General features: G+C 41.9%; 1 protein-coding gene across 1 annotated transcript; it reads left to right on the forward strand.

The window, feature by feature from the left end:
* The first annotated feature begins 11,939 nt into the window (after positions 1-11,939).
* On the forward strand, positions 11,940-50,399 carry LOC126474238 (aminopeptidase N-like). The gene is made up of 14 exons (XM_050101702.1): positions 11,940-12,197; positions 14,975-15,081; positions 16,979-17,146; positions 19,396-19,707; positions 37,172-37,277; positions 37,444-37,597; positions 40,988-41,069; positions 41,634-41,752; positions 41,947-42,084; positions 44,613-44,884; positions 45,070-45,266; positions 48,344-48,508; positions 49,453-49,531; positions 50,262-50,399. Exons 1-14 carry the CDS (start codon positions 11,940-11,942, stop codon positions 50,397-50,399), a joined length of 2,295 nt encoding a protein of 764 aa, XP_049957659.1.
* Positions 50,400-72,089: the final 21,690 nt, after the last annotated feature.

The following is a 72,089-nucleotide window of genomic DNA, read 5'->3' on the forward strand; positions in this document are numbered from 1 at the left end:
TAGCTTTTTGGAATGGGGGATCCATCAGTCTTTTTACTGGTTTGATGCAGCCCACCACGAATTCCTCTCCCCTACCGTCCTTTCATCTCAGACTAGCACTTGCTGCCTAAGTCCTCAACTGTTTGCTGTATTTAGTCCTATCTCTTCCTCTACAGCTCTTACCCTCTACAGCTTACTCTAAATCTGTGGAAGTTATCCCATGATGCATCGTGCCCATTTTTCTTATCAATTATTTATATATATTCCTTCTCTCCCCAATTTTCTCGAGAATCTTATCAGTCCACCTAATTTTCAACGTTCGTCTGTAGCACCACATCTCAAATCCTGCGACTCTTTTGTGTTCTGGTTTTCCCACAATCCACGCCTCACTTCCACACAACGCTATGCTGCAGAGGTACAATCCCAGAAATGTCCTCCTCAAATTAATATTATCTTTGATACTAGTAGACTTCTCTTGGCCAGGAACGCCCATTTTGCCAGTGCTTGTCTGCTTTTTACGTCATTCTTGCTATGTCCGCCATGGGTTATTTTGATATGTAGGTAACAGAGTTCCTTAACTTCATCTTGTCATCACCACTTCTAATATTAAGTTTCTCGTTCTTCTGTTTCCTGCTACTTCTCATTACTTTCGCCTTTCTTTGATTTGCTCTCAATAGATATCCCGCACTCACTGGGCTGTTCATTCTTTTCAACATATGCTTTAATTCTCCTTCATTTTCAATGAGGATAGTTCTATCGTCAGCGAATCTTATGATTCATATACATTTGCATTGAATTTTAATCCAACTCTTAAACCAGTCTTTTATTCCCATCAGTCCCTCTTCGATGAACAGATTAAACAGTAGGGGCGAAACTCTGCATTCCTATCTTCTACCCATTTCTAATCCGAGCACTTCGTTTTTGGTCTTCCACCCATATTATTCCCTCTTGGTTCTTGTACAAATTGTAGTGTATACTATCATTCTTTCCCTATAGCTTACCCACATGCCGTTTGACATTCTGGAACGCTTTTCCCATGTTGACAAATCCTATGAAAGTGACTTGATTTTTCTTCAGTCTTGCTTCCATTATCGACCTCAATGTTAGACTGCCTCCCTGGAGCCTTTACCTCTCCTAAAGACAAACTAACCGTCATCTAACACATAATAAATCTTTTTTTCCATTCTTCTGTGTATTATTCTTGTCAGCAACTTGGATACATGAGATGTTGAGCAGACTGTGCAATAGTTCTCGCACGTATCTGCCCTTACAGTCTTCCGAATTGTGTACACGGTTTTTTTCTCCTTTTTCAGGGTACGTTGGCAGTCTGATACATTCTACACACCAATATGAATACTCCTTTTGCTATTACTTCCCCCAACAATTTTAGAAATTCCAGTGGAATATTATCTATCCCTTCTCCTTATGCAGACCCAATTGGATTCGAGAGCCTTTCCTGCTCGTAAGTCTGAGCTTCTTGCTAACAGGTCGCCACTATACTTTTCCTGGCATTACGACTCCTCCTCCCTATCTCCTAAGGAGATATCTTGCTGGACAACAAATCCTCGACCGACCACAAGTTAGCCACAGCGTAGTTAGTTCGAAAGTCTGTTAATTCCCGTACTGCGGCCACAATCGAGTCGAAAGTCATTTCACGTGAATCGCCTAATTAGAAATATCAGCTCCGCCAGTGCACTACAGTTTTATATCTTGTGTACTCGATACTACTGCCACCTGCATAAGTGCATATTGCTGCCTCTTGACTTGTCACCTCAGTGTAATATAGAATCTAAAATGGGTGAGGTTTCGCACCCTGAAATTACAACATTGTAACACATGTTTATGCAACGTGTTAGGAAATAGAAGTCAACAAGCAATATAGAAGGTTACCTTAATCGTACGTACTAATACCCACAACTAATCCAGAAATCACGTTGTTTCAAGTGGAAGTGATATAGGCCTTCGTCTGGATGTTACGCAAACCATACGACAGTTGTGCGTGTTGTGTGACCTAATATGACGCCTACGGTCGTTATGCTGAAACAACCGACTTAGAAGACTGCTTAGTCACTAAGGCCATAAGGATTTTCGCAGTGACACCAGTTGTCCGCCTGTTACCATTATGATGGTAGCCTACCCAGTAAACGGGTCTACATTGAATATACTCTTTGAGTAGAACAATGAGGAATTTTCGCATGTTCATCGAATCTGAAGTGCGTCAGCTGGATGTCATTGATGGATGATGAACATTTTGAGCACATACTATTTTACACTGGAAATCAAATAAATAAAATGTTAACGCTGGAATTTTTTTACACACTAAAAAGAAATATTAAATACCACTATTTTGACCCGTACATCCAATGTGTCAGTAGGTAACATCTCAAGGATTATAATGTTACAGACTCCCACCATATCTGTTGCCACAGCATGCAAGAATCATCTATCCAAACACATCTACAAATGTGATATCTAAATTAACATTAACAGTAATTTATCGTAGATCGCTTGAGCAACCATATGACTGGAAAAAAGTGCAGGTCATTCCCGTTTTTAAGAAAGGCGTAAGACAGATCCACACAATTATAGAACTACATCGTTGACATCAATCTGTTGTAGAATTAGGGGACATGTTTTATGTTAAATAATTATGGAGTTCTTGGAAAATGAACAGCTCCTCTATAAAAATCAACATGGATTCCGCAAACAGAGATCCTGCGAAACTCAGCTCGCTCTGTTCCTCCATGAGATCCACAGCCCAGTGGACACCGGCGCTCGGACTGATGCCGTGTTCCTTGATTTCATCTAAGGAAAGGTCCCAGAATTAGTATCGCTTACTGAAGGTTATAGTCCACCGATAGTATTGGGAACAGAAAGCTGGTTGAAATCAGACGTCAATGATAACAAAATCGTAAGTTCAGACTGGAATGTTTATCTAAGGATAGGTTAGTCGCCAATGGTGGCAACGTGTTTCTTGCAGTAAAAAAATTCGATAAAATCTAGCGAGGTTATCACGGATTTCGAATGTGAATTAATCTGGATGAAACTGAGTGTCAAATAACCGTCAAAAATGGTGATCAGATGCATTTATAGACCACCTGGGTCAGGATCTGTAATTGTAGAGAGCTTCAGACAGAACGCGTACAATATCATTAATAATTTTCCTGGTCATGCAGTTGTAATAGGGGATGAGTTCAACGTGTCAGGTATAGATTGGGAGTGTCATGACATCAAAACTGGTTCCAGAGACAGGGAATCGTGTGGCATTGTTCTGGACGTCTTGTCCGAAAATTACCTTGAGCAGATAGTTAGAGAACCAACTCGTAAGGGTAACGTCTTAGACCTCCTGGCAACAAACAGACCTGAACTTATTGGATCAGTTAACGTAGAGGAAGGTATGAGTGATTATAAGGCTGTGACAACATCTACGATGACGGGTCCTACAAGGAATGTGAAGAACGGTAGGAAGATATATTTGCTCAGCAAGGGTGACAGGACACAAATTTCAGAATATCTCAGCACTGAGCATCAAATATTCGGCGATGAGAACGAAGACGTGGAGAACAAATGGAAAAAATTCAAAGGCATCGTTCAATATTCCCTAGACAAGTATGTTCCTATTAAGGTTTTAATTGATGGAAAAGATCCACCAAGGTTTAATAGGAGTGTTAGAAAAACGCTACGTAAACAAAGAGCACTTCATCTCAGATTCAAGAGGAGTAAAATGCTAAATGACAAACAAAAGCTGAACTAAGCGGAAATGAGCGTAAGGAGAGCAAGGAGAGAAGCTTTCAATGATTTCGAAAGTAAGACGTTGTCAACCGAACTGAGTAAAACCCCTAAGAGATTTTGATCGTATGTAAAATAAGTAAGTGGGTCAAAATCATCCATTCAATTTCACAGCGATCACACCGGCACCTAAATGGAAGATAACAGAGAGAAGGCCGAAATACTGAATTCGGTCTTCCAAAGTTGCTTCACCGCGGAAGATTATAACACTGTCTGTCCTTTCATCGAAATGGCAGACATTGAGATAACCGTTCGCGGAACTGAAAAGTAGCTAAAATCGCTTAGTAGTGGAAAGGCTTCAGGATCAGATGAGATATGTATAAGATTCTATAAAGATTATGCGAAAGAACTTGCTCCCCTTCTAGCAGTAATTTATCGGAGATCGCTTGAGCAACCATATGACTGGAAAAAAGCGCAGGTAATTCCCGTTTTTAAGAAAGGCGTAAGACAGATCCATACAATTATAGGACCACATCGTTGACGTCAATCTGTTGTCGAATTATGGGACATGTTCTATGCTCAAAAATTATGATGTTCTTGGAAAATGAACAGCTCCTCTATAAAAATCAACATGGATTCCGCAAACAGAGACCCTGCGAAACTCAGCTCGCTCTGTTCCTCCGTGAGATCCACAGCGCAGTGGACAACGTCGCTCGGGCTGATGCCGTGGTCCTTGATTTCAGTAAGGCGTTTGACACCGTCCTGCATTGCCGTTTAATGAACAAAATGCGAGCTTACGGAGTATCGGAGCAGACCTGCGATCGGATTCAAGACTTTCTTGCAGACAGAACTTAACAGGCCGCTCTTAACGGTGTAAGAGGTGAGGTATGCGCTATATGCGCTGCCTGCAATAGGCAAGACTTAGGAGAGTCTCTGACCAGAGACCATTATGTCGTTAGTTGTTGCTTGTCACTAGTCTGCGCGTGTCGACAGTAGTCTCGAGTAGTCTGCGTGAGTCGGCGGTAGTCGGCGCGTGTCGGCTGTCTGGTCTGCTCGGGACTCTGGTCAGGACTCTGGAGGATGAGTATTGTTGTAGAAGGTAAAGAAGCAGCCTTCCGCATATCTAGTAATGTATATTAATTGTCATTTAATTTCTTTAAAAAGTGCCCCAATAATAATTTTCATAATATAAAGTAATTTTTTTTTAAAAAAAAGCATTCATTTCAATTTAAAGATTTTATCCAATAAATAATTAATTCCTTTCACGAGTCACAAAGCAAAGGCCAGCATTGCACGGAGCTATGTCGAAAATTTTTGTGTAAGAGCAGATATATTTGCAGTTTTTATTGAGGTAAGAATTTTTGCCTTTTTTTTATTCAGAATACAGGGCCGAGGTGCAGCGTGGCTGTCGTCATAAAGTTTACCAGGTTACTAAATTTTTTTATTATTTTGGTGTTTAGGAATTTTTCTGTTTCGAATTTAACATAAAATGAGAAGAGAATTTTGTGGGAACATTAAATGTGAATGCATGTCTGCACACAGATTATAAATGGGAGCCAATTTTGTTCAGAGGTTACAATATTAAAAAATTCATTTAATTATTATTTTTGTGGGGAGTTTACGCTAGGTTCATTTTCATTTAATTATAATAATTCTGTTGGGAGGTTACATATGGTACAATCACATTATAATAATTCCTGTGGGGAGGTTACAACGGAACTAAATCGACAGATGTAAAGGTAATATCTGGAGCACCACAGGGAAGTGTGATAGGACCGTTGCTGTTTACAATATATATAAATGATCTAGTAGAAAGCGGCGGATGCTCTCTAAGGCCATACAGAGATGATGCAGTTGTTTATACCAAAGTAGCAACGCCAGAAGATAGTAAGAATTTGCAGAACGACCTGCAGAGAACTAATGAATGATGCAGACTCTGGCAGTTGACCCTGAACGTAAATAAATGTAACATATTGTGCATACATAGGAAAAGAAATCCACTACTGTGCAGCTGCACTATTGATGAAAACAGCTGTAGACAGCGTCTGCCGTAAAATATCCACGCATAACTATCCAGAGCGATCTTAAGTGGAATCAAAATATAAAACAGAAAGTGGGAAAAGCGGACACCAGACTCAGATTCATCGGAAGAATCTTTAGGAAATGTAACTCATCCACGAAAGAAGTGGCTAATAAGGCGCTTGTTCGCCCGATTCTTGAGTATTGTTCACCTATCTGGAATCTCTATCAGGTAGGACTGATAGAGGAGGTAGAGAATATCCAACCAAGAGCGTCTCGTTCCATCACGGGATTGTTTAGCTGCCGAGAGAGCGTTACGGAGCTGCTAAACAAACTCTACTGTCAAACGTTACAGGAGAGCCGTTGTGCAACACGGAGAGATTTACTATTGGAATTTCGGGACAGCACTTTTCAGGAGGATTCAGACAACATATTACTTCCTCCAATATACATCTTGCGTATTGACCAAGAGGAGAAAATTCGAGAAAGTAGAGCCAATACAGAGGCTTACCAGCAATCATTCTTTCCATGTACTATTCGCTAGTGGATAAGAGTTGGAGGGATCAGATGGTGGCAACGAAAGTACCCTCCTTCACACACCATTAGGTGGCTTGCGGAGTATGATGTAGACGTAGATGTAGAAGAGTTTCCTTAGAACATCAAAGGTACTTAATAGCACTGCTGAAAATACCGGGGTGCAACTTTGTAGGGATAAGACTTCCCTTCCCATTGGTTGGAAAAGAGTTTCTGAACCTCAGCCACCAGGACATGACGAGGAGTGGATGACCTGGAAACCGTTGATTAGGCGGAGATCAGGAGTGGGTAGATCAGGTTTTAATCTGGCGAGATTGAAGTACAGTACAGAAAACAATATCAGGTATGATTGTGGGGAAGTCCAGACTGTCCAGCACTTGCTTCAGTGCCGATTGTGTCCAGCCTCCTGTATTGCAGAAAACCTCCATCAAGCGACATAAAATGGTCTGCAAGTGGCCAAATTTTGGTCAAATACTGTATGAAATGGGAACTGTGCACCTATAAATGGTTCTTTCACGAAAATAGCAATGTATTCCGTTGGTGTGGTTTGTTAATTTATGTAAAGTCTCTAAACTTCCCCTTTCATTGGATAAGTATCTAGACATATACTTTTACACCAATGGAATATCGCAACTACTATCTTCTCAATGGTTACATACAAGCATTTATAGTGAATATATCCATAGTGGCTGCAAAAATGGGAACAGTAGTTAAAACTGTGATTGTGATAGTAATGCTTTAGAAACCGTATTGCACCCAACGCACACTGTTTACAAATATGAGACTGGGGAAAAGCATAACATCGACACGATTCGCTAGTCAAAATATCATCTTGAATCAATAGTCGATAATCGAGGGACATCAGAATTGCTTATGGAGATCTTCAAGGGCTTAGTAGCACATATTGGTGTCTCAGCAGCTGTCCCAAAAATTCGAAATGCAGCTGCTGTTCTGCAAGCGATCAGACCACAGAATATCGTCCAGTTCCCCTGATACAAGGCATAACAAGAAGTAGTACCAAAGTGAGTGACAGACTAACGACACGCTTCTTGTAAGTAACTTACCTTTATCATTATAGAGGAGATAAATCAGTACACCTGGTCCTTTAATCAGTGTAATACGAGCATCAGTTAAACGAGATCATAGAACGCCCTTAATTCATTTCAGGCACAGATGACACGCAACATATACCATACGATGCTCTCAGAGAGGCACAACTCTCAAGACTGAAACAGAAAGCTATGATACCTCCAGTACTTCCATCGTCATTCCTTCACACACACACACACACACACACACACATATATATATATATATATATATATATATATATATATATATATATATATATATATTTATATATATATAGGGTGTTACAAAAAGGTACGGCCAAACTTGCAGGAAATATTCCTCACACAGAAATAAAGAAAATATGTTATGTGGACGTGTGTCCGGAAACGCTTAATTTCCATGTTAGAGCTCATTTTAGTTTCTTCCACCTACGCTCAATGGAGCACGTTATCATGATTTCATACGGGATACTGTACCTGTGCTGCTAGAACATGTGCCTTTACAAGTACGACACAACATGTGGTTCATGCACGATGGAGCTCCTGCTCATTTCAGTCGAAGTGGTCGTATGCTTTTCAACAACAGATTCGGTGACCGATGGATTGTTAGAGGTGGACCAATTCCATGGCCTCCACGCTCTCCTGACCTCAAACCTCTTGACTTTCATTTATGGGGGAATTTGAAAGCTCTTGTCTACGCAACCCCGGTACCAAATGTAGAGACTCTTCGTGCTCGTATTGTGGACGGCTGATACAATACGCCATTCTCCAGGGCTGCATCAGCGCATCAGGGATTCCATGCGACGGAGGGTGGATGCATGTATCCTCGCTAACGGAGGACGTTTTGAACATTTCCTGTAACAAAGTGTTTGAAGTCACGCTGGTACGTTCTGTTTCTGTGTTTTTCCATTCCATGATTAATGTGATTTGAAGAGAAGTGCCGGCCGCGGTGGTCGTGCGGTTCTAGGCGCTCCAGTCCGGAGCCGCGCTGCTGCTACGGCCGCAGGTTCGAATCCTGCCTCGGGCATGGATGTGTGTGATGTCCTTAGGCTAGTTAGGTTTAATTAGTTCTAAGTTCTAGGGGACTGATGACCACAGCAGTTGAGTCCCATAGTGCTCAGAGCCATTTGAACCATTTTTTGAAGAGAAGTAATGAAATGAGCTCTAACATGGAAAGTAAGCGTTTCCGGACACATGTCCACATAACATATTTTCTTTCTTTGTGTGCGAGGAATGTTTCCTGAAAGTTTTTGTAACACCCTATATATATATATATATATATATATATATATATATATATATATATATATATATATATATATATATGTGTGTGTGTGTGTGAAGTGATTTTGAAATACAAAAAGTAGTATATGTATCCCCCTAAAAATTTACTCTTCTCTAACAAAACGTTTAATGCGTTTCATAATACGTCTTCTATACTATCTGGAAACATACACTCTGTGATAATCCGGTATATGGCCATGTGTGTTACTCTCGAACGCAATGTTATGTTCTGAACGTGATTTTGAAATACAAAAAAGAATACAAGTATCCCCTTAAAATATACTCCTCTCTAGCAACACCGTTTAAGCTATCAAATGACGCTTCTGTACCCCACGAAATGTCCGTCATCAACCATGGATTAAGGTCTGACACTACAAAACTGTGGATAGATCTGGGCTTTATGCACATCGTTGTGGTTAGGAATCACTGTACACCACTTTTCCTTTCCATGTTCAAATCTGTTCATTTCTTCCACAACCAGTCTTATATCAGTGATAGGAAGCTCAACAACTCGCAGCACAAATACTTTTCGTTTGCCTTTGGCAACTATTACGCCATTTGAAGCCCACAACGCGACTTATATACCCAGGTGTTCCAGCATGAGGGTTGTGTGGTGTTTGGTGGCCCTGGAGCAGCTGATAGTGGTGGTCCACGGACAAGACGACCGCCTGCCGGGGGAGAGCCGACCCAGTTCCCAGACGGTCGACATCACGGTCTACCAGGAAAACGAGGGGTGAGTCACCCACCTCCTTCCTCGCTACTAGTCTAAGCTACACATACTTCTGCTGCACAGCCGATCTCGATGACTACTGATACTCAGTTTGCTGTACATGTCACACCCGTCTTCCACAGTGAAGAATCATTTCCTCTGGTTTCTGGATTTCAAGTGACTAAACAGTAGCACAATCAGTTAGCGAGTTAATAAGGCAGATGTAAATATTGAAAGATACAGGTGAAGGCGATGGAGCACTGCCAGATAATTGTGTCTTTTGTGAATCTAGTAGAGTACAAACTGTGTATATTTCTTCAGGTAGTGTGGCTCACAGAGAGCAAATTAACCTGGACGATATTTATACAGTTTTTGAGAGTAAGAGCACTTAGCGACTTCCAATGAACTTTACATGTAATTTCAGGCATTTATGAAACCTATTTCACTCTGCCGCCCCCCCCCCCCCTCCCCCAACAAGATCTTTAAAAGAAAAAACTTTACCCCTTACTACATTATCGTTGTTCATGCGGTAACATTTCCGCATCAGATGTCTTGTTTTAATTCATTACTCATTTACTATTACCTCTGTATACATATCTATATAACTGAATATGCCTGTAAAGTTATATCATTATACGACAAATGGTTTAGGAAATTTAACGTCACAGACATCGAGACTGGTGAATAAATGGCTATTGTTTTTAACGGAGTACAAATTATCCAGAATATACTCATATTCAGGATTCTATAATGAGAGCACTTGCTTGCCCATATGTTTCATGTAAACATGTAGCACATTAACATATTTGAAAGTAATCACACGTTTGAAGATGCTCTGTACACGGGAGCTCGAGTCATTAAAGAATTGTGTGAGAGGGGTTTGCTGGTAGTTAAGGAATTCATCACAATTTACATGAGAAAGCATGTCCTACAACTGTGGGTCGCATGAAACATTTAAACACTATTTTGTATCACTAGAGTAGAGTCGTACGGCATGATTCGTAAGGGGCACCTGATTGGAAAGGTTTTCCCCATCGTTCATGCCCGTTGGCATCTTGCCTTTGCAAAGCGTGAGAGTTATGTATTTAAATGTATTTCGTAAGTGTAGATGACTGTAATGAGTATATGTGTGGTCAGGTGTCATGTTTATTGAGTCATAATGAGAGAAGGGAGTGCTCTCGAAAAGCACCCAGGCAGCCGCTAAGGTTGAGACATTGTGGAGAGGTTTGGAATTTAATCTAGGACATTGTCGCAAAGAGTGGTGATTAGGAACCCCTACGCAACTACCTCTCCTTCGCTTTACTCTAAAGGTAAAGGGAAAGCAGGCAACAGCACACGGCATTCAGCTATGCAAGCTCTGCCGTTAACCATAGTTCATTAATTTCGGTAATGTGACGGGAACCTGTGTGTTCCACGAGCCAAGGCCGTTGGCACTGTAGTATTGCAGTTTGTGAATGAAATTGCTATTTTGACAGAAAACATTGAGTTACCTGGGATCCGTCTCGTAACTTTTGTATGTCACCACTATATTTAGCCAGAATCGGAGAAAGCACTGAACATCACCGAGTTTCTCAAAGAAATTCACTAGTTACCATTCACTGTATTATATCTTATTTATTCTCATCGTCATCCTAACATTAAACAACGGGATTTCCACAGATCCAGCAGAAAGGTTCGTAGTGTTATTTAAATAAATTGCACTTCATTTCTGCTAAATGGCTATAACACATGTCAGATGGGCAACGTTTTCACTAATAGATGTTTAAAAGGAGAAAAACTTACATAACGGGATGAACAGAAATTTCATAACTTGGCTTGATCAAGTTTTGAACACTGTCTAAAAATTCACAGATCAGAGTAAAAAATTGGAGTGCGATCTACATCTCCTTCTACCACAAATGTCAGCATCATAGTTGCTGTTATTTGTGTAATGACTACCGAGCCAATCTGGTACACTACTGCTTCTCTCGTCAATGCCATATCGAAACAACGCTTCTCCCTCTTACAAGTTTTAACACGAGATTTTACAGTATAAGCTACAGGCCACAAACCGATATATCGATAACTAGTTCGTTATTGATGACATAATTCTACTGGCGTCACTGGAAGTAATGGACACACTTCGCTCTTGATTCATTCTATTGTTATTACACCAATAATGAATCTCCCATATTTTAGAAATAATCATAGTTTACCTGGCATAGCATGATCAAATATCACATATGATGCATCGACAGCTAAACTGAAAATAAAGGAATTTTCTGAATCATTGACTTGAATCTAGGCATCTCACCAAATTTCATCCCATTCAAATAGTAGAAGAATAGTACAGCACTGAACAGCCGCCAGAAATGCACCAGCAATGCCATACTTGACGATCAATACTGCACGAAGTATAAACACGAAATTCTAAAAACTGCTTCATCATTATGTCAAGTCCTCAGGTTTGATATACATAAAATTAAAATATGAAGAGATTGTTTAGCGACGAGAGGAGGGCAGAGAAAAATAAGAGATATGGTGAAAATACCAGGAAAGGAAAGTTAGAGCAAGTCCGAATTGATGAAGAAATGAGAGCAAGTGATGAAAGTGATAAGAGAAGTTAGCTCTTTGCCATGCACCCAACAGCAGATGACGTCTGTTTCCCTGTGTTTGTCACTCACTGCTTTAACGACTGTTGTGTTGGCTGCCCTGACAAGCAGCAGAGCCTCACCCTCCAGGGCCAGACGAGCGTGACAGCGCAGGTGGTGCGTGACATGGCGCAGCTGGTGCTGCACGCCGCAGGCAGCATCTCCTCCCTCACTCTTCGGTTCCAAGGCGGCGACGTCATCGCCTCCAGCTACGAGCAGCCTCAAGACGGCCGGGACTTCTTGGTGGTGTCCCTATAAGAGCAGGTGAGAGATCATAAAATTTCTACAGCAGAGTTCATCCACATTCTACACCAGAATAAATTCTTGGTAGCCGCATATCTGAACTGCAATGAAAGAAGTGAGACCATCACACAAGAAGGTAGTATGTATCATCATTTAATAGTGTAAACAAATGTGGACATTGAGGAACTTATATTAAGAAACACAAATTTTTCTCCGGTTTCAATTAAAAAATATTCTAGACTTTTAGCTCAAAATAATAAGAAAGACAACAGTATATATTCTATTTCTTCCGTTTACCTTCAGGGAAATATTCACTGAAAAGGTACATTTAATTGAGTTTCATAAAGTGTGTACGTTGACTCTCCGAATTAGCTGTTTCTGCATTTTACTCTTTGCTCTCACAAATTTTTAATACCACTAGCTCATATTACGTACACTATTGGCCATTAAAACTGCTCCAACAAGAAGAAATGCAGATGATAAACGGGTATTCATTGGACAAATATATTATACTAGAACTGACAAGTGATTACATTTTCATGCAATTTGGTTGCATAGATCCTGTGAAATCAATACTCAGAACAACCACCTCTGGCCGTAGTAACGGCCTTGATATCCCTGGGCATTGAGTCAAACTGAACTTGGATGGCGTGTACAGGTACAACTGTCCATGCAGCTTCAACACGATACCATAGTTCATCAAGAGTAGTGACTGGCGTATTGTGACGAGCCAGTTGCTAGGCCACCATTGACCAGACGTTTTCAACTGGTGAGAGATCTGGAGAGTGTGCTGGCCAGGGCAGCAGTGGAACATCTTCTGTATCCAGAAAGGCCCATACAGGACCTGCAACATGCGGTCGTGCATTATCCTGCTGAAATGTTGGATTTAGCAGGGATCGAATGAGGGGTAGAGCCACGGGTCGTAACACATCTGAAATCGGTTGGAAACTTTCCTCATGTCAGCACGTTTCAGGTGTCGCCACCGGTGCCAACCTTGTGTGAATGCTCTGAAAAGCTAATCATTTGCATATCACAGCATCTTCTTCCTGCCGGTTAAATTTCGAGTCTGTAGCACGTCATTTTCGTGGTGTAGCAATTTTAATGGCCAGTAGTGTAGTTTATCAGATATTATTAAAATTCCAGTTGCAAATCTACAAATACCTGTCGAACAGACAGTTTTACAATGTTCATTTGTTTCTGACACATATTTTAAAAAGTATATACTTTGGTTAAAAGGTAATGGAGGATGAAGAGAGAGCTGGTTAGAGACAAAATAGTGGCGGTTCGATTATAATGTTACGGGTTGCATACCCCACAAATCAAGTAATTGATGCTAGATCAGGGGTAACGGGTTCCACCTTTCTCGCTGCAGTTAATCGAACATGACGAGCCAGAGCTGTGGCGCTGCGGTCGCTTCGTACTCGTCGACACGTTCTCTCTTACTCAAACATGCTGGACCGTAAGGCTAGTTGTGACTTGTTGTTAGCACAGAAGATGAGTACACAATCTTACTGCTGTAATGTAGCAGTGACAAGGCGAAATGACCGAATTCTGGGGTCAGATAGCCATTAACGAAGCTGTGTTCTATAAGACTAGAGGGGGTGCGACGAAAATTACCTGTTGCAAAAGACACCGTTGCAGATGCGTTCCACTAGAGGAGGAGTGATATCTGGAATAAGTTCAGATGAAAAGCATACAAATTTCGTCCAATGCAAACAAAATGGTTCTATTCTTTATTCCACCTCCACCATGAGAAAACAATTGCGCTGTGACAAACGGAAACTGGGCGCACAGTAAAGTCACTCTTATAGCCCTGTGACAAAAAAGCAAGCTGTTCCTGTATTCATTTGCTCGTGGCAACTTGCGTTTGTGGGCAAACGACGAGTTATGAGGCTTATAATTCATTTCTATAATTTATTTTAATAATCAATGATCATTCTGTGACTGCACGTAATCCTCATGTCATGTTTTCTGATACTGTCGTTTAAGACTCGTTAACACCTGGAAAGTCTTCATCTGCCAATGTAATCGTTAGACAATTTCGGAATAGGTATTAAATACTAAATTTGCAGCAGTCTTCGAAAAAGTTTTATATATATTAATGTTTGTATAAACAGAACTATATTTACTGCTCACCGAACGGTCATTATACTGGTATATACCAAACGTCATGCCCAATGGTTGGTTTTGCCATTTAAGGCAAGACGGACGTTTTGTGACATTTCAACTTGCTCTTGAGAATGCTTTCAAAGCCGAAATCATGACTGTATGAAATAAATGAATAGTAATTTACAGTTCAATGGTGGAAATTTATTTCAAAACAGTTTAGTATGTAGCGGGAATGGCGCGAGTCCGCCGTTATACCTGCGATCTCGTGTACTTACTGTCCTTTGTAAGCGAATCGAGTGAACTTGTGCCCAGCAGCAGACTCAGATGATGTGTGGGCTGTGGAAACGGTTCACGAGTCTGGTCTACGGACACACGGGGACAGCGAGTTCCGAGATGACTTCACAGGATACGCTGACGAGTTTAAAGCGAGTTTCTAATCTCTAATGGTTGAGTTACTTCGCTACTAAACTTCGTTACTAAATGAAGGGAATAAAAACATTCGAGTCGTACACTGAGAGAACAGACCAGCTAGTGGAAGTGATTTGTGTAGTTAGATGTAATCAAATTCTTTCTCCCACAATTTTCCATTTGAACTAACATCTGTTCTCAGTACTAACAAAGCGTACCATGGTGCTGCTTCGTGGCTCATTCACGTCTCCATGTTGCAGGTGGCAGAGGACAGCCTTTTGGTGCTGGACATCGTCTTCAGTGCCAACATCGGCGACAGGGAGTCCGGCTTCTCTCGCTATGACTATCAGGGGCGAGACGGGCAAGCGTGAGTATCGTACAGGTCACAGTGCTGTCACCAACAGACACACATTGCGAGACACTGCTCTTGATCCTTAGAAACCGCAATAACCTGTAACGCTACTTGCCAGCTACAAAATATCCTCATGCAATCTATTTTCTAACACTACCCAAATGCATGTTTAGATACTTGTTCGATGTGTACACATTTGGTTGCTGTAGACGAGCAATAATTGGAGACTTGTCTAACTTGGAGGCCATAGGATAGTCAGGCAGAGAGGGTACTAGCAGCTATATCAACGATTGCCGTTATTTTAGTTGAGTAGCAGCGTGCGAGCTGGTGACAACTCGTAGAAATCAGTGGTCACTAATAAAACCTTACATGTATTCTCATATATACTGCATCCTTACTAATTTCAGCTACATGTAAAGTGATATGGTGGTTCTAGTGCACACTTTTCAAAGATGTTTACTCCTCTCACAACATATGTCAAGGCCAGTTGGTAAAGCTTTCATAGCCATGTACAATTCTTGTACAAAAGTTTTCTAGTTGTATTTGTTCCAACCAATTCCTTCAAACATGTTTCTGTTTTGCTCTTAGCTAAATATGTTAATCTACTTTCTTTTCTAAGGAGTTGACTATTATTTGTTACTCATTATTAGCATGCTTCAACTAATAATAATTATTGAGACTACCATATCATTTGAAGCATAGTAGCGATAGGTTGGGTTGATATTGTGCATGTTGTCTTACTGGCAACTACAGGTGGAGAGTGGGGGGGGGGGAGGGGGGAGGGAGAATTGCAAGGGGAGATGCAGTCGTACTATCCGGAGACATGTGTTATCAGTTCAATCAACACTTCATTGTCTTGTCCACAGTGTACGAAAATATCTCGCCTTCAATCTGTCCTCAGACATTACGGATGTTACACATCCTAACTCGAACATAAAGTGATACGTTCCTTTGGCTATATCCCCAGCACTTCCTTATGAAATCGTGTTATGTTCAAATATAGCAATACATTATTATCATTACTTGGAGCTTGTAATACATAAATCAATGAAGAACAGTGAAATCTCCCCACCAGAAAAAACTCACAAAATGCTTCAGGCATTTTTAAAAAGCAGGAATTTCTTCTCGGTGTTTATTCATCAGTAGGAAGTTTGCGCTTTGTGCTTTTCAGTATGACGTGTAACAGGACGAGTTTGTTATTCGGTATGATTGCGACGTGTAATGTTGTCCTTCATTTCTCACTCTTCACTGTCGCATTTATGGGCAGTAACACAACTTTATCAGGGAAGAAGGTGACATAGAGTAGAGTACCAATGGCGAGATTAAAAACGATACATTGCAGAGAATAGTTATCTATCCCGACAGAGCACATTATCAGATACTTTCTCAATCGAATTTCTGTGTCGTTTTGTCATGATCGTGGCAGCTTCTGATTGGAATCTCCTTCCAATGAAATATGAGTGGTGCTTGTCGAAAATTCAGCTATAAGGTTTGGTCATAGGACAGCTCCTATAGATGCTAGACAGTTGATTGCGTTCCCAGTACTTGATCTCCACTCGTACGTTGCAGAGTTCGTTGTAAATCGTATGTCAGAGTTTTCTTTTCAGATTTTCTGATTCATTTCTCTTATAGTTCCACACATTTGCTGTAGGCGTGCCTCTTAGAGACTAACTTTCATTTTGTTCATCTTTTGTAGCTGTTGATATACGTCTTCTGCAGGCGTTACTCAGCTTGTTTCAAGCAAACTTACATCTGGTGATACAGTTAAGTGAAAGGCCGTCTGCTGTGAATTCCTCTGTTTGTATGATCGTGATGCCCACCCCCCTTATGTTGTTGGTAAATTGGTTCCACTGTACGATGACATGAGTAAAATATATACGCAGCGCCTCAGCTACAACGTAACTGTCCACAGGGCCGTATATGCGACGCAGTTCATGCCGAACTACACGCGGCGAGCACTGCCGTGCTACGACGAACCAGCATTGAAGGAGCGCTATCAACTCAACATGCGACTGCGGCCCAAGACGTACCAGGTTACGAGTCCAATGCACGGGCCAGTTACGATGATGAGTAAGCAAAAGTGATTGCTTCCCACAATCCATGTGCGCTATGTAGTTTGAGTCTGACGTAATAGTATACGGTCAGCAAGAAGCACCAATGCAAATACACTCCTGGAAATGGAAAAAAGAACACATTGACACCGGTGTGTCAGACCCACCATACTTGCTCCGGACACTGCGAGAGGGCTGTACAAGCAATGATCACACGCACGGCACAGCGGACACACCAGGAACCGCGGTGTTGGCCGTCGAATGGCGCTAGCTGCGCAGCATTTGTGCACCGCCGCCGTCAGTGTCAGCCAGTTTGCCGTGGCATACGGAGCTCCATCGCAGTCTTTAACACTGGAAGCATACCGCGACAGCGTGGACGTGAACCGTATGTGCAGTTGACGGACTTTGAGCGAGGGCGTATAGTGGGCATGCGGGAGGCCGGGTGGATGTACCGCCGAATTGCTCAACACGTGGGGCGTGAGGTCTCCACAGTACATCGATGTTGTCGCCAGTGGTCGGCGGAAGGTGCACGTGCCCGTCGACCTGGGACCGGACCGCAGCGACGCACGGATGCACGCCAAGAACGTAGGATCCTACGCAGTGCCGTAGGGGACCGCACCGCCACTTCCCAGCAAATTAGGGACAGTGTTGCTCCTGGGGTATCGGTGAGGACCATTCGCAACCGTCTCCATGAAGCTGGGCTACGGTCCCGCACACCGTTAGGCCGTCTTCCGCTCACGCCCCAACATCGTGCAGCCCGCCTCCAGTGGTGTCGCGACAGGCGTGAATGGAGGGACGAATGGAGACGTGTCGTCTTCAGCGATGAGAGTCGCTTCTGCCTTGGTGCCAATGATGGTCATATGCGTGTTTGGCGCCGTGCAGGTGAGCGCCACAATTAGGACTGCATACGACCGAGGCACACAGGGCCAACACCCGGCATCATGGTGTGGGGAGCGATCTCCTACACTGGCTGTACACCACTGGTGATCGTCGAGGGGACACTGAATAGTGCACAGTACATCCAAACCGTCATCGAACCCATCGTTCTACCATTCCTAGACCGGCAAGGGAACTTGCTGTTCCAACAGGACAATGCACGTCCGCATGTATCCCGTGCCACCCAACGTGCTCTAGGAGGTGTAAGTCAACTACCCTGGCCAGCAAGATCTCCGGATCTGTCCCCCATTGAGCATGTTTGGGACTGGGTGAAGCGTCGTCTCACGCGGTCTGCACGTTCAGCACGAACGCTGGTCCAACTGAGGCGCCAGGTGGAAATGGCATGGCAAGCCGTTCCACAGGACTACATCCAGCATCTCTACGATCGTCTCCATGGGAGAATAGCAGCCTGCATTGCTGCGAAAGGTGGATATACACTGTACTAGTGCCGACATTGTGCATGCTCTGTTGCCTGTATCTATGTGCCTGTGGTTCTGTCAGTGTGATCATGTGATGTATCTGACCCCAGGGATGTGTCAATAAAGTTTCCCCTTCCTGGGACAATGAATTCACGGTGTTCTTATTTCAATTTCCAGGAGTGTATTTCACTTTCCACGACAGCAGTTTCGTGGATAGTGTTGGCCGACATTTAAATAAAATGTGTGCATGCAAAGGAAGGGAGAAACTGATAAATATTTTGCTGTCGTAAGGTCCACTGAAGGAATCAAAGCAAGTACAGGCATTCGAAGATCTTTCTCTCATTCAATGCGTTTAATATCTCGAACAGGGTGACCTAGTGCTTGACAGCCGGAATGGATTCCGAAAACATTGCTCTTGCGAAAATCAACTGGAGCTTTTCATACGTGACATTCAGAATTCAAGGTTCAAGGCAGTCATGTTGAAGCAATATTTCTTGACTTACAAAAATCATTCGTCTCACAATCAGTGGTATATTAACAATTATTAACAAAAATACTATCGTATGCTGCATCAACCTAAATTTGTGAAAAATTATGATTCCTTTTTAGAATGGTCACAGCGTGTAATCTTGGATGTAGATTTAACTGCAGGCGTGGCCCCTGGAAATATGTTGGGACCGGAGCCGTCATGTTGCTCATTAATGAGCTTGCAGACAACAGTTACCTAATACTTTTTACAGATGATACACTTGATAAGATTTCAAAGTGGTTCGAATATTGGCCACGCACATCGCAATGCTTATGAGAGTATAGATGTAGATGTACACAACGTTCTGTCAGCTGCATAGTAATGGTGTAGCATTTTAAATATATGTACTTCCAGAATCTCACAAAATGTGACGTGGAGCACTTGTCATTTGCAGATTGGACGCTGAGGGTTTCCGTGGCTACTACTTCGAACAGACGCCCCCGATCAGCGCCTACCAGCTGTCCTGGGTAGTGCACGACATGGTTGGTAGGGTGTCGTCTGGGGACGTCAGCTCTGTCGTCTGGCAAGTGACCTCCGGAAGCGACCAGAACGGTTTCGCGAGCTACATGGGACCTCCTTCTGTGGAAGCTATGGAGCAGCTGCTGGGCGTGCCCCTTACATATTATGATACCAACAAGATGGATCATATGGCTGTACCTGGATATATAGAGGAAAGCATGAGCGGCTTGGGTATCATCACATACACGTAAGGACAACATCAATCTTGTCAATAGCACTGGCAGCGCAGACAATAATTTGCCATACCTACTGAGCCATCTCTCATGGCAGACACAGTTCTGCATCGTTTGTGTCTGAAATTATAGGTTCTACTGGTTACGACCATACGAATAATTAATTTACCTCAATTCAGAAAGTCCTTTCTAAATGTTCTTCATAAAACTCACAGCTTTGCAAGTTAAACTGCCCCCTCTTGGATAGACTTCTAAAACTTCATGCATGCACTTCTCGTGAGTGTCGCTAATACTCCATTTACTGATTACTGTTCTAAGAGAAGATTTTATGTTAGTATTTATCTCCATATGGCGTCAGAGTCTAGGAGAAAATTACAGGTAACAAACACCACCATATTAAAATTCATCGAGACAGTTCATCTTAACAACTAAAGCATTTTATTGTGCTTTAACTTTGACCTTTTTATTTCTACGAATTCTTATCACACGGTGCGATTATAGGAGGACTTGTTCACAAAAATAAAAGATACAGTTTTTCCTCACAGAAGATACAAAACAAAATACATTCTACATGTGCAGTAAAAGTTCTTAGAGGTCATAGCCTGACTGACACAACACTGAGAGATAATGAGAAGTGCGTGTTTTGGGGCACGTTTCGATGTGTATGTAAAACAGTATTGCTTCCAGAATAATCTAGAAATTTCAGTACGTCATATTAGTAAGTAGTACAATTTCTTTTTTTGGGGTAATAACAAAATGAAGAGAAAATATATATTTTATGGCTGCTAAATTCTTAGAAATATAAAGGAAACAAAAGGTATTCGTATAACTACGAAAATAAATTCAGCAACTTTGAAAGTTTCTCACGTCAAAATGTTTGTTTATATTTACTGTTACACCAACATAGTTCCTTTCTGTACTTTAATCCTCTTTCTGAAGCATAATGACGATTCTTACAAGAAACCTCTTGAGTGCGAGGTTGCAAAACGCCAACGATGTTTACGGTATTCGACGCCTTACATATTGTCTACCATGCAACGATAATATTTGTTGGTAATCGCACTAGGCGCCTTGACTTGAGGTAGTCAGTGGTGAGCATAGCATGAGGCTACGGAGCGTAGCTGAACTGTTTATTCTACGAGTAACAACAGGCAGTGCTACTGGTGTTGATACAATGCAGAGCAATGGCAAAGATAAACGAAGTCGCCATTTCATTATTTGATTTCGTCACAAAGCAACCCAAGGAATTCCGCAGAGTAAGAAAGACGTTGCGAATGAAATTTTAACGCTTCGATAACATGAGTCAGTGCAATGTGGTGCCGTATACGCTCGCAAGTGCGGACAGTGTACTTAAGGAGTTCAAATTTTCAAATCTGTATGAATTCCTAATGGACTAAACTGCAGAGGTCATAGGTCCCTAGACTTACACACTACTTAAACTAACATATGCTAAGAACAATACACACACCCATGCTCGAGGGAGGACTCGAACCTCCGGTGGGAGGGGCCGCGCAATTCGTGACATGGCGCCCTAAACCGCGCGGCCATTCCGCGAGGTATATGAGAAGTACAACGATGGCGATCTCCACTTAACAAGTGAAAGTGATACTGAAAGGTGTCAAGCCACGTAGTTCATCATCCTTGTCGGACACGGAGCCACAAATCCCATTCCCAGTGGAAAGTAGTACAGGCTAATCGTTGTCCTACGAGAGAGTGGTAAACATAATTACGTACATGGGAGATCATGAACCGTTATGAACAGATTTCGAATAAGTACGCAGCAATATGACCGTGTAGTGCATAAGGCTCAACCTCGATATTGTGGGGATCAGTGAAGTGAAATGGAAAGAAAGATTTCCAGTCAGGTGAGTATAGGGTAAAATAACAGCAGCAGGAGATTGTATAATGGGAGTAGGATTCGTTATGAACAGGAAGGTACGGCAGAGGGTGAGTTAATGTGAACAGTTGAGTGATGGTGTGTTCTCATCAGAATCGACAGCAAACCAATACCGACGACGATAGTTCAGGTATACATGCCGATGTCGCAAGTGGAAAATAAAGAGAGAGAGAAAGCACACACTGAGCAGCCAGAACATTACTACCACCGACCTACTATCGATATAAATACGTCCAGGCGGCGGCAGCGTCACCTGGCGATGAATGACTGCTAGTCAGACACATGCACGACGCATGTAGCGTCAGTGAGTGTACTGTCCGTGTGCACAATGGGGAAGACGCGCCATGTGAGTTTGGCCAATGGCAGACTGTAAGGGCGTGGAGTCTCGGTACGACAATTTCGGAAATTGAGCGACTTGTTGGGTGTTCGCAGAGTGCTGTTGTTAGTGTCTTCAACACATGGCGAAACCAAACTGAAATCATGTCCAGACGTGAGGGGTTGGGCGATCACATATCATTAAGATATCAGACGTCGTAGCCTGGGCAGACTGCTAAAAGACTTTAATGCTGGGCGGAGTAAAGTGTGTCTGTACATGCAGTGCACCGATCACATCAAACGATGGGCCTCCTCAGCTGATGACCCATCCACATGCCAAAGCTGACACCATGATATCGACAGTTACGACTGAAATGGCCACGTGACCATCGGCACTGGGCGTTGGCCCATTGGCAGAGCGTTGCATGGTCTGATGATCCAGAGACTTTCTTCATCATGCCCACGGGAGGACGCGAACCCTTTGTCTTCCAGGGGAACAGCTCCATGACACCTGTATTGCAGGACTGAGACTAACTGGTGGCGGCTCCATTATGCTCTGGAGGCATCCATGGTCCCAGTGTTGCTCGTGCAAGGCACCATGACGGCCAAGAAGTGTTGTACATGACGATCATGTTTCCCAATGACAGTGACATGTTTCAGCTAGATAATCCGTCATGTCACAAGGGCAGGAGTGTCATGGTGTTGTTAGAGGATATAGTGGCGGGTTTCAGTTAATTTGCTAGTCCCCCAACTCGCCAGATCTGAAACCGATCAAACAAATCTCGGATGTGTTGAACGTGGCGTTAGAGCTCATCCCCAACCTCTCCAGAATTTGCGGGAATTAGTGTGACTAGTGTGTGCAGATGTGGCGACAATTCCCTGCAGCAACCTACTAAGGCTTGGTTGTTTCTATGCGACGACGCGTCGCCGCTGTTATCCGTGGAAAAGGTGGACATCCGGTTGTTGGGTAGATGGTCATAATGTTCTGGATAATCAGTTTACGAGGATATTGAACGGGTAATTCAGTACGTAAATGGAGATGAAAATCTAATAGGCGTGGGGGACTGCAATGCAGTTGTAGGGAAGGAGTAGAAGAAAGGATTGCGGGACAACTGGGCTTGGCATTGGAGAATCGAAGCATTAGAAATGTGATGCTACAGACGAATGTTGAAAATAGGTGACTGATAAGGTAAGGAATGAGGAGATTCAATGCAGAATCGGAGAGAAAAGGAATATGTGAAAACAGTGGCGAGGGGAAGCGACAGGACGATAAGACGTCTGTTAAGACATCAGGGAATGACTTCCATAAAACTGGTGGGAGCTGTAGAGGGCAAAAAGTGTAGAGGAAGACAGAGACTGGAATACATTCAACAATAATTGGGGACGTAGGTTGCAAGTAGTACTCTGAGATGAAGAGGTTGGCACAGGAGAGGAATTCGTGAAGAGCTGCATCAAGCCAGTCAGAAGACTTATGACTCAAAAAAAAAGTAGGAATGAGAGAGGAGTAAGACTAATTGAGTAATGCAATAAACATCAGTTAGTATGAGCGACTACTCTGTTCACGAAGCACAAGAGGAAGAGGTATACTGGGAAATGACAGGGAGACACCATAAGATTTCTGTTAGATTACATCATGGTCAGGCAGAGATTCCGAAATCAGATACTCGAATGTAAGGCGTACCCAGGAGCAGACATTGACACAGATCATAATTTACGTGTAGTGCAGAGTATGCTGAAGTTTAAGAGACTAGTCGGGAAGAATCAGTGCTCAAAGAAGTGGGATATGAAAGTACTAAGGAATGAAGAGATGTTCTCTGAGGCTATAGACACTGCAGTAAGAAATAGCTCAGTAAGGTTTTCAGTTGAGGAAGAATGGACATCTCTGAAAGGAAAATCACAAATTTTGGATGGACAAGCATTGGTACCAAGAAGGTAAATGCGAAGAAATCATGGATAAGAGAAGAAATACTTCAGTTGATCGATGAAAGAGTACGAAAATGTTCAAGGCAATCCAGGAATACAGAAATACAACTCACTTAGGAATCAAATGAACAGAAAGTACGCGGAAGCTAAGGGGAAACGGCTCCATGAAAAATGTGAAGAAATTGAAAAAGAAATGATTTTCGGGAGGACACACTCGGCATATAGAAAAGTTAAAACGGGAAGGGTTGTAACATTAAGAGTGCCATGTGAATTCCACTCTTAAATGCAGAGGAGAGAGCTGGTAGTAGGAAAGAGTACATTGAAAGCCTCTATGAGCGAGAAAACTTGTCTGACAACGCTTTAGAAGTAGAAACAGGAGTCGATATAGAAGCGATAGGGGATCTACTATTACAATCAGAATTTAAGAGAGCTTTGGATCACTTAAGATCAATTGAGGCAAAAGATTTCGATAACAGTCCATAAGAACTTCTAAAATCATTGCGCGAAGTGGCAACAAAACGACTGTTCACGTTGGTGTGTAGAATATATGAGTCTGGCAATGTACCATTTGACTTTCGGAAAAGCATCATACGCACAATTCCGAAGATTGCAAGAGCAAACAATGCGAGAATTATCGCACTATCAGCTTAACAGTTCATGTAGCTGAGTTGCTGACAAGAATAATACACAGAAGAATGGAAAAGAAAAATGAGGATGTGTTAGATGACGATCACTTTGGCTTTAGGAAAGTTAAAGGCGCCAAAGGTGCGCTTAATAAATAATGAGAGCAAGACTGAAGAAAAATCAAGACACGTTCATAGAATTTTTTGACCTGGAAAAAGTGTTCGGCAATACCAAATGGTGCAAGTTATTAGAAATTCTGAAAAAGTATGAGTAAGCTATAAGGAAAGACAGGTAGAAGAGTATAAGCACAAGAACCAAGAGAAGAAGATAAGAGTGAAAGACCAATAACGAAGTGCGCAGATTAAAAACGGTGTAAGACAGGGACGTAGTCTTTCACCCCTGCTGTTCGCTCTATACATAAAAAAAGCAACGATGCAAATAAAATAAAGGTTCAACAGTGAAATTAAAATTAAAGATGAAAGGATATCAATGATAAGATTTGTTGATAACGTTGCTATTTTCAGTGAAGAAGAATAATTACAGGATATGCTGAATGGAATGAGTGGTCTAATGAGTACAGAATACGGACAGAGAACAAATCGAAGGATGACAAAAGTATTGAGAAGTATCAGAAATGAGAATATCGAGAAACTTAACATCAGGATCGGTGATCACGAAGTAGAAGAAGTTAAGGATCTCTGCTACCTAGGCATCAAAATAACTCATGACAGACGGAACAAGGAGGACATAAATATAGACTGCCAAATAGGACATTGTTGGCCACGAGAAGTCTAATAGCACCACTTCATTTAAGGAAGAAATTTCTGACAAGATACGTTTGGAGCAATGAATTGTATTGCAGTGAAACATGGCAATGGGAAAACCGTGATTACTTCAGAATTGGAAGACGTAACATAAAAAATGACAAACAAAGCTTAAAATTGACGATGAACAGCAAACTGTGAAATCGGCCAGAAAATTTGCAGATGAGATGAAAAGAACTTATCCCATCACTCAGTAAGGAATTCGTTTTCAACTCTGATCGTTCGGAATCTGAAGGGGAAATACATATGAGAGGAACCCTGGGAAAGTGCAAGAGAGTTGTATCAAAATCAGTTACCATCAATGCCTTAATGCATTCCTATACAATTATGTCGATTGTTAATGTGGATAATAAATTGGCCTGGAAGTTATGTATTATCTTGCGAGAAGTTGGAATTGCTCTGCCCCATACGGTTCTTTCCTGCATGTTTAATCTTGCAAGGGTAGCAGGAAATATTGCGTCACAGCGAGCATGAGTGGGAAAATGAGCGTAAAAGAACAACAACTACGGTATGAGCGCTGCTTTTGGCCTTTAGCTTGTCCAAGTAACTCGCTTTTGCTTGAGTCCTAGTCTGCGTATACAAATCATGCACCTTTAGAGCAAACTTACTCTTCTGAAAAGTGTGAGACACTGCAGTACACACCGCATGAATTCTTTATGAGTGGATGCCTAGCTGAATTGTAAGTAGGCTGTTTAGGTTTTCTTATTGGTAACGCCACGTACCGCTCTGTATGAAAAATGACTGGCTGTGCTGTGTGCAGTCTGTGGCTAGTTTGCATTGTTGTCTGCCATTGTAGAGTTGGGCAGTTGGCTGTTAACAGCGCGTAGCGTTGCGCAGTTGGAGGTGAGCCGCCAACAGTGGTGGATGTGGGGAAAGAAATGGCGGAGTTTTGAAATTTGTTAGACTGGATGTCATGAACTGCTATATATATTATGACTTTTGATGATATTAAGGTAAATACATTGTTTGTTCTCTATTAAAATCTTTCATTTGCTAACTATGCCTATCAGTAGTTAGTGCCTTCCGTAGTTTGAATCTTTTATTTAGCTGGCAGTAGTGGCGCTCGCTGTACTGCAGTAGTTCGAGTAACGAAGATTTTTGTGAGGTAAGTGATTTGTGAAAGGTATAGATTAATGTTAGTCAGGGCCATTCTTTTGTAGGGATGATTGAAAGTCAGATTCCGTTACGCTAAAAATATTGGGTGTCAGTTTAAGCACAGTCATGTATAATTGTTCAAAGGGGACGTTTCATATGTCGACCCTCAGCCGAAGATACCTCACTGGAATCTTCTGATTTTTTCTTGTAGTTTGTGTAATTAGTGTAGGTTTTGTTTATTGCTAGCGCGTAATTGTAGAGAGAATTTCCTTTGTAGTGTAGTTTTTCATTCTTGTACAGTAAAACAGTTGTGGCATGCATGTAGATTTGCACCAAGTATTTCGCAGCTGCGCTTGCAATTAACGAGATATTATTTTCAGTGCTACGTTAATGTGTTCCCTTATTTTTGCTCTTCAAATTGTGCTTTTCTGTGTTATCGTGTGAAATATTGTGACAATAATGGCGTGTGAAAAAGTAATACTAGGCTCCAAAGTAAACTGAGAAATGACAGTGAAGACGAAAGCAGTGTGTTAGCGCCACCGTGTAATGAATTACCTAATGTTCAAAGTAGTAATTTGGTAATTGTGCATAGGGAAATGGAGCGGGCTGCAAATAATGGTGTAGGCAGTGAAACAATTAGTGAACAGGGAAGCATTATCGATTGATCGGTCAGCAACAGCTTGCCTCAGGAATCCGAAAGGACAGGACACAATCTCGCAAATACTGTAGATTCAGGTTTTGGGTCCTCACCGTTTTCTCAAATAAGTCAAGACACATTTTCTGCTTGTCAAAATGTGAATGTTGCCGGTGCAAATTCACTGCCGAAAAGCACTGAGGAACCTGTTTCAGACACCAGTGCATTGTTATTACAATTAATACAACAAATGGGACAAACACAGCGAAAGCTTCAAAAGTTAGACACAATGGAACAAAATCTTCAAAAGTTAGACACAATGGAAGAAAATCTTCAAAAGTTAGACACAATGGAACAACACCAGAGACAAACACAGCAACAGTTAGACGCAATGGAACAAAATCTTCACACCATGCTTGAACAAACACATGAAGATTTAACTACTGAGTTACATAAAATAGAATCGAAATGTCAAAAAGTCTGTAATGACGTAAAAACACAAATTTGTGAGCATTTTCAACCTATTTTTTCGCGGCATGAAAATGCATAACAGAATCACGAAGCAGCCATAAAAGAACTGCAAACTATTGTTCATGAAAATCATGAGACCTTGCAAGCTAAAATTGATTCAGTTGCATCTACCGATTCGGTTACGCAACTTGCAAAAACTCAGGAAAACTTAAAGGACACAGTGGAAAGACACATGGAGGAAATTAGTTCATTATCAGAGAAAGTAGTTAAACTTTCGGATCAGCTAAATAATATATCTACGAAGGTAGATGATAATCTGAATGACACAAAACCGGTAGTCTTTAATGACACAGAAGAGTGCAAACAAATTAGGAAATTCAAACAAAATCAGAATCAAATTAATACGCAACACCAAAGAAAAATCCGGGAAATACAAGATCAGCTGACACAGGTAATACAAGAATTACGTATTTCAGAGGCCACTCGCGCTCCAATACGGGAAGAGGGACATAGAAATACGGAACAGCCACAAAATAATAACTCAGGGCACTTCGGAAATTATGAAAGCAATTGGCAAGGTACACCGAATTTTGAGATGAAACCGCCGAAACGACGTAACAATGATCGACATGCGACTCGCCGACATGATGATTTTGACTATAAGCTGTTCATTACTACACGTAAATTCAAAACATTTAAGAATTCTGGCAACGACATTCATCCACAAGCATGGCTCCATCAATTCTCTCATTGTTTTCCTCCCAACTGGTCATTAGAGCACAGATTAGAATTTATGTGTGGCTACTTAGAGAATGAACCATCTGTAAGAATGCGATCGGTCATTCACGATTGCCACAGTGGAGGAGAATTTTACCATGCCTTCCTCTCAGCATATTGGTCTCAAGCTACACAAGACCGAGTAAAACATAGCATCATGATGATGAAACACTTTGAACAATCTGAATTTTCCAGTCTTGTCAAATATTTTGAAGACATGTTGCATAAGAATCAATATCTTTCAAACCCATACAGCCATTCAGAACTCATCCGCATTTGCTTAATGAAATTGCCTGAACATTTAAGAAATATTATTTTGGCAGCGCGTTGCAAAGACGACATTGAAGCTTTTCAGGGACTCTTACAAGAATTAGAAATTGACACAGACAGTCGCAGGATGTGAAAACAGGAAAACAATCACTACAGGTCACATCCATCACAATTCCGTGGCGAACAGAAACAATAACTTGACACGACAAGTCTATTCTTACAACGCAAATCGTGACCAAAACAGACACCACCCATATGACAACCACTGGCAGAGTGATAATAGTTACAGAGAAAGATCACACTTCCGTAATTATGAATATGACAGAGATAACCATAGAAACAGACAATATGGAAACCAAAACAATTATTATCAAGGGAGACAGAATAACTTCAGACGCAATGGTCCACCACGCAGTTACGATTCCGGGTGAAATTCTCCACCACATGACCGACAAACAAGAAACTATGTAAATTACCGACAAAACGACAGACCCGAATTCCATCAGAACTGGCGAGCTTCAAACAGGGCAGGGCCTTCTCGTCAAGGTGAATTTGTAGAAGTTAGGTCTCCTAATCCCAATAACGACGTACACCAACAAAGAGTTAGCAGACAATGACTCGCACCGCAGGCAGCCACGTGCGCCGGCTGGCTCAGAGAAAAGTAACATAGACGCTAACCTTGAGAAAAATTTTAGTATTCCTTAGCGACGTATACCGCATGATAATTGCGTTCAAGTTAAAACTCTGCATACTAGGAAGGGTAAAGAATTGCACCAATTTTCACATGTAAAACTATTTATTGAGAGATAATCTGTTTTTTTTTAACTTAATTTTTGCTACAAAAATTTTTCACTTTACATTACTAGTATGCTTTGTCAGACTTAGAAACTGTTAAGATGCAACAATGTTTGAAGTTAAATATCCAGTCAAGAACCAAGAGAACTTATTTAAACAGAAATTACGAATGCATTGTTATTGTGAACAGATGACACAGTGTTATTGTGTGTGTACATTCTTGCTTGTTAGTTGCGCAATTACATAACGACTATAAGACTCACATACTTAGAACATTTACCAGTGCTGCTAATGAGATTTTAATGCAACATTTTGGTTTACTTGAAAATATATTCTGGATTTAAAGTACTTTCTGTGAGATACCACATGACACAGTGGTTAGTTTATGTGACAGCTACAAGATTTTATCACGACGCTACTAATGAGTGACAATTTACAATGTTGCTTTTGCGGTGTATCCGTTTTATATCTGCACAGTTTTTCTGAATTCTTCTGGAAAGTAAAACATGTTTTAGTAGTAACTTTTGTGGTATGGCTACAATGAGACAGCCTTTTCCGTAGCACAACAATACGTTACAGCACAGTACTTTCTTTATCATAGCAATAAGCATAATAACTAAGATATCTATACGCAAAGCATTTCACTTTTGTTTATCATGATCTGCAGAACTTAGCTTTCGGAGGACAATAACTACGACACTTCCACAGAGATTATCTTACAGCAAGACGCACATTTAGCGCTACAGGACACGTATTTGAGTGATTAATTTTGTACTTAAATCACTTATTTTTAAAGATATTTGAAGTACAATGATACAAAGGTCTTCCGTGATACATTTCATTCCATTGCTGTAATCTATAACACCTGAGGGTATAATTACATTAATCCTCAGGGGGGTACACGCTTACTTTGTGTACCATGTGTCTGGCAAACACAAGGAGCCCTAGCTAATATGGTATTTGCTTATACAACTTTACACATCGGTACCATATTTCTCTAACACATAAATTACACAGCTATCTGATCATTTAACTGAGAGAGACAAACATTTTTTTTACTACGTCAGTGACAGATGTTTACGCAATTACACAACTGGATAACTTCACACTTATGAAATTGTATTTTGTCTGTACTGTGTGAACCCTTCAAATTTTTCGGAACCATTGTGATACTATGAGAGCTTTGAATGATGTATTTGGTATGGGATCATGATTTTTAAAGTACATTTGAGGTAGATGACACTATTGAAATGAGCAGAGTATTCTTCTTAGGTTTTGAAATTATTGGAGGAAGCTATGACGATTTTGAGAATTGACTGAGATGTTATGATATTATTATGATGACGATGTGTATTATGCTGTTGATATATGTTTATGATCAATAAGATGATGCTACCGTGTATGAGGAATTGGATTATGCTACGTATTTCTTATGATGAAATATTGAAGAAGTGTTGATGAATATGTATATGTATAATAAGGTAAGGAATAATGAGTAGTGGTTAGGGACTCTGATTTGTGGAAAAGGATGTTGGAAACCAAGAATCGTACTTTAAGAATTATGAAATGTGTGTACATGCGTGAATATATTACAATGCTGTCGAAAATTTTTTGGACACTGTTATATTTATAGGATTTTATTTTCTACACATTTGTAACGCAAATTCTCAACCTGTGAAAATATTTTTATATGAGACTGTCACTGTAGTGGAAACTGTAGTCATAAATATTTCAGTAAGAAAGGTAAGTGACCTTGACGTAATGCGTCTTGAGCGGCCAGCTGTGTCAGATGCCTGAAGAAAAAGCCATTAGTGGGTACCTTTCAGAGGCACAGGTAAAAAAAAAACAAAGGGAGGCCATTATCCTCGCTATTGACATTTCTTCGTAGAAAGCATCGCAAATACGACACACTCAAACTTGAAAACATATGATTACACTGTGGAGCTCTTAATTTATGATATTTACTGAAATGCCTAATGAAATGATGAGAAACATTTTACATTTATTGTCTTTCTAGTTGAGAGATTCTTTTGCCTTTGGAGACACCATTTGCCTAGTGAATGACGTTTCATGCAATGCTCTATATAGGCTATATGTATTTGCTCATTTCGTTTAATGTCTAGTTTCTAGCTGCACTGCAGCGTTGGTTATTATAAAATTTAATAGATGTACTAATATCACTATTTTCTGTCTACAGACCCAGGAAAGAATACATTTATGATGTACTTTCTTAGAAAAGAGAGCACAAATAGACATTTCCCTTCACAGGAACTGCATAAATAATTTTTTAAACGATTTGGTAACTTGTCTGCTACAGCAACTTATCGTGATGCATCACTCTAGTATTAAGATGTGACATAGGTATTAGACATGGCCATCTTTAGTGTAATATTTTTTCTGATTGAGCTTTGTCATGTTTAGATATAAGTTATTGCATTTGCTGCTGCTGTTTGCCAGGCATAGTGCTACTAAATTTCACTTTGTATTACTCTGTTAAGCTAGGTTTACTACTGGTTTATTTTTCTTGTTGCTGCACATTGGCTCATATTAGTTGTAATGTTGAATTGCTTGGTAATTTAGATTTATTGCAGCTTGCTTTGACAATTTCCATTTTTTTCATTGCTGTTTGTATTAATTGTTTTATGCTGCTGCATTGCCTTGTCCCTTAGTTTAGCATCTAAGCTCAGTAGATTTAAGTTAGATTAAGAGGGGGTAGACTATATAAGAGAATGAGTTGCGATGAATTGGAAGGAATGCATTGAGAAGTTTTACGAAAAAAGTACAGAAAGCAGGTATAGATAGCACTTTTTGAAATAATGAAGAACGAAGGGAGATCTCCAAGAAGTAAAGAAAGTTTTGTTTGCAAGATACTGCAGCAAAACAAACCCTGTCCTTTCCCTTTCTGTTATTCCGCTATGTGTTTGTGTACTCTTGTATATTTGTGTTCTTCCTGTCTTTATGTCTTTATCTGATGAGAGTTACATTGTAGAATTTTTCTGATAATATGTTATTTACTATGAGAAGATGTTTAAACATTATTTATTCTGTTTTGTTGCTCATATGTGAAGGTGATGTTTCAAAAGTTATTCTGATCTTTATGTATGTACTTATGTCATAATTCCTGTAACACTGATGTATCTGTTTATTTCTATTCTTTTGTAAAGTCTGTACTACTACAGAGTTATCTGTATTGTTATGTTCTTTAATGACGTATTTTGTACCTTTGTAATTGTATTCTTATGTTATAAAATTGTAATTGACACCAGTTCATCATATTATTAACTTGTAAGTTCCATTTCACTGTACACGTTTCTGTTGGTCATAGTATATGGACAATATGTGAGAAGTAGGGACTGTTAGTGTTTGCATGTGTGTTAATAATTCAGCAAGGGACTGGATAACAGCATTGCTGGTTCTAAGGACAATTCCAAAAAACTTTGTGAGTGCACAAGTGGTGGTTATGGACTTGCTATATTATCCACAAGACTCTTCAATGGTGATTGTGCACCTGCACAGTCACAACAGATGGCTGCTGGCCATCTCTACAAGGACTACAGTGGATCTGCATCTTTGATGACCCACCAATACCATCATTTCTACAAGGACTACAGTGGGTCTACACCTTTGCTGACTCACCAGTACCATTATTTCTACAAGGACTGCAGTGGGTCTGCACCTCTGGTGGCCCACCAATACCGTAATCTCTACTCTGTGATGACCTACCTACCAATATCCTTCAAAACTTCGAATGACTATGCTGTGGGTTTGCTCTGTTGTGACCCATTACCTGTCTGCAAGTCAAGAGTCAGCATTGTCTTTCTGTTGGAAGGACAACACTACTTCTTCAAGACTGCATGGAAATCCACTACTTCCTTGTGCATTGTCTTTTACTGCTCAGACTTTGAGAAAAGAAACGGCAGTTTTACTGTGATGAATGATCAGGACTGTCTTTATGGACTGTGAGAAAATTTTAGCTTTTGAGCGACATTGTATTAATAAGTGTGTGCATTTGATATCTTTCTTACTGTAATTATGAAAAATTTTTTCAGATCTGTATTGGTCAGTGCCCAAAACAATTTGTAAAATTTTTTGTGGGGAGCATGGGGGCTATATAAGTAGGCTGTTTAGGTTTTCTTATTGGTAACGCCATGTAGCGCTCTCTATGAAAAATGACTGGCTGTACTGTGTGCAATCTGTGGCTAGTTTGCATTGTTGTCTGCCATTGTAGCATTGGGCAGTTGGCTGTTAACATCGCGTGGCGTTGCGCAGTTGGAGGTGAGCCGCCAGCAGTGGTGGATGTGGGGAAAGAAATGGCGGAGTTTTGAAATTTGTTAGACTGGATGTCATGAACTGCTATATATATATTATGACTTTTGATGATATTAAGGTAAATACATTGTTTGTTCTCTATTAAAATCTTTCATTTGCTAACAATGCCTATCAGTAGTTAGTGCCTTCCGTAGTTTGATCTTTTATTTAGCTGGCAGTAGTGGCGCTCGCTGTATTGCAGTAGTTCGAGTAACGAAGATTTTTGTGAGGTAAGTGATTTGTGAAAGGTATAGGTTAATGTTAGTCAGGGCCATTCTTTTGTAGGGATGATTGAAAGTCAGATTGCGTTGCGCTAAAAATATTGGGTGTCAGTTTAAGCACAGTCATGTATAATTGTTCAAAGGGGACGTTTCAGAATGTTCTGCACGGCTTGTAATTCCCAAGGGATTCGCATTCGATCTTGATGGTGCGAAACCTTGTGATCACTGAGGCGCACCAATTTGCATTAGGTGTGGCCCTCAGCGGTCAAAGGCTGACCATGTGGTCACTTGGTGACAGTGTCTTAGGTGGGCCTAGTCCACAGCTAGGACACACACCTGGCTGTCCCGAGTCCCAGTTTCTGTGTCGCTTTTTCAGAACGCATTAATGGCCGCCGTAATGTAGCCTGAGATTGGTGAAGCATTCCTGTACAATGCAATTGCGAACCAAAAGAAATTCAGTGAACACACAGCTTACAAAACTAATATTCTGCGACGAAAGTTTGGTGCAATAATGATATTTTTCTGACGATTATTTCATGATCTACAAACACAGCCGACTGACAGTTACTATAATAAAGGTAGTTATGCACCTCCAGCGACGAAATCAACGTTATTAAAAATGCTGTGTTATAGGCAATCACGAGTGTTATCATGTAGTGTAATCAACAGTATCACTTATAAAATTACGCGCTCTAGATGTAGGGCATAATATATCTGTTTCATTAAATACTGTTGCAGCAAACAAAAGTAAGCACTCAAAAAGATTTAAAGTATATCGCATATTTAAAACTTACATAAAACATGAAACTAGGATTTCATATATTTATAAGTGTCTACATTTAGCTTAATTATTACTACAGTTCAATTCTTTTATCTTGGCGGCTCGCGCATGCCCGTCCAGACGCGGGAGATTGCTGCGTTGCCAGTTGCACACGACGCACGCGCCAAGAGAAGCAGCACCATAGTATAGCATAGTTCGCAAGCTTACGTTTAGGGGGGAGCGCGCAGTTCATGAAGTAATGCCACCAAGGCCGCATTAAGCCTTTCGTTGCTACAGAGACGTGCTCCCCGCATTCCGCGCTGTGCGCGATTTTGTCGCTGCACTGCTCGCCTGTGCACACACACTTTTGTTGCAGTCGCGAAAGATGGAATATTTCTCAATATTACATACGACACCTATGTGGTACTTAAATTAAATGAGATATCGTTACACAGTAAATTTTATATGAAATTTAGATACCTTGTCCACATTTCATTCGTAACATTGTGGCAACTAAAATCGACCATACGGAAAGTATACTCTATGGACATTTACCTCTGCAAACTCTTCAAAATTTCGTGCAATGGTTTACTATATTTAATGCTGCACAATAACTAGGTTGAACATCGAAACAAAATTAAGTCATTTATGGGGGGAAGGTATCAGTCAAGAAGATGCGTAAAAATCTAATTTTTGGGCCAAATAGTTTTTTGTGAAATCGAATGATAAGTGTGTCAAAGCAGTGAGAACACTATGTGTCTGCACAGGCGAGCAGTGCAGTGATGACAAAATCGCGCACAGCGTGGAATGCAGGGAGCACGTGTCTGCAGCAGCGAAAGGGTTAATGAAGAGACAAAGCACTAGAAATTTCAAAAAATTGCATTCAAACGAATAAAATTCGTGAAGTAAGACATTTCGATATTGTTTTTAAATAAAGAAAATAATACGCAATGCACAAGGTTTGAACTCTACACCCTCCGCTTACTAATCCAACACCTCAACCGTTACGCTACTGCAACTCGTCCTACAATGTAACATCACGAGGTGCCTAACACGTCACGCAAAATACTGTAAACACTGTTAGTATGATTATAAATTACTCACACTTCGTCGAAGTACAATAGGAAATAAACAATTACCGCTGTTCTTTATTACGAAAAAGCGGTTCGAGAGATTGATACAAACACCTTTCCTTGCTATCGCCTGAATTAGAAGACTTATTGCTTGTTTGGTTTAATTAATTAATAGAATATGAAGCAATTGCTATAAAGAACGCTTTTTCCAAACTTTCTATAAAAGAAAATCTGCTATCAAGACATTGCTTTTGCTCTATTACTTTATTTATGACTGAACATTTCTAAAACTGAAACACTCGTCCGTGCTCTGCTCTGCACTCGAGATCTGCCAACGTCGTTCTCTGCTCATTGGCTGACTGTTTTGTGACGTCAGATGCGCAGAACAAACCTAAACTCGGCCGCCAACATATATGACGCGCACTTTAACTACAGATATTAATCACAAACAAGGAATGGTGTTAATTATCAGTGGCACCATATGAAATGAAATGATAATTTTATGAGTTATATGTCACTTTCGGTGCTATAAAATTATTTCATTTTTTAAAAATTACAATGCATTGACAGTATACAATCCATTCTCCTTAATAGCAGTGTCAAAGCTCAAAGGATAACAGATCACAACATATTTCGGCAGTAGGTATTACAGGAGGCTTGTAATATTGTCTCCTATTTTTTTCCCCCTGCTTAATTTAAACACGGATGGCATCATTTGCTCCTGGCACGAGTAATGTGCTTGCAAAAGGTTCGAGTAGTAAACAAAAAAGGAACATTGCTTCAAGTGAATAAACGACAAGACTTAATTTCCGGAATCAACACGAATGACCCAGAAAAATGGAAAGAAAAATAGTAAGCTTCAAATATCAGAGTTCAACAGACTAACCAGTCTTCCCCCCTTCGATGATCTGCCAGATGAACGGCTGATATTAGGTAAAACGTATCTGATTATAATGTAACTGAACCCATCTTGGCTTTTGCCGAATTAGAGATGCTGAGATTGCTATGCTTCAGGAATTTCTGCTAATAGTGTAGTTAAGCACTAGGACTACTTTGTTTCGCCATATCATACAAAATTTGGTGAAACTGACTAAGTCTTATACTAGCGCAAAATGCTACATGCTTCTCACCTTGAGCAGCAGACATGCAGTCATGGAACGATATATCATAGCTCATATTTTAGTAGCGTTTACTTGGAGCTAAAGTATTACCAGAATAAACAGTTTTGGATCCCGCAGTAAGCTGGGGAATTCAATATAAATTTTCTGGCGTTTTCCCTACATATATAACTCCATCCAGTACCATATTATTTTGTGCAACTTAAGTTGATTTTCATCACGATTCTTCTAGTGAATCGTATTTGTTACCGAAATTATTAAATACACAATTATCATTTCGTTATGACTTTCAACTGAATCTAGGATTGCTTTGTGTTGATTAAACCATCCTGTAGAAGTGGTACGTTGCATGATGTTGTGGTGATGTCTGCAGGGAGAGCAGTGTGCTGGTGGACGACGACTGCACATCGGAGGCGACCAAGAAGAGAGTGCTGGGCGTCATCCAACGCGAGGCGGCCCACCAGTGGTTCGGGGGCCTGGTCAGCCCCAGCTGGTGGAACGACCTCTGGCTGACCGAGGGCTTCGCCTCCTACTTCCAGTGAATCGCCGCGGCTCTGCTGAGTTCCGAGTCCTCGCAGCACACGGTCTCTCACTGGCCACTGAGAGAGAGCCAGCGACAGTGTAACGTGCGGCCCGTGTTAACAGGTGCAGCCCTCGTGGCAGCTGCGAGAGGTGTTCGTGGTGAACGCTGTGCTGCAGGCCGCCATGCCAGCAGACGTCGCCCCCGGTAGCTACCCACTCTCCAAGAGCCCCAACATCTCTGCTCAGCAGGCCTTTGACGAGTACTCGTACGAGAAGGGTGAGATTCAGTCTAAGCAAGCGACCAACTCAAAACGAATACTGCTATGGCATTAGCAGCGACTACTGGCAACACCAGTCAGTCAACATCACATATGCCTTCATAGTGGTCAGATTGATCAGCTGGGTAGTGCACAGTTTTGTACACTGCGTGATACAAATCATATGTCTTACTTGTACAGTATTACACTCAAGGAGACAGCCTTCTGGCTGTGAACAGTGGGCCAGGTATTTTGACTCATGAATACTTGAATGTGGAAAGTAAAGAATACATTCAATAAAATCGGGAATTAACAGGATCAGTGAAATGACATGGAAGGGCTAGGTCCCTCTAACTAACTTCATTAATCCTTGGACAACAACATTTATTTATATATATTTTTTATAACAACAGGCCCCTTTGAAAAACAGGTAGAGGAATAGAAGATAATTTGCCATTAAAGGCGTTCAAAATGAGACAGCCGTTAAATTCAGTAATAATAACTTCAAACCACTTCAAGAAATAAGACATTAACAATAATGATTTTTTAAAACTTTTAGATTAAATTTTTTTAAATAAATCAGCCAGGTAGAGTAATTAACACACTGCTAGATAAATTTCTTCACGCGAATTCAAGTCTGAGACATTAAGCTGACCCTCAAAAAATATTAAGAGAGATAAAGTACGGATAACCCAAAAGGCTTACACAAAAAAAAAAATCACCATAAAACAGAACAAGAATATAGTACAGGGTGATTCAAAAAGAATACCACAACTTTAGGAATTTAAAACTCTGCAACGACGAAAGGCAGAGCTAAGCACTATCTGACGGCGAATTAAGGGAGCTATAAAGTTTCATTTAGTTGTACATTTGTTCGCCATTTCAGCCAATAAAGTTTTTGGTCCCTTTTCCTTCGAAGGTGCTACTGTAACTGGACTACAGTATCTGGAGATGTTAGAGAATTGACTGTTCCCTCAGTTTGTACAAGAAGCACAACAATTCATATTTCAGCAGGATGGAGCGCCACCACATTGGCACTTATCTGTCTGTAACTACCTGAACGTCAACTACCCGAGGCGATGGATCGGCCACCAGGCAGCCCGTGACAGAGCACTTCATCACTGGCCTCCAAGCAGCCCTGATCTTACCCCCTGCGATTTTTTCTTATGGGGGTATGTTAAGGATATGGTGTTTCGGCCATCTCTCCCAGCTGCCATTGATGATTTGAAACGAGAAATAACAGCAGCTATCCAAACTGTTACGCCTGATATGCTACAGAGAGTGTGGAACGAGTCGGAGTATCGGGTTGATACTGCTCCTGTGTCTGGAGGGGGCCATATTGAACATCTCTGAACTTGTTTTTGAGTGAAAAAAACCTTTTTAAATACTCTTTGTAATGATGTATAACAGAAGGTTATATTATGTTTCTTTCATTAAATACACATTTTTAAAGTTGTGGTATTCTTTTTGAATCACCCTGTATGTATTAAATTTTAAAGAGGAAATTTCTTGTGTGAAGACAGTTAACCAAAGACCCCTTGGCCGACAGAAAAATTTCGTTTACAATGTAGTACCTCACAACCAGGATTGGGATAGATTTAAGGGAAGCATATGAAAGGTGGGCCTAAATATTTCGTCATTTGTTGTCTCATGTATCATACTTTATTACTTAACGACAATAGTATCATTACAATTTTAAAAAATACCTATTAAAAGGATCTGAATCCCCGCAGTCAAAGCTTGAACAGACTCAATTCAGTAAAAACAAAATATAACAATTATACCATTAAGAGCAGGTCTTGAAACCGGAAATATTTAGATCCCAAACACAAGAAAACGTCACAGCAACTGGGCGTGGCTGCAAGCGAGTTCAACAATCCGTTTTATCAACCAAATGAATTACAATGCAGTCATTAAAAGGTAGTAACAATTTCCACACTTAGGTAACCGTTACACAGTTGGATAACATTCATCCAAATACAGAAAGGATCACAAGTCCCGCCACTGATTGTAGTTGTTGGAATGCCGCTTAGAAATACATAAGTCTCAACAAAAAAATTCCTTAAGCAATTAAATACACATTCCCTCAAAACAGACAAACTGTGTTCAAAATGTATGTGAATTCCTAAGGGACCAAACTGTTGAGGTCATCGGTCTCTTGACTTACACATTACTTAAACTAACGTAAAGTAACTTAAGCTAGCAACAACACACACATCAATGCCCGAGGGAGGACTCGAACCTCCGACGGACAAACTGAAAAGGTAAAAAATTTAAATATAGATTCCAACTGGCACACTGCAATCGAACATTGATAATGACCTTTAATAAATATACAATTGCACTAAATTCAAGATAAGCTGAGAGTAAATGCAACTGAAATGTACTTCTAACTGCTACAAACCAGCAGAAACGGAGACAACCCTTAATAAATAGACAATTGCCCCAAAATTCAAGATTTACTTCCAACAGGTAAAAACCAGCAGAAACGTTGACAATAACCTTTAACAAATGTACAATTACCAAAAATTCAAAGAAGCTGAGAACTATGGCAGATGGATGTCACAGCCAAAGCCAGTAAGGAACGAGCAGCCAAGTTTCACAATACGTGAGATTAACTAATGACTGTGGACCAATGTAAGGTCAGACAGTTGATATTGATAAGTAACAGGTCTTAAACGTAACGCACTGAGAAGAAGTAATAAGAGTGCAAGGCTTAAACGAGTAATTATAGAGGTATAATGTCTTTACTCATATGGGTATATGGACAATGGTACTTTTTTCTGAAGTTATCTGCCTTTGAAGTTGCAGGTAAATAATATCAAAACAGGTAACATTTCATTGATTGAAATAATTGAGATGCATGTTCCCTTTTCCCGTTGCAGCTCGTAGATATTCTGCTTTATGGCTGATCTAAGAAAATGCTCAAATGGTTCAAATGGCTCTAAGCACTATCACTATGGGACTTAACATCTGAGGTCATCAGTCCCCTAGTCTTAGAACTACTTAAACCTAACTAACCTAAGGACACCACACACATCCATGCCCAAGGCAGGATTCGAACCTGCGACCATAGCATCAGCGCGGTTCCAGACTGAAGCATCTAGAACAGCCCGGCCACTGCTGCCGGCCTATGAAAATGCACCTAGAGTTCACGGTAAGCTTTTTTCATTGACAACTATCACTACTTCGACTACAAAACGATGGTTGTTGAGTGTTTCATTTCAGAAGATCAAATATTAGTCAGATACTCCTGTGAGAGAGTACTACGCCATCTGGACCTAGATAACGTGACCCACTCCAGTCATCCGTTATTGTCTCTCCAGTGACGTAAGGTCGAAATGTAAGGTAGACGCAGCTTTGACATTTCTGATCTGTTGAATTTCTCCTAATTTGTATCTCTGTTGCAGGTGCATCGATTGTCTGGATGATAGAGAATATAATGGGATCAGAACCATTCTACAGAGCCCTCAACAAATACCTCACACAGAAGTAAGTATTATTTGTCAGATTTCAAAAGATAACCTTTGACTTGCAGACTCTATTAAATAAAGCTTTTAACTGTTAATTTTTACTTTCTGCCAATCATTCACTCAAATTTTCTGTTCAGTAGATATAGCTGGAATAACAATACGCAAAAATATCCAATTTGGATAGCTTCTTTGCTTGTTTCTAGAGTTCTTTATGCTTGCATATGTAGGCACGTTTGTTAGAATGTAAAACATGTTTCTTAGGTACATCGAAGCCACTGCTCAGAATTGATGGAGTAGTGGATATTTGGTCCCAATACCTAACTTCTGCGCAGTAGCCCTTTAATTTTATTAGCAATGAATAGACATGATACTGTTCTGTATTGTCAAAAATACAATAAATAATATTGATACAGGTCGTCTATCTCACAATACTGGGACATTGCTCAATTTACATGTTGGTAAGAAAAGGAGAATTAACTCAGATGGAGTGACCATTTCAGTTTAGTGTTAAAAATACTAAAATAAACATATTTTAGCCTTCTTTTATCGTCTGTGGATGACAGAGTTAATCACTTTCCCATAGCATATACATGGACATATGGGAGGATCTGCTCTTGGCAGCCTTCGACTCAGAGTCACCTGCATCTTCCCTGCCAGAGGGCGGCTCCCTGTCCTCTGTGGTGCAGCCGTGGCTACAGCAGAGTGGCTTCCCACTCATCTCTGTCTCCAGGAACTACTCTGACGGATCAGCTGTCATATCACAGGTGCTTTGACTTGCCCATCTCCTACTGAAGTGTACTCAGCTGTCACCCTGGCGGTCCACTGCAGCCCTCGTATCACCTCCCACGTGCTTTTGCAGGCACCATACCTGTCATAAGTGGACGCCGTGTGGCCAGTGCCCATCAGCTACACGTCCCGCTCTGAGGCGAACTACTTGGCGAGCCCCCCACGGCTCTGGCTGCTGGACTCTGAGCTGGTGGTCCCAGCTGTGGCCCAGCCAGATGACTGGCTACTTCTCAACATGAATGTGACTGGTGAGTGTCTTCTACTCTCACCTCTTTAGGACATTAATATTGTTTACGCAATGTGCTAACTTTTATCTGCATTATCTGAAGATTTCAGTCTGCATATTACATTGGTTGGTTATACAGAGTACGCATTACTGCCATTGATTTCAGCCATTAGTCTCATGAACTGTGATGAATCTATTCGTCATGTCCTCTGCTGTAGTCATTGCTCCAGAAATGCTGTTGCCAAGGTTTTTCCAGATAGATCCTCCCACAATTATACATGGAAGCTACAGAATCTGTTCACTGCAATATTTTCCACCCTGCTGTTTGATTTCAGCTGTGTCCTTATACCACATATCCAGTAGAATCTGTTCCATATTATATTATTTTCAGATTCATACTTAATTTCTGGTAGTTATAATTTGATACAACTGTGTTGAGAAATATTTTGCGTATAAAAATTATTTTTAGTGTACTTAAAAATTCATTGTATTGGTGTTCTGTCACACTGAGAGAGTTTTAGGAAATCAGTCCCTTCTGCTTTAATACACTCTTTTCGGAAATTTCATCAGTGTGATCAGAAATCTGTACTGGGAAGCAAACTGCTGTACATATTGTCCATCTTGCCTGCTCAAAACCATATCACTGAAAATGAGATGGACATAGGTCAACTCTATGAAGAAACTTTCGTCTCCATCATTTACAACATTACATCAAGCACATCGCAGATAATGTACTGAAAGTCTTGCTCTACAGTGTCCATGTCATGATCGTTGATTCTGTTACAAGCTAAATGATGGAACAAATCCAAATACAATCAAACACATTAGATATGATGATAGGATCTCAGGGAGGATCACAAGTGAGCCATCAGGTTAGGACATAAGGATAAGTGGGAACAGGGGTGTGAATGATGCTTATCAAATACAAACACCATACGAAAAAGTAGTCAGGCCTAGGAGACCTCGTGCAACACTGCATCTAGCCTTGGTAATGGCCACTGTTCGGTGAGGAAGGAAGCCCACAAACTTCTTCAAGTATAGACAAGCAAATGAAGCCACTTATTGATAAATAAATTCCATAGCATTATCAAACTGTGGGGTTAATGATCATTGCATTTCACCTACTGTTTTATAGGTGTCAGGTATTTTGTATGGAATTAAAATCGGATGATCTGGAAGGCCAGGTGGTAAGCCTTAACTTTTGTCAAACCAGCAATGTCTGCTGTAGCACTGTTGCTGTTGTAATATTATAAGATAGCAGTTTCCACAACATGCTTATATTTGTGAGTCTGGTTTGATAAGTCAGGTAAATTTCAATGAAAAAATGGAACATTTTTGTTGCGCCTTCATGGTTGATGAGCTTGCAATGACCATATGAAGAATTTCAACAATATACAGCGTACAGTACATAGTCGACTGCCATCTAACTGGCCAGTGTTCGACTGTGATTCAAATTAGGTGAAAAAGTGTTTTGCTAAACATTTTCACTGGAAGTGTCAGATTCTGCACAAATCAAAAAACAGAATTGGATAAATTTCTCGAGGTTTCTGCACCATCACTGAAGAAAATTTACTTTTGAATTAATGAATTTAAATGTGGTCGGACAAGCACCAAAGACGAACGCTCTCCTGCCTTCCAATGGAAGCAATTGTCGGAATCTGTAATATGGTAATGTAAGACAGCCGGATAAAATTTCATGAGAGTGCTGGGACTGCAGGCTTCTCAAATGAGCGAGAGCATAACATCTTACACAGAGAATAGGCTGTGAGGAAACTGTGTACAAGGTGGGCGCTCCGATTGCTCACAGTCGACCAAAAGCGCAACTGGCACAACATTTCAACACAATGTATGGTGCTGTTTAATCACATCCACAAGACATTTTGCACCTATTTGTGACTGTTGATCAAACCTGAATCCATCTTTACAACTAGAGTCAAAACTTCTGTGAAAACAATGGATAAAGGCTGGTGAAAGTGCAGCAAAGAGAGCACAGATCATTTCATCAGCTCATAAGGTCATGGTAATCATTTTTTTGGGATTCTCAAGGAATAACCCTCGTTGATTACTCAGAAAAAGACAGAGCCATAACTGGATCCTATGATTCATTGTTGGATTGTTTGAAAATTGCGTTGGCTGAAGAAAGACCAATATTGGCACACAAAAAAGTGCTCTTTCACCAGGCTAATGCATCTTCCCATACATTAGCAATAGCAATGGTGAAATTGCTCGTCATTGGCTTTGTATTAGGTACTCCAACCTGAACAGAAACCTCGAGACCCCACTTCTCATTGGGCTGTCTGTGGCCTCGACACCTTGTATCATTTGGAAAAGAAGAAAATTCTCGACACGATGGATCATATAACACGCCTACAAAACAACAACAAAAAAAAAAGAATGAGAACAAGAAAAAAAGCAACACAAACCTACAACAACAACAACTACCATTATTAATAATAGTAAATAAAAAGTATCTGTACGAAATACTACCGTTTTTCGACAGCGGGTGACTGCCCTTGCGTGTCGGAGTTTAGCAGTGTCCACTGTGTGCAGGCTACTACCGGGTGAACTACGGCGAGCAGAACTGGGCGCTGCTGACAGCGCAGCTGCTGCAGAACCCCTTTCTGGTGCCGGCGGTAGTGCGCGCACAGCTGCTGGATGACGCCGGCCTGGCAGGGGCGGGCCAGCTGCTGCCCGCTGACACAGCCCTCCAGCTCGCCTCCTACCTGCGTCTCGAGTACGGCTACATCCCATGGAGGGCTGTCCCTGGCGTCTTGCGGAACCTCGAGCTTCTGGTCGATGAAGACGTGGCGGAGGACTTCAGGGTGAGGCCTCGCAACATGACATCACTAGCAATCGATATATTCTCTCTGCACTTACTGGTCTGTCATTAAGTCTGGTTCCAGCAAATAATTTCTGTTCACACTGATGTTAGTGTTTGCTGTATGTGATTTTCCAAGCACTACAACACTCTCCATTGTTTTAATCTGTATGAAACAAATGCCGGCAGGAGTTTGTGCTGTCCATGATCCAGCACATGGCGATCCTGCTGCACTACCGAGAGCAACCTGGAGAGGACCACACGACTCGCATTCTACGGGCCATCATTGTCAACATCGCTTGCAACTATGGTGAACCGTCGTGTCTCAGCTCCATGTATGAGCAGTTGCAACACTTCATGGCTGCCCCCGGCAACTCGAGTAGCCAGTGAGTGACCAACTCAAAGTGCTTTGTCCTTTGTGTCACAATTGGAGTGAAGAGAATCTTGGCTAGTGCCTGAACTAATCCCACGATAGAGAACTCTCTCAAGAAAGTACAGTTTCTACCTGAAAAATTCAATGTAGCTTTTGAACTACAAGTAATTTAAAAGCTTATTGTTGAAGTAGAATGAAAGAAATTGATAGTCTGTGAAACTGTCACCTACATTTGGCTGCAGTAAAGGAAGCATAATTTTATGTGCTCTGTTTCATATCGAAATCCATTCTTCCAATACATCCATCGTCAGTTACATAATAAGGCAACCTTTTTCAGTAAGACAATTTGCACTTCAAAAAGATGTCCATTACTTTGTAGCCTTAAACACTAATACGAATTTTTAGCTTTCTTTAAATCAGAAATAAGTTCCTACAGCTGTTATCCTAAACATTTCATTTGGTAACTCTAATACCAATAAATAATCAATATTATAACGCACAAGTACACAAGTACAACCATCGGATGTCACTTATTCATCAATGAAAATTGGTATTTACCTTTCAATACATACCTGCATTTCATAAGGTTCCTTAAGTTTACTTTATTGCATAACAGAAGGAACCAGCTGTGAATGACATCATATGCATCAAGTTACCTCTACCCGGACGTCACTGGAGTATCGTTTGTATGCCGCTGGATAGAGCTTCAAACGTAGTATAGGTACAGGACCAACTTACATGTAATTATATGAATGTGTGGTGTCTGTTCTTTCGGACATGTCTGAAAGGACAGACGCGACACATTCATATAATTTGATAGGCCTAGCTGGGCAAAGAATCCACCTTTTTAGTGCAAATGCACAAACACGTCCAACCTCCTGTGTGAGAATCTCGGGAAAGCGAATATGAAGGAAATGGACAGGGGCAGCGGATAGGTGGTGCTCCATGGGAGCGTGGATAGGCCGTGAGGCGAGCCGAGATAGTCCATGCAATGGCTACAACACTGTGTCCCGGATGGCTCAGTGGTTACCCCACCTGCCTAGTAAGCAGGAAATCCTGGGTTCGAATCCTGGTCCAGTACGCATTTTCACTCGTCGTCACCGATTCTGCGTAATATGCCAGTACAGATGACAGCAGTGATCGCTCCCCTTTCCTGTCCTTCTTCCTCTCCCCACCTTCAATTTATATGAAGGCCTTCAGCAACAATTATACACGGCATGTTCAATAGGTAATGCAACACATTTTTTTGGTTTTATGCAGTATTCGAATAGATCATATCATTCTCCATGTTTTTGTTACAAAACCCTATTTTTCTCTATTTTCTCTATTCCATGTGACAGCCTTATACCACCATACTGGCGGGGCAGTATGCCCGCATGGTACCACTCTACTTGCTGCATCAGTAACCTCCCCATCATCCACGTATGCCTTTCTGTGGCGTGCATCTTTCATTAGTCAAACAAATGGAAGTCAGAAAATGTGTAATCCAGGCTGTATGGTGGATGGAAGAACAGTCCAATGAAGTTTTGTGAGCTCCTCTCGGGTACAAAGCTTTGTGGTAGGCCTCACATTGTCATGGTGTCTGATTGTGATCCAGCAGTTACCTCGAATAAGAGTGTCTGCCCTTTCTAACGATACTGGAGTCGCAGCTGTGTACATCTGGCTGACATGCGGCAGATTGGACAGGTTCACGCGACTTTGTTGCAATGACGATAGACTTCTCATCGTTTGCTTATTTCCAGGTCGTAGACATTCTGCAAGTGCATATGAATATCTACAATGCTCTGGTTTTTCACCAACACAAACTTAATGACAGCTCTCTGCTTGGAATGCACGTCTGTTGCAGAGGCCATTTTGAAGGCTACGTATATCGCCACGACCTGTCGAAATTTCGTGAAACTATGGGGTCTGAAGTGGGAATATCCCAAGATGTCCCACTACAAATCCCGCATTTCTTCTGTGGTGTATAGTAAGCCTGTTTACTGGGTTCGCTAGATACATCTACATATACATCTAAATCTATACTCCGCAAGCCACCTGACGTGTGTGGCGGAGGGTACCTTGAGTACCTCTATCGGTTCTCCCTTCTATTCTAGTCTCGTATTGTTAATAGAAAGAAGGATTGCCGGTATGCCTCTGTGTGGGCTCTAATCTCTCTGATTTTATCCTCATAGTCTCTTCGCGAGATATACGTAGGAGGGAGCAATATACTGCTTGACTCTTCGGTGAAGGTATGTTCTCGAAACTTCAACAAAAGCCCGTACCGAGCTACTGAGCGTCTCTCCTGCAGAGTCTTCCACTGGAGTTTATCTGTCAACTCCGTAACGCTTTCGCGATTACTAAATGATCCTGTAACGAAGCGCGCTGCTCTCCGTTGGATCTTCTCTATCTCTTCTATCAACCCTATCTGGTACGGATCCCACACTGCATAAACATTCAAACAAATCATATTAATGAGTTTTATTACAACATGAAAAGATACAATACTTTTGAGATTATATAGATGTGTCCCAAACAAAAGGCGACATACAAAATAATAAATCTTCTTCAGTATAAACAGTTCCAAGTCTGTGCTACATAGAGAGTACCAGCGAACTGAATAGAGTTGACACTGCTACTGTTGAACTGGCTGTCACCAGTTGGTCGCGGCGCTTATGTCTTCTTCGCACAGGGGCCGCTGGTGTTGCGTTGTCGTCCTGGAGGGAGGTCGGTCAGCGTGCGATTGGCTGACTTCTTGTCACAGCCATCTCTTCTCTATCGTTCCCGACTGGGTGCCAGCACTTGACTTTACGCTGTAACATATTGAACTGAAACTGGCCGAGAAAAAAATTGTGCTGTATTACTTATTGAACGTCCCTAGTACATTCCAATATTATGTGCTACACCACGCCTCCAACATGAGTATAGAAATTCGTTCTTCCATGTGAGACTTTCCAATTACACCATCGTAACACATACCACAGATCACAGATTTACCGAACATTCTATGTTATTATCGAAAAAAAAAAAAAAAACGATCCTTATCAGAAATTGAGTCATACTGCGCCAAGAAGTTCAAGTTGTATCTTCAACTGCCTTACGTTTTTTCAGGGTGGGACCAGACTTGAAACGTGTCGTCTACTGCAACGGTGCCCAGCAAGGTGGGGAAAACGCGTACAGTTTCCTCATGGATCTGTACCAAACAACTGATATCGTCTCTGAGCTAAACGACATCGTGCTGGGGGTCACCTGCTCACAGTTAGTGGATGGGCTACGGTAGGTACAATGTAATAACATTGTCTCTATGATGATGGGTGCTACTGATTTATCTTTCAACCCAGCTCCAGCAATATGCACTATAAGTATACATGGCACATATGCAATGGACTCAGAAAGCTTCTTGTACTTCAGTTGGTCTTAAAACATTCACTGCATGAATTTTTTCGAAATTACGTGCTGACCGCCACTGGAGCCAAGGGCGGCTTCCGGAGAGAGCACCTCCAATGGCTGCTGGAGGGACTGCTGCAGCGCCGACACACCCTTGCATCCGCTCTCCAGTTCCTCAGCCGCGGCGCAAACCTTCTCTCCAGGTGGGTACAGCCGCCTTCTCCCTCAGCAGGCTCTCTGCGGCTCTCTCCAGAGAGACAAAATCAGCGCTGCAACACAATAACAAAAAATAATGATGAATAATAATAATGTGAGCTGAACTTTGATGGTCACGCAAGAAATGTGCCTTTGTATTGGCAGTGCAGATAATCTAATTAAAGCTTTTTGTTAGGTCATCTGCTTGTATGTTTTCAGTCTGTATGGTTCAAAGTGGAAAGCTTTCCAAGCTGTCCAAAATCCAGGAACATCGAACACATACAGAGACATCCTTGGTGGTTATATAAATATAAATAATAAAGCATAATGAATAATATAACCAACAATGCCAGCGGACGAATAGATATCAACATCTATCTCTCAGTATCAATGAATATCCCCAATTTGCCTAGGTTGTACATTAGCACAAGTTTTGATCCATCCATCGCACTATTGACGAATATTAATTCACATAAACGACAGTGTGCATCTGTTCCTGTGATTCCTCCGACAAAATCCCAATATTGTCCAACAGAGACATTAGTTCATGTATCGAAAGGTTTATACTGACGTGACACTAAACTCCAAAATGTTGTCCTGGTCGACCCCTGCCTGACGTCACTGCTGCGTGTCTGCAGGCCAGATGAGAAGCAGGCAGCCAGGAAGTTGCTGAGGCAGGCCACGCTGGAGATGGGCGACGAGCAGATGCTGGACAAGGTGAGTGGCGGGGGGGAGGCTGTGCTGCTCATGCACCCACTTATGTTTGCGATAGAGAGAATGTGGGAGCAATAGTTAACGATAGCATCACTAACGCCACACAAACACACACCACACACACACACACACACACACACACACACACACACACACACACACACACACACACACACACACGCACACACACAGGGTGGGGAGCAGAGAGTGAAAGATAAACAAATTGCTCCTATAAGGAAACATTAAACTAGGGACTTTTATGGAAAGATCAGGGCTGTTTATGCTGCAAATAACACATTAAAGGGCATCATTGCATTTCTACCCAGTATAATAATATAAAAATATTGTTGCAGTAGTCTAAATGCTAGTTAGTCTCAAGACATAATCACGGATTTCTATAAACATGCATCATACTCATATATATTTTGATAGTGTTGTAATTACATGTTCATGAGTGTGAATAAAGTTAACTCCAGAGGATGCAAAAGTCCTAGCACTGGGTGAGAGGGGGATTACACTGGTTTGAGATATTATTACTTTTATTTAATGAGATTTAGATTCAATTTTTATATGTCATGTACCATACCATCAGTAATATGCAGAAATAAATGCAGTCATTTAGACATACATGGACATCATATAATCGTTTATTGAGATAAAGTATTTCATCCCCCCTTTTCCGTTGTACTCTTGCCGCACTGAGCCTTCACCTTATCCTCGTGACCTTCATCAGGTGCAGCAGGCAGCCGTCGCCCTGGAGGACGAGTCGCTGGTCGCAGCCGCACAGTGGAGCCGTGACGTCATCGCCAATGGAACAGCCGCACGCCGCGATGCAGCTCGCTGGCTCAAGGGAAAACCATGGCGCCTCTGAAATGGGGGATGGTCTGAATCCCTGTATGCTGTGCTACCACAGTGACCAGACTGGAAAACTAGCAGAAAACAAAATGTAGCGAAATTTACACAATAAAATGGTATCAAAATCTGGTTGAAATTTCTTTTGTGTATTTCCCTACCTAATTTACATAACTAAGTATGTGGCGATTACTCGATATATTAAGAAAACCGACTACAAACACATATTGTGATAATAATCTCTACATATAAAAGGCAATAACCAGACTAACTGACTAACTTATCATCGCTCAGCCAACCCCTAAGGATAGAAACTTGAAATTTGCAGATGTTGTTGACCTGAAACTGTAGGCGTCATTTGAGAGAGATTTTTCGAAATTAAGGGTATGAAATAGGGGATTAGAATTTGTAAGAAAATATTTAGTTGTATCAAAAATCCTTCAAAGCTAAATCTATGATTATTGGATTTACCTTCTCGGTTAGATACAAATGGTTGAGAGTGTCTATGGAGATATCACCTTAGGAACGCCAAATTTATGAATAATTATAACCTTCGATTCCAGGTAACAGAATCGCTTTTTGGGCAGAAGTACATTCGGAAAAGACGATACTTCTATGGCCCTCATTAGAGTGAAAAGTTTAGGTGTAGTAACAAAAAAATTTGAGCAGGTCATACAGTCTATGCGTGTGAAGCAGCAGGCGATAAGCTAGTAGATAATGTAGTGTAAAAGAGCAGTTAAAAATTCAGATGTTCAGAATAAAGTCCTCTACCATGAACAGTTAAGTGCAGAGAATAGGGTACTTCCGATAGTACTGTGTAGTAGAGTTTATTCCTATTTCAGGGAGAGCGAGAAGAGTGATTGGTTAAATGCCTCTTTTCGTGTTGTAATTAATCTTGTGTTCACAGTCCGTGTTGTAACTATATGTAGAAGGGTATAGAAAATTTCTACATTTCACACATAAAACTGACTCCTGTAACTGTAGAAGTTGATTGCTAATGGAGAGTTAACGTCTATTTTCAAGCGTCTAACAGTTACGGTTTTCCAATATCTCTGTGAGGCTCTTCCATGGGTCAAATAAAACTGTGACGATTTCTGCTGGCCTTCTTTATCATTCAGTATCCCCTGTTCGGACGTTTTGTAATTAGTACTTTAAACTTCCGTATTGATTTAATGTTGGCTGAATGACTGTTTTGTCAATTGATTGCATTCGGCTAGTATCATTTCAATGAACTGGAGTCTTCAAGCTGCATTCACTACGGCAGAGCCTAAGTGCCTATTCTGTTTCTTATGTTCATGAATTGTTACAGTCAGGCTACTGCAGATTTCTCCATATTTTATTCTAAAGTTCTAATTCCCTTATACTTTTGGTGTAAACGCCACTCAAGCTAATTTCAGTCTCAGCTGCGCTATCAATAACAAAATCACATAAAATAAACAAGGCATTTTATTTTATTTTACTGGCGGTGTTTGACGCACCAGTACATAAATTACATTGCAAATAGAGTAGATGTTACAAAAATTGTTTAGTAGGACGTGCAGAGGACACAAACTTGCTATTTGTACCAATATGCGCACGTAACAATCTCTTAGAAAATCCGTCAAGACTGTTGTCGTCTCGCATGAACTATTTATGAAATCTTTAACGCATTTCCTTCCGATGCCAACAAAGAAGTAAAAATAGATAATATAAACATTAGTTATAAAAGTTAAAAAACAACACCGGTCAATTTCCCATGACGTTAGATGTCGTCTGCTCCATGCCTAATCCGTGAACTACGGCTTTTGGGTGATCGTGTTGGATATTGCAGTCTTCACAGCCTTGTTGACGTCGTGTTTCTTCCCACAATTCATTCCATTAGTTATAATTCCAGCGATGTCGTCGAATAGATTGAAATTAGAGATAATGAAGTGCGCATTGTGTGTTGCGGTATTTGTGAGGAAGTCCAAGTACTCGATTCGTACGAGGCCACTGTAAGTTGGAATCCAGAGAAAGTTTCATGCCACAGCAACTGTACCACATAATGAGCAATTGTTACCCTTCTATACTGCTGAAACGTTTCGAGCTGGTAGTAGAAAAACGAATCTGCTGGAAACGGGATATCGTTTAGTCCAAGTAGACCGGCGAACTGGTGAGCGTACAGGAGAGCCACTGCCCCACAGGAAACTCACGCGTTCTGGGGGAAGGAGTACGACCGTCCTTTCTGAAGTTGAACTAAAGGTGGCACAAGTCACAATGTTGCATCTAGCTGCTACATTTCTTCGAATATTTTATTAATATATGATCTTCCACTTTTTGGGTACCTGATGGATGTTGTACGAGCTGTGAAAAATATATTTCCAAGTCCTCATAAGTTTAATGATGTTTTCAGTAAGGAAATGTTCTGTTAAGTATAAATTTCTTTTGCTTTACGTTTATGGTCACAAATTTTTGTCATCAGACTACCGGTTTCGGTCTATAATGGCAGTCTTCAGATCTACAGCAAAATATAGGAAAAAACGTAAATACACTAGGAGATTGTCTACAGCTTAAAAACAAAACAGACCATAATGAAAAGTACAACTGAAGGGGGCGGGCTGGCAGCAGCCTAATATGCCACTCTTCAGCTTTTTTTTTTTTTTTTTTTTTGGTCATCAGTCTACTGACTGGTTTGATGCGGCCCACCACGAATTCCTTTCCTGTGCTAACCTCTTCATCTCAGAGTAACACTTGCAACCTACGTCCTCAATTATTTGCTTGACGTATTCCAATCTCTGTCTTCCTCTACAGTTTTCGCCCACTACAGCTCCCTCTAGTACCATGGAAGTCATTTCCTCATGTCTTAGCAGATGTCCTATCATCCTGTCCCTTCTCCTTATCAGTGTTTTCCACATATTCCTTTCCTCTCCGATTCTGCGTAGAACCTCCTCATTCCTTACCTTATCAGTCCACCTAATTTTCAACATTCGTCTATAGCACCACATCTCAAATGCTTCGATTCTCTTCTGTTCCCGGTTTTCCCACAGTCCATGTTTCACTACCATACAATGCTGTACTCCAGACGTACATCCTCAGAAATTTCTTCCTCAAATTAAGGCCGGTATTTGATATTAGTAGACTTCTCTTGGCCAGAAATGCCTTTTTTGCCGTAGCGAGTCTGCTTTTGATGTCCTCCTTGCTCCGTCCGTCATTGGTTATTTTACTGCCTAGGTAGCAGAATTCCTTAACTTCATTGACTTCGTGACCATCAATACTGATGTTAATTTTCTCGCTGTTCTCATTTCTACTACTTCTCATTACCTTCGTCTTTCTCCGATTTACTCTGAAACCATACTGTGTACTCATTAGACTGTTCATTCCGTTCAGCAGATCATTTAATTCTTCTTCACTTTCACTCAGGATAGCAATGTCATCAGCGAATCGTATCATTGATATCCTTTCACCTAGTATTTTTATTCCAGTCCTGAACCTTTCTTTTATTTCCATCATTGCTTCCTAGATGTACAGATTGAAGAGTAGGGGCGAAAGGCTACAGCCTTGTCTTACACCCTTCTTAATACGAGCACTTCGTTCTTGATCGTCCACTCTTATTATTCCCTCTTGGTTGTTGTACATATTGTATATGATCCGTCTCTCCCTATAGCTTACCCCTACTTTTTTCAGAATCCCGAACAGCTTGCACCATTTTATATTGTCGAACGCTTTTTCCAGGTCGACAAATCCTATGAAAGTGTCTTGATTTTTCTTTAGCCTTGCTTCCATTATTAGCCGTAACGTCAGAATTGCCTCTCTCGTCCCTTTACTTTTCCTAAAGCCAAACTGATCGTCACCTAGAGCATTCTCAATTTTCTTTTCCATTCTTCTGTATATTATTCTTGTAAGCAGCTTCGATACATGAGCTTTTAAGCTGATTGTGCGATAATTCTCGCACATGTCAGCTCTTGCCGTCTTCGGAATTGTATGGATGATGCTTTTCCGAAAGTCAGATGGTATGTCGCCTGACTCATATATTCTACACACCAACGTGAATAGTCGTTTTGTTGCCACTTCCCCCAATGATTTTAGAAATTCTGATGGAATGTTATCTATCCCTTCTGCCTTATTTGACCGTAAGTCCTCCAAAGCTCTTTTAAATTCCGATTCTAATACTGGATCCCCTATCTCTTCTAAATCGACTCCTGTTTCGTCTTCTATCACATCAGACAAATATTCACCCTCATAGAGGCTTTCAATGTATTCTTCCCACCTATCTGCTCTCTCCTCTGCATTTAACAGTGGAATTCCCGTTGCACTCTTAATGTTACCACCGTTGCTTTTAATGTCCCCAAAGGTTTTTTTGATTTTCCTGTATGCTGAGTCTGTCCTTCCGACAATCATATCTTTTTCGATGTCTTCACATTTTTCCTGCAGCCATTTCGTCTTAGCTTCCCTGCACTTCCAATTTATTTCATTCCTCAGCGACTTGTTTTCTCTATTCCTGATTTTCCCGGAACATGTTTGTACTTCCTCCTTTCATCAATCAACTGAAGTATTTCTTCTGTTACCCATGGTTTCTTCACAGCTACCTTCTTTGTACCTATGTTTTCCTTCCCACCTTCTGTGATGGCCCTTTTTAGAGATGTCCATTCCTCTTCAACTGTACTGCCTACTGCGCTATTCCTTATTGCTGTATCTATAGCGTTAGAGAATTTCAAACGTATCTCGTCATTCCTTAGTACTTCCGTATCCCACTTCTTTGCGTATTGATTCTTCCTAACCAATGTCTTGAACTTCAGTCTACTCTTCATCACTACTATATTGTGATGTGAGTCTATATCTACTCCTGGGTACGCCTTACAATCCAGTATCTGATTTCGGAATCTCTGTCTGACCATGATGTAATCTAAATGAAATCTTCCCGTATCTCCCGGCCTTTTCCAAGTATACCTCCTCCTCTTGTGATTCTTGAGCAGGGTATTCGCTATTACTAGCTGAAACTTGTTACAGAACTCAATTAGTCTTTCTCCTCTTTCATTCCTTGTCCCAAGCCCATATTCTCCTGTAACCTTTTCTTCTACTCCTTCCCCTACAACTACATTCCAGTCGCCCATGACTATTAGATTTTCATCCCCCTTTACATTCTGCATTACCCTTTCAATATCCTCATACACTTTCTCTATCTGTTCATCTTCAGCTTGCGACGTCGGCATGTATACCTGAACTATCGTTGTCGGTGTTGGTCTGCTGTCGATTCTGATTAGAACAACCCGGTCATTGAACTGTTCACAGTAACACACCCTCTGCCCTACCTTCCTATCCATAACGAATCCTACACCTGTTATACCATTTTCTGCTGCTGTTGATATTACCCGATACTCATCTGACCAGAAATCCTTGTCTTCCTTCCACTTCACTTCACTGACTCCTACTTCAGCCTACAGAAGTTTTAAAAACATAATAAGAAGATAATAAATAATAAAAGCAGGCAATAAAAAAGGTAGCTTTCAAATTGTAAAATGACGAAAAATTGTGGCAATTTAAGTATAAAACAAGAATTGGCAACGATAATTAAAAAACACAGTAAGCAAAACAGGTACAATAGTAGACAGGCAATTAAAAAACGTGGCGACAGTCTGGTTTCTGTTCACAAGAGATAAAAATTCACCCCAAGCAAGATGCCCAATACTTAACACTCACTTAAAATACTGCACTTAAAGTTAGCACAGAAATGACACACCATACCATAGGGCAGATAGGGGAGGGGGTGGACTCAGACAGATGAGGGGAAAGAAAGGGGGAGGAACCAATGGAGGGAGAGGACTCATAGGGGGGGGGGGGGGCACAAGGTGGACACGAGAGGGAGTGTGGAAAGGCAGAGGAGCGGAATTCTAAAGGACTCGGCAGAGACAAGGGAGTCAAAGAGAGGGTAGGCGGTGAAAAGGGAAAAAAAACAGAAAGGGAGGTCAGAGGGAAAGAGGGAACCCGGGAAAAGGATAGAGGTAGGGAGGGGGAGGTGAGGATCAGAGTTGATAGGAAGGATAAATGGAGGAAGAGAAAGCATCATTTGGGAGGGGGTGTTGACGGAATCCACCTTGGAAAGGAGATAAAGGGTGTAGAGGTGGAGGGTAGGTGGGACATAGCGGTGAAGGCATGGCAGTAGGTGGGGGTTTGAGAGGAGAAGGGCAACCAGAGGATTGGGGGGGGGGGGGGGTGGACGGGATCAAGCCTGCAGGAGGTGTAGTCAACTAGGATGTGTTCGATGAAAAGGAACAGATGTGGCAAAGTAATCGGGTCATAGAGGATCTGTGTGGGGGATGGGAGGCATATACAGAAGGCGAGGCAGAGTGCATGGCGCTCGAGGATCTGGAGGGACTAATAGAACTTGGGGGGGGGGGGTTGGATATTCAGGTGGGACTGGTATAACAGAGGATGGGATGGGGCAAGGAACTGTAGGTGTGGAGGATGGTAGATAGGTTCAACCCCCATGTGCGGCCAGAGAGGAGTGTAAGGAGATGGAGGCAGTTGTGGGCTTTGGATTGGAGAGAGTGGAGCTGAGAGGTCCAGAGTCAATGGTCAGTCCTAGGCAGGTGAGGGTGGGGAAGAGGCGGACAGGACTGGCGCAGATGGAAAGGGAAAAATGAAGGAGCCAGAAGGAGGGAGTGGAACAACCTATGACGATTGTCTGGGCCTTGGAATGATTGATTTTTAGGAGCCACTGGTTACACCATGTGGCAAAAAGGCCAAGGTGATTTTGGAGAAGGCGTTGGGATCAATGAAGGGTATGAGCGAGGGCAAGGAAGGCGGTGTCATCAGCATACTTCAGGAGGTGGACAGGATGGGGGTTGGGGCATATGTGCTGTGTACAGGAGCTAGAGGAAAGGGGGAGGACAGAGCCCTTGGGCGCACCTGCAGAGGGGTAGAAGGTGTGGAAATCGATGTTATGGACAGTGATGTAGGAGGGGCGGCAGGAGAGGAAGGAGGCAATCAGACAAACATAATTGATAGGAACAGCATAGGTCTGGAGTTTAATTATGCAGTCATGGCTGGGGGCAGTGTTGCATTTAGTGTGGAGTGTGAGGATAATGCCCTGTGTAGTGATGGGAGTGTTAAGTTGTGATGGTGGTGTGTGGCTCAAGTACTGGAAGCTGGGAGCAAGGGGAGGAGCAGAGGTATCTGTACATTTGATGACGTCAGTTAAGGGGAATAATTAAATTGGGGATCTTTTGGAATGGAAAAGGCTTCAGATAGGTGGAAGGCGAAGTAGTTGGCCTTACTGAGGTTGTCAGGAAAGTGATGGTCATCATGGAGGAGAGGGTATTGTGGGGCAGGATGGTTTCCAGTAAAGTGGTGGAAAGCAGACCAATACTCCATGCTCTACGCTCATAAGTAGCCCACCATTCCTTGTACATTTCCACCACTCGGGTGTCACAGCACCAAGGTGCGCACCTGAAGATGCACGTATAAGAGCCCGAAAACGGTCGTGTGATAACAAAAAAACTTTACAACTGTAGCCGTATTTTCAACCTCTGGCTGGAAAAGTTTATTGGGAGCATGACGTTGAGTTGTGTGCGCGTCTGTCGCCAGGCACGGCGTTTCTTCGCAGTAAGCATGTTGTGAATGTGTCATTGTAATTGCCAGTGGTTAGTGACTGTGTTCCAGTCACAAGTGCGGAGGAAGGATCGGTAGAGGCGATGGGGCAGGGTTGGACAGTGAGGGTGGAGGGCCTTGGTAGGAATATGGGTGTCTACAGCGTCAGTCAAGGCCTATGAAGGAAGGTAGCAGTATGGAAGATGTCATTGGGAGATTGGAGGGCAAGGTTGTGGCGTTTGATCTGGGTGTGTATGGAGTCGTGGTAGGCATCCCAGTTGGCAGGGGAGTAATCGTGGAGAAGTTTAGGGGAACGTCAGATTGAGGCACAGGAAGGGATGGCGTCCCTCAGAGGTAGTGTGGAGGACAGGGACGTGGTCGCTGCCAATGAGGTCAAGGACTTCTGCAGTGAAGTGCCCAAGGAGGTAGGGAGAGGATAGGATAACGTCAGCAGTGGTATTGGATTCGGGTCAGAGTTGGGGGGGGGGGAGGGGAACCAAGTCTCCCTGGAGGGTGGTGATAAACTGATGCCACTGCTGGAGGTTGGTGGGAGCATGGCTGTGGATATTGAGGTTTGGAGCAATAACATAAGTGGAGAAGGTGCAGTCAATGTGGGCCAGGATATCGTACAGGATAGGGGTGTGAGGGCAGATGTGACAGTAAGGGTGGGGAAGAAAAGGCTGAAGGTAAGATGTTTGGTTGGATTGTTGAGGAGAGGTTGGAGCTGAACAGGGAGGTGTTTAAGGTGGCTGATAGCAACGCTACCACACACTAGGGGCTATGGGTTATCAGTGTGGTGGGGGGTGTAAGGGGCAGTGGAGGTGAATGGATGGGTTTGGAGGAAGGTTTCATTGAGTATGAAGGCATCCATGCTGTGTTGATTGAGGGTGTGCAGGCAGAAGTGTTTGTGGGTGGGCAGGGAGCATATATTATGGTAAAGGATACTGTAATGTTGTCACATCATGGTAGGGGAGATTAAGATGACGATGGTGAGGGGGGTGAAGGTGAAGTGGGCCTGGTTGTGGGAGTAGGTGGCTTAGGTGGTAAGGTGAAAGATGGAACAGGCAGCGAGGGCGATTTGGGAATGGGTGTGGGGGTGTTTGAAAGGGTGGATGTTTTGTAGGACTATGGTGATGAAGTGGATGATGTCCTCTGTAGTAGGAGGAGGGGGATGAAGTTGTGGGGGTGAATGGGAGCATCTACTGGATGGATGGGGACGGTGAGCTATGAGGAGGTGGGAGGAGTATTTGCTTTGCATTTATACAAGTAGGTAGAATGGGATTCGTTTCAGGTATTACAGAAGAGGAGGGGGGGAGAGGCGAGGTTGGGGCTGTTCTTGAAGAAGTGTAAATCCTTGCAGTGGGGATAGGTAGGGGGACTCTTACAATCGGCAGTGACATGCAAAAATGGTTCAAATGGCTCTGACCACTATGGGACTTAACATCTATGGTCATCAGTCCCCTAGAACTTAGAACTACTTAAACCTAACTAACCTAAGGACAGCACACAACACCCAGCCATCACGAGGCAGAGAAAATCCCTGACCCCACCGGGAATCGAACCCGGGAATCCGGGCGTGGGAAGCGAGAACGCTACCGCACGACCACGAGATGCGGGCAGTGACATGCAGATTATATTTAAGATATCGTTGGCAGTGATAGGATTCGAGGACGGAACAGGAGGGGCGAACTTTGTGGCGTCTGTTAGAGATGAACGCTACCTCTATAATGAGGTAATCCATGGAGGAGGAGGATCTGGTGAAGATCCTCATAAGGTAAATCGGCCTGGCATCATTAAAGATGCGACGGGCCGAGCGGATTTCAATGTTTGGGTGGGAACTGAGTTCGGCCAACACCTCAGCCTTTGTGACCATGGGACTAAGCCTCATGATCACGGCAGTGAAGGTCAGCGGACGCTGGCAAGGTTGAGGCTGTTGGGGGAGGAGGGGTTGTGGTAGGGGGTAAGGGTGGCTCATGAGCCAAAGTGAACACATGGGATTTTTGAGAGGAGATCATTGTGGAAGGATGCATTGGTGGATTTGATGAAGACCGAGTCCTTGCAAGGAATGACAAAGGAGATGGGGGCATTGGGGAAGTATTTATGGATGGCCAGGGTGAGGGTGCAGGTGTCGAGGAATTGACGGTCAGGATTTGAGAGGATGAATGTTTGGTCAAAGGAGATGTAGGGGGGAGGGATGGGGTCAAATCAATGTGGGTGAGTGTGTCGTGGGCACCAGGGGTCTCCTTTGTGGAGAGGGTGGGGCAGGGTCAACATTAGGGCGTTTGGTAGGTTTCTTGGATAGGACAGGGTGGAAAGGGGGCTGGAGGATGGATTGGGGGTAGGTGGCAGGGGCAGGTGATGCAGGGGGTGGGTTTGTGGGTGCAGCAGAGACTGTGGTGCAGTGTACTGAGATTTGTGCTGGCTGGGAGCCTAATGTAGGTGGTGCACAGACTGGTAGGAATCCTGGAGATGACGATGGGGTAGCAGCAAAGGGTGGGGGAGAGTCAGGTGAAGTGATGGCTGAAACCAGCACGGGAATAGGATAGACAGGAAAGGAAGCGCTAACAGGGATGGGGTCTGCCGATGAACTCCATGTGATGTGGTTGGAGCAGTGGAAGGGGAGGTGAAAATTATTGAAGTGGTAGAATGGGCCATGTTGGTGGTGAGTAAGTGGGAGGTAAAGATGGCAATGGTGGTGACAGCGACAGCAGTGTTGATGGCAGCAGGGGCGAGAAAAGGCGGCGGCGGTGATGACAGCAGCAATGGTGGCAGCAGCAGTGGTGACAAGGTAGCCCTCAGTGAGGGGAGGGGGGGGGGGGGTATGACGGTTCAACCAGGGAGAGATGGCAGCCCTTCTAGCAAGTGGTGAAGGTGGTCCGGCGAATCCCCTGGTCAGCAGCTGGAAGTGACAGCAACAGGGGAGACAGTGGCGGCAGCAGTGGGCGCTACCAAAGGAGTCGACTGCACCCTGAGAACAGCCCAGGCAGCGTAATCCTCCGATTTGGAAGTGAGGGGATCCAACCCTAGAGGTACAGTAATATTTTTTTTCTTTGCTGTATATAAAGTTCCCTATACAGGGCGGGCCAGCTGCAGCATATGCATTGCTCTTCAGCTGAAAGACATTACAGATAGACAGGAAGAGATTTAAAACAATATCATGAAGAAAAAGAACATAGAAACAAAAAAGGAGGAATGTAAGAGCAAAAAGTGTACAAAAAGTGGTGACTCGAAAACAGAGGTAAAAATCTAAAAAAGTATTGTACACACAATAACACCCACTGTAAGGATTAGAAGACGCCAGGCAAAGTATAGCCGGAGCATTAAAAGTCGCAGAACGAGTAAAAGAGCCAAGTGACGGATGGCGTAACATAGAACAATCATGGACTATATACAGGGCGAGCACACAATTAAAACCACATCACTGATGACACTATAGAACGGCACCAGACACAGTACTAATACAGCACACTTGATGATGAATAAAAACCTGGGAGGATCTGCCAGGGGAGGAACATGAGGGAAAAGGGAAAGGTGGCGAGAAAGAGGGGAGAGAAAGGTGGATGACGTGGGGGGCTTGCTGAAAGGGGACCAGGGAGCAAAAGGACAGGTCTGCCATCAGTCCCGGCGTTTTTTTGCTGTAATGAGGTTCCGGATGTGTCGCTGTATTTGCTAGTGGCGTTGGAATGTATCCCTGTCACGAGTGTCCAGGAAAGAGCGATAGAGGTGGTGGGATTCGTGGAGGAGGACAGGCAGTGGAGGGAGAGTGGGATGGTGGGGGTGGATGGTTTAAGTAGGAACATGGGCCTCCATGGCGTCAGTAACGACCTTCTGATAGAAGGATGAGGCATGAACAGTGTTGTCAGGATGGCGATAGGTAAGAGGGTGGCTTTCGATACGGGTGGTGATGGATTCCCAGTAGGCATTCCAGTTGGTGCGATGGTAGTAATAGACTGCCTGGGGAGGGGGTGCAGGGTGGGAAGCCAGAGGGAGTTGGTGAGCAGATGGCATGGTGAGAAGAATGGGGAGGTAGTCAAGGATGTCAACGGCGATACCCCCAAGGAGGTTGGTGGAGACAATAAAAACATTGGGGGTGGTGTTACTTTCAGGATGGGTGTGCTGGGAAAAGGGAACAAGGTCACCTTGGATCGTGAGGAGGAACTGATGCCACCACCGAAGAGTGGCAGGGCAGCAGTTATTGATGTTGTCAGCGGGGTGAAGTCAATGTGGGAGATGAAGTCATAGAGAATAGGAGCATTGGAGCAGACATAGATGGTGGTGCAGGTGACAATCATGAAGGGGAAGAAGTCGCTGAGGATAAGGAGTGGGGTCACTGAGGAGGGGTTGTGGCCAGACGGGGATGTGCTTAAAGTGGCTGATAGCGACTCCACACTGTGCTTGAGGATCAGGAGCATTAGTTTGGTGGAGGATAGAGGGAGAGGTGTGGATAGTATGGTGGGGCTGGAGAAAGGTTTCGTTCAGGAGGAAGGTGTCGACCTGCTGGTAGGAGAGGGTGTTCATGAGTAGGTATTTGTTGGTGTAAAAGGAGCAGATGTTCTGGAAGAGGATACGACACTTCTGCTGCGCCACAATAGTGAAGAGAGGGGAGGGAAGAGGCTTATACTAGGGTGTTGTGGTGGGTGAAGATGAGGAGGGCTTGGTTGTGTGAGTAAGCGGTGAAGATGTTGAGGTGAAAGATTAGCAACGAGGGAGATCTGTCAGAGAGTGTGGGGGCGTTGGAAAGGGTGAATGTTTAGGAGGACTATGGTGAGGAAACAGATTATCTCTTCAGCCGTGGGGGGTGGTTGGAAGGAGTTGTTGGGGCGCACACGGGGCTCAATGGGATGGACAGGGACAGTAAGCTCAGGGTTTGCAGGAGGGAGCTTAGCTTTACATTTGAGTAGGTGGGATGGGGGCCATTGCAGGTGTTACTGGAAGGAAGGGTGGCGAGGCCAAGGGTGAGGAGCTGCTCAATGGAGGGGGTGGACTCCGAAAAGACCTGCATGAGACAGGTGGGACCGGAGGCATTGCAGATACGGCAGGCAGAGCGAATTTCCAGGTCGGGATGGGAGTTCAGTTCAGCCAACACCTAATCGCCCATCATCACCGGGCTGAGCTTGGTGATTTTAAAATTTAAAATGCTATCATAATCGACTCATTAAGAGGTATAACCATATCTTAAAAGTTTGATACAATAACACAAGTATAACAGTTATAAACTATGTATTTTGTCTTGAAGTTGTGTAACTGACAGCTGGTGGATATGCGGAAGTTCATTATTTGAGAAGGCGAGCATTTAGCGACTTCCAATAAACTTTACACATAATTTCAAACCTTTACGACACTATTTCTTGCTAACAGCCCAAGAACCTTCCACAATCACACACATACACAGAGACAAATACAAATTATGAAACGAGAAAAGTTTGTTTCTTACTGAATTTTCCCTGTTCATGCAGTAAAATTAAAGCGTCAGACATGAGGTTCTAATTTATTATTTCCTTACTACTGATTCTACTCGTAACATGTACTTCTGGGACACATGACGTCATAGACATTCAGATGCGTGAGAAACAAACGTCTGTACAAAATGGTGCTCAGTAAAACTCCAACATCATGCATGACGTTTGAATTTATTGCTTTTTTACTACTACCTCTACTCGCAATACAATATAGAGACATATGCACACCTATCGCTAAATGTACCTGCGAAATTCTATCATTGTACAACGCACAGTTCACGAAATATGACGTCATAAACATTGAGATGCGTGAAAACTAGCTTTTGCTTAAAAATTGAGGATTAAATTTATTATTTCTTTACTTCTAACTCTATTCGCAATATATTCTGAAGATTGTATACACCACTGAATTTTCCTTGGATATAATATCACTGTACGTCACATAGTTCAAGAGACATGACAACAAAAATGTTGAGATGCATGAAAAACTAGCGTTTGGATAAAATGGAACGTAAAAAATCAGCGTAGAAAGGGAGGATGAACAGCTCGCAACTTCCTAGAGACAGCATTACTCTACTACAACGATGGAACATCTGACGTGGACCGCACTCCTTGCAAACACTTCACACCTACTCAGACAACGCTGACATTGTTTCGCGTCTGCACATAGCGGTCATCACCCACCACACAAAGTCCGTAGTTAGTTTCTGGCATCTGTTGTCCCACTGTTTCCACAAATTCCAGTCCTGATCGTTGCACACACAATAGTGGTCTCATTATGACAAGATTCTTTCTCTGAGCCAATGGTGAACGTTTTGCAAAATAATAAAATAAAGAGCTCATGGTAACAGCAACGATGGGATGAAAACCAACTGCACACCACTCACAATTTTGCCCACAAGAGCGTGCCTGATCAGGACTACAGTCAACTACGTCAACGACCTTAGCTAAACACTTAATAGAAAACCTAAGCTATAACTCCGACCAAACCGACTTAGCTTAAAGGAACGATTGTTGCTGTTGTGGTCTTTAGTCCTGAGACTGGTTTGATGTAGCTCTCCATGTTACTGTATCCTGTGCAAGCCTCTTCATCTCCCAGTACCTACTACAGCCTAAATCCTTCTGAATCTGCTTAGTGTATTCATCTCTTGGTCTCCCTCTACGATTTTTACCCTCCAAGCTGCCCTCCAATACTAAATTGGTGATCCCTTGATGCCTCAGAACATGTCCTACCAACTGATCCCTTCTTATAGTCAAGTTGTGCCAGAAACTCCTCTTCTCCCCAATTCTATTCAATTCCTCCTCATTAGTTATGTGATCTACCCATTTAATCTTCAGCATTCTTCTGTAGCACCACATTTCGAAAGCTTCTATTCTCTTCTTGTCTAAACTATTTATCGTCCATGTTTCACTTCCATACATGGCTACACTCCATACAAATACTTTCAGAAACGACTTCCTGACACTTAAATCAATACTCGATGTTAACAAATTTCTTTTCGTCAGAAACGGTTTCCTTGCCATTGCCAGTCTACATTTTATATCCTCTCTACTTCGACCATCATCGGTTATTTTACTCCCTAAATAGCAAAACTCCTTTACTACTTTAAGTGTCTCATTTCCTAATCCAATTCCCGCAGCATCGCCCGACTTAATTCGACTACATTCCATTATCCTGGTTTTTGCTTCTGTTGATGTTCGTCTTATATCCTTCATTCAAGACGCTGTCCATTCCGTTCAACTGCTCTTCCAAGTCCTTTGCTGTCCATTTAGTAACTGGGTATCTGCATTTTGGATCAACGAACCCGCACACTATTGTAACACAGTCCTTTCAAACTAATAATTTAGATGAGTCAAGCAGAAATTCACACCAGAAGGTCCAGAGGGCACCAAGTCACAGAGCCGACTGATGATCGCCTCCAGCACGCACCACATGTCCGCCAGAGAGGGTCCTCACGATACTGCATTGCGGCTAGCTGCAGATCAGCGAACCCAAAATCCGGCGCCAGTAAGCGACGCGCGAATCCAGGTCGCCGGATAGATGCATATCCCGCTCAATCCTAGGCTCTGGTCGCCGCGAGTGGACTCAGGGGAGATGTGAACGTAATAAAGAGACTGAATAACCGCGAGAAAGATTTTACGAGCCGGTACGTGGATTATCAAAGTCTAAATATTGTAGGTTCTCTATAAAATCTGAAAAGGACCATACACAGACACAGTGTAGGTGGATTGAGGTTGCATGAAGTGAACTAGAAAGAAGGTAAAGGAGCTTGGTCAGATGAATACAGGGCAATATCAAGTGGAAGAACATACTATAATGAGAGTAGAGTTCATCACGATTAGGAAGGTATGACAGACACTAAGTCATTGTGAATACTTCAGTGATAGGCTTATTCTCATTAGAATCGACAACGAACCGACACCGCTAACAATAGATCATTTATACATACCAACATTGCAAGCAAAAAAGAGGCAGGAAATTTTGTGAGGATGCTGAGCATGTAATTCACAATGTAAAAGGAGATGAAAATGTAGTAACCGTGAGTGATTCGAATGTTGTGGTCGAGAAAGTAATGGCATACAAGGTTGTGGGAGAATATGGGGTCAGTAGTAGGAATGAGAGAAGATATCTGTAACAAATTTTCTGCAAGTAAGAGTAAATCAAAGCTCATGAGAGTAGGATTTATCTTTGAAACAGGCCAGAAAACATAGAATGATACCAGTTGGGCCACAACTCTGTGAGACAGATTTCAAAACCATATACTTTATTGTAAGGCGTACCCAGAGGCAGATACACTGTTCAAAATTTATTAATCACGAAGAGTAAACTGAAGCTTAAAAGAATCGCCCGGCAAAGTAAACAAGTGTGATACTGAAGTACTAAGGAATGATAAGTTGCATTTGCGGTATCCCAAGGCTGTCGCTACTACGATAACGAAGCCAGAGTAAACAATTTAGTTGAAGAGGAATGGACATCTCTAAAAAGACAAATCACCGATGTTTCCAAACAACTGAAGAGCCAAAGAAACTGGTACACCTGCCTCATATCGTTTAGGGCCCCCGCGAGCACGCAAAAGTACAGCAACACGACGTGGCATGGATTCGACTACTTTCTGAAGTAGTGCTGGAGGGAACTGACACCATGAATCCTGCAGGGCTCTCCATAAACCCGCAAGAGTACGAGGGGGTAGAGATGTCTTCTGAACAGCACGTTGCAAGGCATCCCAGATATGCTCAATAATGTTCATGCCTGAGGAGTTTGGTAACCAGCGGAAGTGTTTAAACTCAGAAGAGTTTTCCTGGAGACACTCTGTAGCAGTTCTGGACGTGTGGGGTGTCGTACTTTGCTGCTGGAATTGCCCAAGTCCGTCGAATTGCACAATGGGCATGAATGTAAGAAGGTGATCAGACATGATACTTACGTGCGTCTCACCTCTCAGAGTCGTATCTAGACGTATCAGGGGGCCCATATCACTCCGACTGCACACGTCCACACCACTACAGGGCCTCCAACAGCTTGAACAGTTGCTGCTGACATGCAGGGTCCATAGATTCATGAGATTGTCTCCATACCCGTACATGTCCATCCGCTCGATACAACTTGGGACGAGACTTGTCCGACTAGGCAACAAGTTTCCAGGCATCAACAGTCCAATGTCTGTGTTGCCGGGCCCTGGTGAGGCGTAAAGCTTTGTATTGTGCGGTCATCAAGGTTACACGAGTGGGCCTTCGGATCCGAAAGCCCATATCGATGATGTTACGTTGAATATTAATATAATCCATTATGGAGTCGAGGTAGCAGTTGTTATACTGGTTATCACTGTTAGCATTCAACCGCGATTCTTACACATATATTTTAACAACGCGTTTCAAGAGACAATGCTCTCATCATCAGGTTGTAAAGTCTATGTCATGAAATTAAACGGACTAAAAGGACAAAATACCATCACAAATAGTTGGGAAGTCCATAGAGTAAAACAGAATTAAAAGTATATTGGACTGTGGGTCCTCGTCTTACATTGAAGTTGTCGACACAAGTCGATGGCCGTCCCATAGCTACCAAATATGCTGTCGCACTGTGCCGGCTCGGGTGCTGTAGTGGACTGACGTGCCTAGGTGTTGTGGCGTGGTTACAGCCGTGTGCTTGACGGTAACGCTATGCTATTGGGCGCCTGATTTCCTTATTGCATTGGTCTGCCATCGTTAGCCTCTCGCAACTCCGTCAGTGACATGCTACAAGTTTAAAGTCGCATACCCACCCTAAAATAATTCTAAAAACCAGCTAAAAAATCTCATTTCTTTAAAATTATCTTGTACATTTAGAATATTGCTTTGCTATCTCGAATTCCTCTAGTAAATCAAGTTTCCTCCCTTTCTTTTCTACATGCAATATTTGTACGTTATCTTCTATGCTATTAAGGGGATGGCCTGTTTCATATATATGGTTCGCAACAGCTGATTTGTCATAATTTCCTAAGCTGAACGCATCTTTATGTTCTTTATACCGGATCGCGAATGATCTTCCTGTCTGCCCTATATATTTTGCATCACAAGTTCTGCACTGAATCTTATAAGCTCCCGATCTTTCAAACTTATTTCTCTTCTTGCCAATATCGTGCTTAAGGCTATATCTCACTAGGTTATTAGTCTGAAAAGCTATTTTGACATCGTATGGCTTAAAAATATTTGCTATCTTTTGTGAGACTTTTCCGTAGTATGGCATCGTGATAATTTTCACTTTCTCTCCATCAGGTTTATTCTTTTTGCGCTTATTACTTTTCCGTAACTGTTTTTTAACCATATCAATTCTGTAACCGTTATTCATCGCTATTCTCTTAATGGTATTAATTTCAGTCTCCCTATCTTTTTCGCTCATAGGTATATTGACTGCCCTATGCACGAGACTACGGAAAGCAGCTTCTTTATAAGCCTGCGAATGGCATGAATCATTCGGGATCACGGCATCAGTCGTAGTTTGTTTTCTATAAACGGAGAACGCATGTTTGTTTCCCTGCTTTTTTATATTCAGGTCCAGGAACTGTAAACAATTGTCAGTTTCATACTCCACGGTAAATTCTATTTTATTATGTGCGTCGTTGAACTTGTTTACTATTTCCTCAATGTCCTCACGGGAACCATCGACAAGTAACAGAGTGTCGTCAACATAACGTTTGTAATAAACAATTTTATCCATAATGTTATCGTCAGAATTTAGAACTTTATCTTCAAGGTCGTCGATAATAATGTCCGCCATAGTTCCTGAAATACTGGACCCCATGGCTAACCCATCGTCCTGAATATAAAATTTGTTATTAAACGTAAAATAATTAAAACTTGTAATGAGCTGTAGGAGTTCAATAAATTCAATTGTCTCTTGCGTTGAAATTTTACCGTACTTAAGGAAATTTCTCTTAATGATTTCTATAGTTTCGTTAACCGGAACACTGGAGTATAAGTTCTTAACATCCAACGAAACCAAACGGGAAGTGTCAGTGACTGGCGTATCTTTAATTTCACTTATCATGGTCATACTACCACGCACCGAATAGTTATTTTTATACACGTAAGTCTTTTTCAGAATTTGGTTCAACAATTTCGTTATTTTATATGCTGGACTATTTCGACCGTTAACAATCGGACGAACCGGATGCAGATCTTTATGTATCTTCACCTGTGATCTTAATTTGGGGGCCGTTGGATTCATGATAACGCATCTTCTTTTTTCGGCTTCTGTCAGCAGGAAGTGTGTGCGTTTAAGAACATTTTTTAGTTTAATTTGGAAATTGGCTGTTATGTCTTTCGGAATTTCCGCAATGTTATTTTCTACGTTGAATAATTCGCACGCTGACACATGCTGATTGCCTAGCATTGAAATCTGCAGCAATTTGAGGAGGGGTTGCACTTCTATAGCGTTGAACGATACTCGTCAGTCGTCTTTGGTCCCATTCTTGCAGGATCTTTTTCCGGCGGCAGCGACCTCGGAGATTTGATGTTTAATCGGATTCATGATATTCACGGCACACTCGGGAAATGGTCGTACGAGAAAACCCCTACTTCATAGCCACCTCGGAGATGTTGTGTCCCATAGCTCGTGCACCGACTGTAACACCGCGTTCAAACTCATTTAAATCTTGATAATCTGCCATTATAGCAGCAGTAATCGAACTAACATCTGTGCCAGGCACTTGTTGTCCTATATAGTCGTTGCCGACCGCCGCCCCGTATTCTGCCTGTTTACATATCTCTGTATTTGAATACGCATACCTATAACAGCTTCTTTGGCGCTTCAGTGTAGATATAAGCAAAATAACTGCGAAGATACTTCAAGTAAGAGACGAAATACTGCAGTTGATCGTCGAAAGAAGAAAATACAAAAACGTCCAAGAAAAGACAGAAATAGACGAATATAAGACAATCAGAAGTAAATAGTAAGCGCAGACGGACTAAAGGGCAATGGTCGGCCTGGTGTAACGCTGTGTGTCTCCGATGTCAGTACACCTCTCGCAGGGTTTCTGATGCAAGCGCGATATTCACTTGCACTTAATCTGTCATTGTCAAAAGCACCGGAGACAACTAGTTTTGTTGTATTTGACCCGTACTTCTGGCATAAACACTTGAAGGCACACTCAAGTGGATCGAAAGTTTTTAACAGCAACTGATCACTCTGTTATCTCGTATCGTTTTAAGTATCCATAACGCAAAATTCATTCTTTTAACACTTCGATATATTAAAAGCCTGACGAAATAAGCCAAGTATAAGTGTGGAGTATGATCTAATTTAGCACACAAGGCAGCATTTCCATCCACAAGGGAATTCAGTAAAAAGGCTTTAAAAAGAATGTGGAAAATTGAAAACAGATTGCAATTCTGTCTAAGGGAGCAGAGGATTATTGCAAAAAGGAAGTCAGTTTTACGAAAGGTAGCAGTGTAAATGATGAAAAAGCGCTTACTGTTGTATGAATGATTATGGTTTCAGAATTTTGCAAAAAATTGTATTACCTCTCAGCATTTACATCAGGAAACTTGTGGAAATTAATACAGTCTCCCTAAACGACATGTCGGTTCACTGATAAGCAAATTGCAATGCGAAGTTAAAAAAATGTAAAAAATTCTTAGCACAATTGTCAACAAATGCCATGAGTTAAATGGATGCTCACCTACTCTTAGTCCTTTGTCTTTACCACTAACGTCCACTTTTTCAGATACCACAGTGCTTTAACAGAGTCCAAACAAATTAAGCCAATTTTGCACATCGGAGAATCTGTATTTCGACAAACCTGCAAAATAGTTGCTCGTCCTCAAGATAGAATGAAGGTAAGTAAGATTTAGTGCAAGAACTACTATCGTTATTAAATTTAAATTTTAGAAACAAGAAAGTGATAATGACAGATACTCCATACGAGGAGTAAAATATAATGTATGCGGAGTTAAGCAGGATTGAGTCAAGTTGCTGTTACCTATGTCTGGCAGATTACAATAAATAGTTGTTCTTGCCTACCTGTTTCTAGACTAATCGAAAATTACTATAAACCCAAGAGATTAAAACAATTATGCGTGTCGGTCGTTTTTATTTACTTTTTAGACGCATTTCGATAGCTTATACCCTCATCCTTACATGTTGGCTAGTGGATTACGTTATAACTTCAGTTGTTGGATGTTGGGAGTTTTCTTTTTTTAATTTCAGTTCGAAGATGTCACAGCAAAAATAGCCCCGTGCGTCGTTATAAATTTATAAATTATATAAATTTTTTTATACTCATAATTAAATGGCACACAAAACAAATTATAATAATCATTATCATTAAAAGACACACAAATCGAAATGATATCGCACACATCTGTTTTCGGTCCATATAATGAACAGACTGTATACTTCTAATGATTGTCAGGGTTCTTTCGCCGGAGCACCTTCGAATTAAGTTCAGAACAAACAAGTGGCTACATCCATCTGAAATTATAATGAAACTCACTGATCCACATGAAGATGAAGGTGAGTCATCTAAACGCATCGTAAAAGTAGATAAAAATTGTTGTCGCAGATAGTTGTTTAAATTCATCTTTTATGTGATAAACATTGGCACTTTCAAAACAAAAAAAATAAACCCAATGTTTATCGTGCATCGTTTAGATGTGGCCAGTCTCGGCTCGTTTCAGTCATATTTCTTGCCTTTTTTTCTTCGACTCCTGATGGTCTTTTGCTCGTAAGCTGTGTTTGTTACCAAGAAAGGCACTTCAACGAAATTATGACAGTAGGTACGACTGAAGGTGTCTGAAGCTCGCACGTTTTATCGCGTCTTTTTATGTCCCCTTCCGTTTCCTATTGATTAATTGAATTTTTATCTTAATTGGTTCCATGTCGTCTGCTTGGCACCATCATACTCTTATTATCCTTTTCGACCCTCTTCGTCATCTCACCTGTCCTTCTGCATAACCTCCGGCACATATTTCAGTCTTCAGAAAACATCTTGAGAAATAATAATTCAGAAGAAGTTGATGAAACAGATGTGAAGGAAGTAATGGATGACGCCAGAGCACGACGTAAATAGAAAACCAGGGAGAAGCATAAAATCCAGCCGATTACGAGGGCAATAAAACAGTTTCAGGCAACTGTTTCAAAATAAGAAAGATCGTTTTGCACTATTTAGATTACTGAAACGCCTGCATTATAGACACAGAACGTTGCGATTTCTGAAACCTGCTGTGTA

Source organism: Schistocerca serialis, chromosome 4 (genome assembly GCF_023864345.2).
Source record: "Schistocerca serialis cubense isolate TAMUIC-IGC-003099 chromosome 4, iqSchSeri2.2, whole genome shotgun sequence".
Classification (NCBI taxonomy): domain Eukaryota; kingdom Metazoa; phylum Arthropoda; class Insecta; order Orthoptera; family Acrididae; genus Schistocerca; species Schistocerca serialis.

What these genes read in the sequence shown, in the direction of transcription:
- LOC126474238 (XM_050101702.1), top strand. Translation starts at nt 11,940, where the DNA reads ATGCACCCAACAGCAGATGACGTCTGTTTCCCTGTGTTTGTCACTCAC. An exon ending in CAGGGGCGAGACGGGCAAGC is followed by an intron (nt 15,082 to 16,978) that starts GTGAGTATCGTA and finishes AACTGTCCACAG; the next exon opens with GGCCGTATATGCGACGCAGT. An exon ending in CGAGTACTCGTACGAGAAGG is followed by an intron (nt 37,598 to 40,987) that starts GTGAGATTCAGT and finishes TCTCTGTTGCAG; the next exon opens with GTGCATCGATTGTCTGGATG.